Source organism: Osmerus eperlanus, chromosome 17, assembly GCF_963692335.1.
Source record: "Osmerus eperlanus chromosome 17, fOsmEpe2.1, whole genome shotgun sequence".
NCBI classification, from domain to species: Eukaryota; Metazoa; Chordata; class Actinopteri; order Osmeriformes; family Osmeridae; genus Osmerus; species Osmerus eperlanus.
The window spans coordinates 5,077,531-5,148,932 of NC_085034.1; the positions used below are offsets into that span (position 1 = coordinate 5,077,531).

Genomic DNA, 71,402 nt, shown 5'->3' on the forward strand with positions numbered 1-71,402 from the left:
TTAGCAGACGCTCTTATCCAGAGCGACTTACAGTAAGTACAAGGACATTCCCCCCGAGGCAAGTAGGTTGAAGTGCCTTGCACACAACGTCATTTTGCACGGCCGGGCATCGAACCAGCAACCTTCGGATTACTAGCCCAATTCCCTAACCGCTCAGCCACCTGACTCCCTTTATCTGCTAGTCCCAGGGCATTCCCCAAGGATTCACATTTTTGCTTAGTCTGACTCTGAAACTAATCAAGGGGGATGCTTAGCCAAGACGCGAACCAATAGGATAATGAGGATGGTAATAAAGAAGCACTAATAGACCAGGCTTTATATTGTCCCTGTCGGTAGTGGAAAGCGTAAGAGCTGTGCTAAAACCAAGGCCTTTTTCACACTGAGACCCCTATCCCACTGGTTCAGCTCACAGGAATAAGCCTTGTTCTTTTGTCCACTGGCTCAAGACACTTTATCTATGGTGACTCCCACTCCAGAGTGCAAAGGTCACCAGCTCTAATACACTTGGATAGGATTTACATTGTACGGCCCCATGCAGTGGAGTGGCACTAAAACTTAGCAACACAAACTATTACAACATGGCTTGAAAAGCTGCTTAGTTTTCAATTCCACAAAAGAAGGGTCATTGGTGAGGAAACAGCCAAGCAAGGCCTGCAGCTATGGGGCAGCATTACTCACTTCCTGTTTATGTCTCTCAGCGGAAGGTCAGAGCTGATGTGACTCAATGATGATGTCATGCAGAGTACTCACACACACACACACACACACAATGTTGTAATATAACAGCTGGGAAATCACAAAGGGAATTTCTCCAGCTATGGAATGACTCGCATACATTTGGCAAGAAGGTAACCTCAGGTCTTCCAGTTAAGACTGTCAACACTTTGGACATTTTGATCGATTGTGAGGAAGTGGTTCTCACTTGAAGTGCAGGTCCTTGAAGGTGAAGTGTGTTTCCACAATGCCTGTGGTTTTAACCCGGGTCCTCAGGACATCCTGCTGAGTAGGGATATAGGTGGCCTGGGATATCCTGTCCAAATCGTTCAAGTAACTAGGGAGAGAGAGAAACAAAGAGAGAGACAGACACAAAGAGGGAGAGAGAGAGAGACAAAGACAGAAGGAAACAGAGAGACAGACAGATTGAAATGTTTGTTTCACTGACATTTCCATGTACTTTCACAAGGACAATGGAACAATTGTTAATCAAATGCCAGCTTCACCTCTGTGTCTGATTCCATATCTGGAATTGAGGACAAGTCACACTGTGACCCTGACTGTCTCCCTAGACTGTCTGCTGCTACTTCTGAACACCCTGATGGCGCAGCCTACATCAGGCTGTGGTCGGAGATAATGGGATGACAGGCTGTAAACGAGGGTAAATAAGCGCTACATCTGTGCCATGTCCATCACTCGATCCCTATGGATCTGTTAGCTAATAAAGGTCACCAGTAAGTCCAGATGACTCCTGACTGGACACGTGTGAAACCATACCGAGACCCTCCCAGGGGCTATTCAGCGTGGGCATGACGTGGAATTTAGAAGCCTCCTCCCATCACAAACACACACACACACAGTAAATCTACAGTAATCTCCCTCACTTCTCAAATAGCCCCACTGTGCGTTCCTCTTGCGAGAGATTACCACAGAAAGAGAGCAACCATTTCCGCACAAACCAACAGCTCCATGGGCAGCCTTGCAGAACCCCTGTTTGGCAGGACGCCAACAGTGACGCAGGTGGGAGGCACTGTGGCCATCGATTAGGAAAAGGACCCACAGCTGTGGCTCTCAAGCCTGGCCAACAACAACAACAACAACAAAAAATCGGTGACAATCGCTCCGTTCAAAACAAGGCATTGGGGTTTCCCAGAACACCACGCAGGGGCTACCTCGGTGAGACTACTAAATGGAAGAACATGAATAAAACACCTCAGTGAAATCAATGAGCGATTCCACAGAACGGGACTTTGCCATGTTTTCGACGGCTGGTCAGATTTTCCTCTGGTTTGTTTACTGCCTGAGAAAGGTTCAGACAGCGACAGGTCCTACATGAAAAGTCAAGGACTCCACACTGGCTTGCCTGCGTGTTACCGGCCTGATACCACAGTGCAAATATTGACAGTCTCACTCAAGGTTCAAATGGAGGGCGGACGGTTGCGGTGGGGAGTGTTGACATACTTGTCGGCAGACCTAGACAAGCTACCTGTGGGGGAACTTGGTGCGTCTGACAAGGTATTTCGCTGACGGATGCATCTGCAGCAGGTGGGTCCACTTGTTCCATAAATAAGCACTCAAAAAGGAGTGCTGTGCACATCCTCCCATTGGAAATAGGTCTGAATAGAATGCAGGTCTGTGTGTTTGTGTGCAGGCATATTTATACCCTGCATGTATGTACAGTATGTATGTGTGCATGCGAGTGTACGGATGTGTGCTTGTGTGTGTGACCGTGGTGACTCACTATGCTGCAGAGTCGTTGAGCTGGTACTCCCGTGAGCGGCTGAAGCAGGCCTGGACCCCCCCGTCCTTCCAGAGGCGTTTGATGACCCCCGCGAGCTCTGCCGTCATGAAGCCCTCCTCTGCTGAGCCCGCCAGCACAAACAGCTGCCGTGCGTCGTCCTGGCACACACACACACACGTTAGTGTGTCTTCAGTACGTTTTGGAACAGCAGTTCTTATAAACCCTAGATGTTAAAAGAAGCGGATTCGTTCTGAGCAATAACCACCTTTAAAAGCCCCCAAACAAGCCTCCCTTTCTAACAAAGGCCTGATCTCAATACAACCGTGATGGCTTCAGCTGTGTGGACGAGTACATGTTTGCACCCAACCAGTAATTAGAGATCCGAAAGAGAGACGATAAAGAGTTCCAGATGGGGCCCTGGACACGAGCGGTGCACAGATTTATCCAGGAAATGATGCCAGTTTGCTGATGAAGTCCCATTGGCTCAGCTCCCGTGAGCCCCCCCACCCCCATACTCACAGCCCTGGAGGCGTCTCCAAAGTCGATCTTGAGCCGGCCCATGGCTCGGATGATGGCGATGATGGACTGGATGGTGTTGCTGTAGACCACGGCCTTGTACTGCCTGCACTCCTCCTCTGAGTAGCCTGCCTCATGGATGATTCTGCATGACACACGCGTGCGCAAACACACACACACACACACACACACACACACACGCCAAACAAACGCCAGAACATCAGTTTGACTCTCTGTGGAATGGATGGGGTGCTTCTCCAAGTATGATGTCTGTTGACAATAACATTACTCAGAAATGATTGGAACTGCGTGAAACAAATGGGCTACGTGGCGATGAAGATAACTAGTCTAGGACGATGACATTAGTCATATCTGATGAGATTGTCCACGAGGTACACACACAATGGTTTGTTTTGATTGTGAGAAAGATTTGAACGGGCTGAATGGATGGGTATATTAGTGGACAAACAGATACTCACTTCATCTGCTTGACAATGGTACTCTTCCCCGACTCACCAGCACCTGAGACACAGAGAGAGAGAGAGAGAGAGAGAGAGAGAGAGAGAGAGAGAGAGAGAGAGAGAGAGAGAGAGAGAGAGAGAGAGAGAGAGAGAGAGAGAGAGAGAGAGAGAGAGAGAGAGAGAGAGAGAGAGAAAGAGAAAAGAGAGAGAGAGAGAAAGAGAGAAAGAGAGAAAGAGAGAAATAGAGAGAGAGAGAGAGAGAGAGAGAGAGAGAGAGAGAGAGAGAGAGAGAGAGAGAGAGAGAGAGAGAGAGAGAGAGACAGAGAGAGAAGATAGATATTGTGGGAGGGAGAGAAGAAGGGGCAGTAAAAAACAATGTAAAATTGCTCATTTTTCACAACCAAGAGCTGTTTATTTTATTTTCCTTGACATGATTGAAAGCTGCCACAGAATACAATACAGTATATCATGTGTTATACAAGCACTTACCTTTGCTAGACACTTAACAACGCTAAGAAGATGACTATTCCAAGAACTCATCTAGATGGACAAAGTAAATGGTCCCTGATTGTCCTTCCTGAGTTTGATATGGACTTCCCGACCTCCCCCCTCGAGAGATGCTGTGTTGCTGCCTGCTCGATAATGGCCCCTCCCTGCAGCTCTCTTTATTGGTCTGTTCCAATGGCAGCACTTACAGCACATTATCTAGCCATCTAGCCCAGCCAAACTACCCATCCAGGCCATCACAGGACACTGCCTGAGCACCTCGTGCCATAGCAGAGAGAGAGAGAGAGATGAGGGAAGAGAGAGATATGGGAGATGAGAGAGAGAGATGACAGAGAGAGATGAGGATAGAGAGAGAGAAGGAGAGAGAGATGAGGAGAGAGAGAGGATTCATAAACACTCAGGCAATAAGTCACAAGCTGGTATTCTTACAACCTTGATGGAGCAAATGCTCATCTACCATGCTGTTGGTCTGTCCGCCTGCCTGCATACAGCGCTCTGTTCAACAATATAATGGGAAACTTTCCAGACAGCCTTCTCATATTCATTTGTTTTTGTTGTCGGTGCATTCATGCGTTTCTTTATGATAATGTGATGTTTGAAGGAGAGAGATGGTGTACATGAAATGCTTCCCCCCCCCCATTGTCCTGGAGAAACAGCTGAGTGTTCCGGGGCTCAGACAGCCCTGGCCTGGGGGGTGAGAACGCCAGACACAACATCCGACCAGCGGAAACTCTGGGAGGGGAGGAAAACTTCCCGGACAGACAGCCAATGAGAGTGGAGTAGGACATATGTCAGCCAGCCCAACAGCACTAGCAGAGCAGCAAAGAGCTCACGAAGGGTAACAGTCAACTGGCGGACGCAAACGCGCTCTCTCTCACACACGTCACACTGCCATGGCAACGATACCTGGAACCAGACATGCGTATAGCGTGTGTCCTCGGTCACCTGGGCGGAGTGGGGGAGCGTTCAGTGTGATGGTGGATTGTCACTACCGCAAGGAAGACCAATGTATTATTTATCAACTCATTACGGCCTCGGAATCCACGCAGAGAGGCCTCTTCCGATGCCTTTGCTCTCGCTAGCCTCTGCACATAGAAATAACAGCCGTGTGACCAACATCATTATCGGTGCTCAGCCCCCTCCTGGTGTGGTGCATTAGAGACATTGCCACAGAGACGCTCTCAGATCCTCCTCCTTGTAAGAAACGCTCACTCACAGGCCAGCAGGGAGCCCTTATTGCTCTCATCTCTCTTTCTCGGCTTTTCGGATGTTCCACAGTCAGCATGAAGGAAGTAGATCGGACCGTTAAGTCGGATCTGCCCCGTGATCCAGAGATATGAAGGAGCTAAAGGGGGACTAGTTCTTCGGCAACGGCACGTCGCCTGCTTGCAGGTCTGTATTAAGTTACAGCCCCAAACAATGACCACACTCTCGCCTGTTCTTCCAGGACACACACCACCGCCAAGTGAACCTGACGCCCCAGCCTTATGCCCCCTACAGGAAGCAGCAGGGAGTGTATGTGAGAGAGCGAGAGGAACAAGCAGAATTCCTGTGGACAGGGTTTCCTCTGGAGATGGATGAGGCGAGTTGAGACAGGAGAGGTGACGTCTCAGCAGAGAACTGACTGTGTAATTGGATAGCTTTCACCTAAGGCCCTATTGTTTTGATTATGTGTTACCTCTGTGGTGCTGAGCAGCCCTGGAGAAGGTGTCTTTAGTGTGTGTGTGTGTGTGTGACTGGCACTGTAGCAGTGCTCCAGGGCTTCACATGAGCCAGTGAGATTCCCAGTGGGACAGTGAGACAGCAGATACACTGTGCTACAGAGAGAGAGACAAGGCTAGCAGGCGGGTGGATGTGTAGGACCCCCGGGGTCTGGCTAAGGGCCTCTTATCACCGCTAACAACACAACACAGCTTCACTCCATACCCACACTCACTGCCCAACACCCAGATCTCTTGAAGCCTCACCCTCAGACGGCCTGAGAAGACTTCTGTGTAAACGGACCGCTCTCTCAGCGAGATACCTAACAAGATTTTCTTGAAAATCAGTTTGGGACAAAAGTTTGTTTGAAAAACACCACAGAAATATTGCGATATCCAACCTTTATTCAATTCCATTGACTGCTTTGCCGGAAGCTGGAAAAATCACCACAACTTTGCTCTACTCTGATCAATGTGAATGAGATAAAGAGAGCAGCGCTGAGGTCTGGTTACATAACTGATCCAAGTGAGTCCTTGATGCTGGGGATATCTTGACCAGGGGCGTGATCTGCCAAGCTTCAAAGCCTTGCCTCAGAGAGACCAGTGGGCCTGATTTGACATTTGGGCCATTAAGTGAGTAGAACCACAAAGCTGACCTCTGGCAACCTGCATCACAACAGTGAGTCATGTTACACACACACACGCACACACACACAAACAAACACACACTTTGATACACCCACCATCCCAACCTAGGTCTGGTCCAAACCACTAAGCCAGCTGCTTTCTGTTTCGGACGGTTGGAAACTATTTTAAGAAAACCCACCAAGTCCTCCAGACAAAATGGAGGATTGTAGAGATGAGTGACGTGTTTCTAAAGCCCACCAACATATCTCTCCTGGAATCCCCCCTGGGTATAATTCACAGGGTTTCACAGAGGTGGAAGGAGAGGAAAATGTGGTACGGTTCTCGTTGGTGACAACAAGGGATTGCTATGGAGAATGTGATTAAAATGGCTACAGGTCCGCAGTCCAATTATAGCGCCGCGATAGCCTAGTTAAATGCTAATTCACTTGGAGCTTTTATATAATACTGTCTCGCTGACTAGCTAGAGAAAATCTGTTGGGTTTTCTGCCTTCCAGAAACCCATTTGGTCTCCACTGCAGTTCTGGAGAACTGTCAGATCAGATCCAATAGTCCCAGGGTTATCTGTCTGGGTCTGCAGGAGCGTGGCCTGGGGTTGGACCGGCTAGCTGGCTGTCTGGCTGACCAACACATGCCATTGAAAGGGCAGTGCAGGAGAGAAGAAGCAGTGCAGGAGAGAGCGGGGTGGGGGGTGGGTGGGTGGGGGGGCTACTTGGCCTCTGCTGCCCAACAGCTCAGCACCCACATAAGTGGCACCACTTTAGCAGAATGAGCCATCCCCACACCAGCATCACTTCTTCTCCCTCCTCCCCTCCATTCTCTCCAGCTAACCCACAAAGATCCACTCCTGGAATCTGTTCTGCGAACATCGACGTTGGCAGGATAGGTTTTAAGCTGCAGCCAGCATGGAGGGAGAAGAATAGACATTTCTTCGTCTTACAGCAGGACACGCACTCCCTGATCTTACAGCAGGACACACACTGCCTGATCTTACAGCAGGACACACACTGCCTGATCTTACAGCAGGACACACACTGCCTGATCGTAGATCAATGTTTAGGACTTTGGTCGTTTATATTGAGATCTAAATCTCTTTCATTCATATCCCTCCAGGAGTCTTTTGCAAGCATGACTGAACACCCACAAATCCACTAACTCCCCGCTTTACCCATCAACAATCAATGCAGCAAATCATTGGGATGGATCTAAAGACAGGCAGATCAATGGACCGCAGACTGTTTTCCCACACGTACATGCTGGCTAATTTGGTGACAGGGGTGATGACTAACGATTGTGACAGTGAGGAAGCAATGAAGGGTATTCAATTACATTTTCTCTATATTATCATGTCACATCCTCTGGTCTCCGCTGATGGTTAGTTCTGTGTGACAGGTCTGGTCTGTGAATCTCCCAACATCTCAAAGGATTTTTCATCTAAGAGCCTACAGGATACATTGAGGATGCAAGTGAGATGTTCCACAGAAGAACACACCTGGACAACGTTATGGTACTGTATCTCTGCAACTTTACTGCATGAATACAGGAACAAGGCCCATAAACCAAGTTGTGCCTTTTTGCCATTTTTCAAAGCATTTAAAGCAAGATTTCCAGTAAAGATGTCATCTACACAATACAGAATTGACACAAGACAAGCTGACAGACTGTGAAAACTAGAAAGCGCTTTCGAAATTCAAATCAGCCCTCATGCAAATGACACCTGTTTCGACAGGTGCATGGCTACACGCCACTGACGGCTCACACGGAACGACATGCTCCCGCACACTCACATACACACAGGTAAACATGCCTGTACACGCCACACGCACGCACAGTAACACACAAACACGCGTACATACACGAATGCATGCACGCCCGCACAGAGCAACGACAGGTGGTGTCTATTTCACAGGCGTAACAGCAGAACATCTCGACCAGCATCTCAAGCACTGCTAATGTATCACACACACCTTACTGTGAGCTCTGAGCTACAGTGCCTTAGAACTCTCAACGAGGTTAGTCGCTCAGAAAGAGGACATCTCACTCAGACTGGTCGGGCAAACACAAACAAGAGTAGAGGCTCTTCACCTTAACACCTTCTGAGCACATGGTGCTCTCCATTTTTAATGCCCCTGTCACTAGGGTGGGATCTTAGCACACTCTCTCTCTCGCATTTCCTTTCTCCTGGCAAGGCCTGCCTGCCTGTGCTGTCCTGCCAGTAATTTGAAGAGGCCATGTCTGTTACCTGGTTACTGACCTTTATGAAACACAGAACGCATGTTATGGTGCCAACACAAACTTTCAGCCTGCAGTAGTAAATACTCCAGTGGCGCACAAATGCCATCAACATGATCATGTTCTCATGGGAACAAGAACCATTAAGTTAAAAGCAAAATGCATAGAAAAATATATATACCTTGGCATTATTGTAAAGGGAAAAACAGGTGGACTGACATTTTCTGGAGGAAAATGGAGGAAAATGTAACCTCTGTTGCTCCCTGGAGCAAAATAACTCTACTTGACTGTACTTGCTTGCCTCTAATCAAATCTGCTATGTCTGCCTGTACAAGTTACAGTGGAATGTGTCTTACAGTACGTCACTCAGAGAAAACCTGACAACCCAATGACAGACCATTTGTCATTGCCCCAGCAGGTGTGGACAGTCAGATTTCTACTCTTATGATGTATTTGGGGTGGGAAGATCATTGCAAATATAAAGGCTGAGATACCAATTCAAATATTTTACAGGAAAGTTCATTAAGAAAAAATAAATGTATTTGTAAAATGTACGATGTTCAATTAAAGTACAATGCTGCCAATGCCATCAAGTCAAATAGACAAGTTGTTCTTGTTATGCATTTACTCATGGCTGTTCTGGTAACCTATATTGTCTTTTCAATAATACCATGGTGTGTGCATGTAAACATTGACTTGAGCCACATTCTCTTACACAGGGCAAGTGGAAACAAGAAAAGTAGGTATGCGTGCTGATTTGAAAAACGAACTGTGTTGTAATGGGAAAAAAGGCACATTGCTATCAGGATTAAGCGAGTGAATCTGAATGGGCAGAGACGAATGTCTTGCATCAACAGAAGAGGAGACTGTAACTGTTCTCATGGGTAGTTATAGTTGACTCAAGACTATTGCATCATGAAGTACCTTTAGTTTGCATCAAAACATTCTTAAATCAGGCCTACCGTATACTAATTTTGATAAAAAACAGAATGGCTAGAATGGAAATCTAAGACGTTGCAGGTGTTTAAATAAGTAATGCTTTGTGTATTTGGGAACTTCAACGTCATGACGACCATAGAAACAGCTATTGTGAATTGTGTGGGTTATGCGGAAAGCGGACGTAGAGGAAACATTGTTACTGTAATTTTCACTTCGACTACGGTGAAGGGTCTACGTTATTTTACACAACTTAGAGCCCAGTGTCAAGTTATATAAATAATACGAACAATGGAACAAAGTGAAGTTCATCAACACCCGTTCTCTTTTCCTTACCGAGGAGTAGTAGCTTGACCTCTCTTGCGGCTTTCTCCCCGTCGTCCCTCAGATTCCTGTCGATCATTTTACTGCGCTCCACCGCCGCCTTATCCTCGGTACTCAGTGTACACCCCATCGTCAAGCGACTCCTCCGGACAAGGCGATGTAAAAATGCAAAAAGATACACTATACTACCAACATTCAAGGGCTAACCTGTTCCCCTGGACCCGTACACGCCCTGGAACAAAATCTATGTGTCTCGAATGGGACACTTTTCAAAGATAACATGGATTAGTGTGTCTCTTGTGAACACATAAACCCTACGGTTATCAATAAAAGTATCGTCGTCGCATAGATACAATTTTAAAAGGAGAACGATGTATTGGCCGTGTCTCTCCCAGCGCGTGTCTCTATCAGCTGCCACAGTGAGCTATGTTCTGACTAAGGTTTCTCTGACCACATTTACCAAGAGCAGCAACATCCAGACTTCCCGTTTCGGTTTTTGCTGTCATAATAAGAGTCTGTGGCCATGGTTGTCATGGCTTTTAGTTTGACAATAGGGACAACAATTTATCTGGGGAATGGGATTGATTTACTTTATAGGTAGTTGTACTTTACGTGAGAGGGGCTATTTAAGCATCTAATATTTAACTGGCTGACCGTTTCCAGCTTTTTACGTACATCTATAGACACTTCATCATTTCAGAAGATAAAACGTAAAAGTCTCTAGTGGATAGGTTGCGGACAATGCTGTAAGAAAAAGTTACATAACATCATAACGTCAAAAGGGGATGTGTACGAGGCGTACAAATCATTGATGGTGAACCATCAAATTCTATCATCATAACAGCCATTGCTGGGACACGTCAAGAGAACCAATTGTAAAAATGTAAAAGATGATGTTGTGTTATGATCATTATAGAGGATCAGAGGCAGAAACAGGTATCTACAGGTGTGACATATACATTACATATGAATCAACACAACAACACAAACATATGAAGGTTTGGACCAGTCAAGTAGGTGAAATGATAGTGCTGACCCCCAATGGATGAAGTGAGAATAGCAGAATATTTCAGGTTTAGAGGATGGCTATGGAGGCTCTTCACCGCAAGTTTAAGAATGGGGTGAGAATGACTTGGCAGTTCATTGAAGGAAGAGGGACTTTATTTCAAGATACTTAAGCCTTATATACACCTCTGCTCTGTTCTGACCTTATTGATCTGGTCAAGGTTATAAGTTATACTAACCCTAAGTGGTGTGTTACCACTCATGTGGTAATTTGTCTATATTCTAAGATGGATCATGGGCATGTTAGTCTATATAAATCTGCATGTGCGTAAATCTGCATGTGCTCTAAAGCAAAGTGAAGGACGTCCCAGAGGCAGCAGACATCCAATCGTCACTCCCCCCCAAAGTAGATGAAAATGAAACATAGTCAATCATCCAGTATGTTTAAATGCATGACTGAGATCAAATGTCTTGCACTTCTCAGTTGTACTGTAGATATCGTGGTGGTTTGCGGTTTGGCTCTTTAGTCCTCTTCTCTTTCAAACACGCCCCTCCAGACTGCTCTGATGAGCAGAGCATTAAAGAGCTCTGCGATAGTGCACTGATACCCAGGGGCAGGAGTGCACTCCTCCCAACCTTCAACCCTCGGATGTTGCGTAATCCCCACCACGAGCCGTGTCCTGGGCCACTGCCAGGGCAGTCTCCACCTCCACCTGTCCCCCAGTTTCTCTGCTCCTCTGACACCGCTGCTGCCTCGGATACTGCCTCACACACCGCCTGACACAGACAGAGACAGACGGACGGACGGAGGGACACACATACAGTACACACACACACACGGGCGTACACACACACATCCGCCGGCGCCATGGGCTGTTGTGACAGGAGGTGTGGGCTGATCTCTGGAGCTGTGTTTGGGGCGTTGGTGGCTGTGCTCGGAGGCATCCTCATCCCCGTAGGAAACATTGTCATTAAGGACACTGTGGAGAAGGTTGGTACCAGTTTACTATTTTGCAGGGGAGGTATACATATGTGAGGGGTGGTCTGGAGAGAGGAATAGGCAGACAACATACAGTCATGTGTTTGGGATGTGCATGCGATACGACGACTTGTACTCTCAAATCAGAGCGCAGCTTGACTCGGGTCGCAGAGAGATCCTGGATGGCAGACAGATCAAAGGGCCTTTATTAGCAATGCGCCGTTTTCAATACGGCAGCGAAGGAGCAGCTGCTCTGTTGGAAATCTTGAGCATTGTTTAAAAATAGCCATCCTCTGTGTCCGCCTGCTCGCAGGAGGCTGTCATCGAGCCTGGCACGACAGCCTATGACAACTGGGTGTCTGCTGGGGCAGTGGTGTATCGACAGTTCTGGTTGTTTGATGTGAAGAACCCCCTGGAGGTGCTTGAGCATGGAGCCAAGCCTGTGGTCATGGAGAAGGGACCCTATGCGTACAAGTAGGTGTGCCTTACTCTGGAGCCTAAGACAAAATATGTCATTAGATGCATGTGCATGCATCCTTGCATTCTATCACAATGCTATTCCTAAAAAGTATGTTCTTTTTTTATAGCTTTTTTATCATCTATTATTTCAACTGTGTGCCACTGCACGTGTAATGTCACTTAGCAGGAACATGTTGTGCAAAGCGTCATTCATACAGATAACGCTACTCAATCTGATTCTACACATAATAATCAGTTCAAAGGTTTATGCCAGGTGTCTGGAGTTTAAAGTTTTTTTAATTCCCCCCCCCCCCCCCCCCCCCACACCACCCAACCTGTCTCTCCCAGGACCAGGTACTTGGCAAAAGAGAACATAACAGCCTTTCCCAACCACACTGTGTCCTTCTTGCTGCCAGCAGGGGCCATCTTTGATCCCTCAATGTCTGTGGGACCAGAGGAGGACATGGTCACTACCCTCAACTTGGCTGTGGCTGTAAGTGGCTCCACTGTGTTGTCAGGAATGGGGTGGGTTTTTAGCATTGAGTGTCTTTGACTTTAAGATGGAAACCTGGACTCAAAACCCAGGAGGGTTTTATCTTTGGTCGAATGTTTGGGTTCTTGTATGGAATGTTGGAGGTACATCACAGTGGCATTACATGACATAAGTCATCAAAGTAATGAATTTCCTTCAGGATTACCAAAGTGAATTCAAATGAATTGATTTTTCTGTTTAGTTTCTCAGTTTAGTTTAGACTTTGGTATGAATTTAAAACAACGTGACGCTGTTGCTGAGTTAGCTACTAAAGATTGGACTGTGTTGCTGGAGATCACCTGTGGAAGACATCTTAACAGTTGATAAGGCTGATAAGCCAATATGAATGGTCAATTATATCTTGAGTCATAAAAGAAAACTGTTAATAACTCATATTATGCCTTTATCTCAGTGTTAAAGGGAATGATTATCATACCCATGTGTGCTCATGATAGAGTTTACATTTTAAACAAGCCAGCCATGAATGTGCTATGTAATATAGTTGTGTGTTGAATCTCATACCATGAGTGTTCTCTCTCCAGGGTGCGTACACATTGGTTCCTAAGCTGTTTCACCCGGTTTTGGAAATGTATATCAAGAACAACAACGCCTCTCTCTTCCAGCGCCGCACAGTCAAGGACCTTCTCTGGGGTTACACCGACCCCATCCTGAAGGGAACTGTGGGCATTTTTGCCCCTGTAAGTTAGGCTATATTGTGTTATACAGTACCAGTCATGCAATGTAGCCACACAATATCAGTCATTTGTTGGGAAGGGGTGGTTTAAATGATTTGATAACGTATTCTTACTCACACCGTCGTTCTCCAATCTGTTTCCAGTACAACGATACCTATGATGGACCCTACAATATCTTCACAGGGAAGGATGATATCTCCAAAGTCTCTACCATTGACATGTTTCAGGGTAGGAAGTAAGTTTCCCACGGAACCCCCCACTCTAAAGTAGCCAGAAAGTTAAGGTGAGACTGTCAATGCTAAATTGCTTGTCTAATAGTTTACGAATTGAAGTTGATTCTTTGTCGTTTAGGGCCGTGCCTTACTGGAATGACACATACTGCAACATGATCAATGGCACAGGTATGTGGTGAAGTTTATTTTTATTTTTATAGAAACTTATACTGTGGGAATATAATATAGAAGCACATTACCACGTACAAGTACCAGACTTACATACGTATTTCTGTTGTTATTGGTGTCAGAGTATGTTATTTTAGTGGAATTTAAGGAAAAAAGGCTTTTGGTAGAAGAGGTTCATCATTATTCTCACTAATATTAACTTCTATTATCTGATTGCACTATGTTGACCACCCATGCTGCTCATTTATATTTAAATGGTTTTATTCTTAGATTGTTTAGTTCTTAGAAATAGTTACACTTTGGTAGTTTTACTTAATTTAAGATTCGTATATGTTTTGTGTTTTGCACCTCCCTGCCACAGTAAATTCCGTGTTTTTATAACATACATGGCGAATAAACCGAATTCTGATTCTGATTCTTATCATCATTGAACTGTGTGTTCCAGATGCATCCTCGTTTCCTCCTTTCCTGGATAAGAAGAAGCCTTTGTTCTTCTTTGTGTCAGACATCTGCAGGTGAGGGGTTTTAAAGAATATGTTGAATGCTCCAATCACGACAATACCATAGCACCATGCACTGTGGAGTGTCCTGACACTCAATTTGAATCATGTTTGTCAATAGTACAATAATACAGGCTCACCATGATAAGGGAGTTTGGGTTTGTATCTTGCGTTTGTATCCCCCCCACCCCGCAGATTTCATGCACAGTTGTCAGATGATTTGGATACATCTGAATAAATGAATGAATTAGTGTATTTTGTGGATATTACTTTCCCATGTTATTGATGCTTCGGTGGATCGCCACTAGAGGTCAGCCTAGCACTCACCAAGCCCCGTAAAACAAGGTACAACACATGTCTACGGAGAACCCTCACACTTCTGAGCCCTCTTAGGTCTGTGTCTGCCCAGTATGAGTCCAGCCAGGACCTAAAGGGGATCCAGGTGTACCGTTACACTCTGAATGAGAAGACTCTAGCTGCCCCCTCGATCAACCCTGACAACCAGTGTTACTGCAAGGACCTTCTGTCCACGAAGAACTGCACCGTAGGAGGAGTCCTTGGCGTCGGTGAATGCCGTGACGGTGAGAGCCAGCATCAGCTATGAAAGCTAGTGACATCTGGGCCATGGGTTCGAATCCCACCCATACATGCGATCAATGTTCTGTCAAACTTCCAATAGAAAAGCATCAACGTTTAAATGCTTATGATGTTGTTGTTCCTCTCAGGCACCCCGGTCTACATCTCCCTACCCCATTTCCTGTACGGCACTCCTAGCTTGACAGAGGATGTACTGGGCCTGAGTCCTTCCATAGAGCACCACTTCACATACCTGGATGTAGAGCCAGTAAGCCACAAACAAACCTGGTGCACTAGTGCTAGTTTTAATGTCATGTATTCATTTAGCCTACATTTTTATTCAAAGGGATTTGAACCTGCAGAACCATTTTCTAGCACTGAGCTAGTTAACTGTTTAGGCTCTAGTTTACAGGTGATGTACCTGATGGGGATGTTTGCTTCTGTCAGACCACAGGCTTCACTCTGAGGTTTGCCAAGAGGCTTCAGGTCAACATGATGTATGGACCCTCAAAGGTTATCACGTAAGTTCAAGCAATGGAGTCTATACTTAACATTCACATTATTTACATTAAAATTTAGTCGACGCTCTTATCCAGAGCGACTTACAGTAAGTACAGAGACATTCTCCCCGAGGCAAGTAGGGTGAAGTGCCTTGCCCAAGGACACAACATAATTTGGCACGGCCGGGAATCGAACCAACAACCTTCTGATTAATAGCCCGACTCCCTAACCTCTCAGCCATCTGACCCCCTGATTTATGAAGGAACACTAATCACCCCATCTCTTTTTTCTACAGTGTATTGAAAAAAGTGAAGGACTACACCATATTCCCTTTAGTTTGGTTAAATGAGGTAAGTCATTCTGGACCATGCCACACATGGTTGCCTCATCAGAAGGTGTAGTAGCTTTCACTGTAACCCATTGAGTATGTACACCCCAAACAAGCATTCCCAGCAATGTTTCATTATTTTTTCTTTTATTCTGTACTCCTTACAAACATTAAATTATTAATGTAGAACCCAAAGTAAATTATTCTAGGTTCGCTCAACTGACATAGGTAGTGTATCACTATATTCTTGCTGTCATTAATTACGTCTTCATCCCTGTGTGTGTCTGTGTGTGTTTTGGCAGACTGCATCGCTCGATGATGAGACAGCAGACATGTTTAAGAAAGAGCTGCTGTCCCGTGTCCAGCTGCTGGGCATGGTGCAAAAATCTCTGATAGGCCTCGGGACAGCCATATTTGTTCTCTGTATGGTGGGGTACTGTATAATGAGACGAAACAAAAATTCAAAAATTGTGTGAGCTGAAGTTCCACAATCTATGAATGGCATAGAAGTCAACAAGCTGCTATTGTGCCTCTGACCTATTTTGACAAATATGTAGCCATTTTTGTAATTTTAGCATATAATGCTAAACGTTTATAATGTTCGAAAAGCATTGCTTTGATACGCAGAGGAAATACTGTGAGAATTTCAAATGATTTGTTTTAAACATTGTTAATCTGTTTGGTATGTTGGGATTTGTAGATGAGGTTTCCCCTGGACTGTTAATGTAATTCTCTGTGCTGGATTCCCACTGTGAGAGAAAGGTACTCTGATGGGGTATTAACGTTCAGATGAAAATATGTAAATTCATTCAGTTCAATGTTGAACTGTGAGTCATAAGTATTATTAAAAGGAAAATAGTTTCTTTTTTTTCATTTTATGCTGTACTCAAAGGATCTTTTAAAGGTCTTAACACGGCACAGTCTCAATCCAAACCAGACCATTTTGGAACAAAACCCTCCATTGTGCACTTTAAAGCAATATCATTCAGTTCACTTTTCACCCCATGCGGCCTGTAAATCAAAACAGGAATAAAATCAGTCTAGGAGATGATAATTCTGTGGTTCAGCATGTCACCTGGGTTTGTTTGGTTAAAAAGAATTGTGTGTTGCCCGACTGAGGAAACTCTTTAGTTTTATGGGTTTTAAATGGCCCACTGCAGGTTTCCTGTGGTTATGGGTCCTCAGTTAGTCTGAGATAGAGGCTGACATCCACATCCATTTATTCAGATTACCAGGGACATGTCTGGATGTCCTGACCACCTCTCCTCTCTCTGACCACGGCTACCATAACACAGTCACAGGTGCCCATCCTCTCACACAGTGTGTTCAGTGAAATATTTAGTCAAGGGAACTGTACAGTAGTGGCTTGGTTATGAATGACTCCTTTTTGGACAGAACGTGACTAACATATAAAAACTTTATTGTGGTTAAAAAAAAAAAGTATATGTTTCTATATTTTTAAGAACAGAAGTTAAGAACAGCAACAATAAAATTCACATACAGTTTAATGTATTTATTCAGGCTGACATTACATTAATAAATAGTAATACATAAGTTTCATGAGAGCATTGACACAACATTGACACAACATTAACTGTGATGATGACGAACCTATGGGAACAATATGTTAGGTATTAAAAAATAATTTGAAAATATATCTCTGCAATGTGCAGATACAGTCATGGTTACCGAATGAATATGTTGAAATTATATACAGTAGGGTCACACTGATGAACACATATCCACAAAAGTCCAACATTAACATAAGTTACAATGATGAAAATAAGAAATGAACTGTACACAAACCAAAGACATCTATATCTACATTGGCTATACTTGGCGAAACCACAATGAATGAATTATTCACACTATATAAAATGAGGAAGCTAGTTTGACCCTCTCCCAAACTTTGAGTCAAATGAGTAATTCACTATGATAGCTTTGATAATAGTTTCATTATGTCTTTCTTGATTCTGCTGGCTTTCAGGGAAAGGAAAAATATTCCCCTAGTTGAACAAAACACTGAATTATACTGACTACGAAATCCAAGACCATCTAAGACCAGAAACAGCCACAAAGGCACATGCTTCTGTACAGTGACAAAAAAACTAGCCATGCATGAATTGGTTGCTTGATGTGAAACACAGTGTATAAATCAAACAGATTGGCCAGAACGATTTGTCAACAAAGTAGCAATGTTAGCCAAAAGGTTTTGTGTTTTCCTTAAATTAAAGTTGAACTGTATTAAAATGCTTGAGCTAATTAGTGCATGCACAGCCAAGCTGCAATCAATCAGTGTAGCAACACCATGTTGCAATATGTCGGCTATAGTGTATTGATTCAGAAGTGAAGGCTTAGCAACAAGAATTCCTCAGTTTTGGAAACCTATTAGAATATTTAGCATGTATGTGTTTACCAATGTGTTTGTGTGTGGGACAGGGTATGTGCTAGGGTGTATGTATGTGAATGAGGGGAGATTCTGCTTTGGCTATTGTCTTGGGAGGCACATCTGCACTCATGGGATACACAGATTAAATGCAACCTAGCAACCACAATCAGTACATAGAGTACCCAATCAGGACATGGTATGACATTTCGATAAAGCGTGTCCACATTAACATGCCTCTGTGCTTAAACACAAGAACGTATCACCCGTGAGCGTGAGTGTGTGTGTGTGTTCAGGCATGTGTGCATAGCCAAGCTTCCAGGTTCCTGTTCCAGCCAATGTATGAGGTTTTTGCATATGGGTGCCAGCTGAACTGGAGGAGTACTTTGGCCTATCCACTGTGTTTTAATTTCCGACACCACAGTATGTTTTATTAGGACAACTTACACAGTACCACACCATATATCTGTCCTTTGTATAGACCGCCATGGTGGAACATAAGATAAAGAAACAGTTAGGAACCCTGGGAGGAGCAGGACTTTCCATGTCAACAGAACAAAAATTCTGAGCATACCTTTAAGAATACAAGTTAACAAGACAACTTGAACATAACTCTGTAGATTTAGCAAAAAGATTAAGTGAAGTAGATGTAAACAGAAACACAGTTTGACTATAATTGTACATGATCTTTTCAGGGCCGAGCCTTATAGCCAGTGTCCACAGTAAAACATACTCACACACTCCACAATGTGATTGACATTGACCAGCCATGATTACTTGTAGGCTGTGCGTTTGTTTGAAGCCGACCTAAAGCTCTCAAGCTGAAGAAAGAAAGACATTTGTGACGATCGATTGTAACTCATGAATCCACATCATTTGTATTGTGTTTGTGTATACTGCATCCCAGTCCTCAGGTGCGAGCGCCTCATGCATATAGTGTAAGACAAGAGAAAGCCCAGGCCATGCTCACAGTCCCTCACATTCAACTCCACCATACACGACATGGAGCAGGGACCAGAGTAAGCCTTTAGATCCACTGGGTGGAACATCAGTCTATGTTGTAGTGTGTGTGTGTGAGTGTGTGTGTGGGGGAGGGGGGGTAGTATGTGAGTGTGTGCGTCTATCACCGAGTCACCACACTCCTCCTAACCCTTTCGTTCAAACCCCGGGTAGGTGATTCCGGCGGTTCCGGCTCTTCCTGTGGTCCATCATGGGCTTGAGCTTGGCCAGGTCTCCCCGGAGGGATCCCTGGTGCATGCTCTGGAGCTGCTTCCTCTCCTTGCAGTACTGCTGCACGGCCAGGCTCTCTGCAGGGCTGAAGGCAGCCAGGAGGGCCTTGGGGTGGAGGGAGCTGGCCCACGCCCAGGGGGATTGCTGCTTGTCTGTCAGCACGCTCACCATGGCCTCGCTCAGGACCCGCAGACGGATTTTGGCCACGGTGCGTTTGAAGGTGTTCTCGGTAGCCAGGCAGTAGTACAGGCCCTGGTCGGACAGCTGGACAGAGCGTAGGAGCAGGCCGTACTCTGTGGAGAGCACCCTGTCACTCAGCTTTACCTGGAGGGTGGAGAGGAAGAGGGACACAATATATATCAGAGACAGACACATTCAGAGAGAGAGAGAGAGGGGGGTGGTTTCACAATCATACTTACAATAGAATATTGTATAAACTCTCAGTTTAAAGTACTGGCTGATATGCATCACTTGAAATAGCCCTCCCAGGGCATAATAATATTAGCCCCTAGTTCACTAGCTTCAGAGTCAAGCTGGATCTTATAATGGTTGGAAGTTAAAATGCCCAATTTACTGTAAGAATTTAATTAAATAAGGACGGGCTTTTCTACCCTTGAGTGAAACCAATACCAAAGTAATAGAAGAACTTTACGAGCAAGAAATAATTCAAGGCTAAATTTGTTAAAGATGTGAGTCCATCTCATGCGGCTACCCCCTGTGTGTAGTTCCATTTAACCATGGTATAAGGGGGAGTTAGGACAGTTTTAAAAAGTGTCGGTTATTTCTGAAATATTTCCCTGCAGAGAATACCACTCATTAGTTATGGCCCATATCCTGTTTGATCTTGACTGCAGCTGATTATACTGTTCGGTACCACCGCCAGTAAAAAAATTGAAATACCAATTCTGAAGCATCGCAAACTAGGATCAAGCTCAGAGCACATTCGTTTGAATGACTTGTATGACACAATATCAGACAGTAACAGTCTCTGGAATCCCTAATGTATCTCAATATGCTGGGGGAACTGGTCATTGGTCCCATTCATATCAAAGAGATTATATTTTATGGCTCGTCTGTTATTCATTTACAAGGAATTGGGAGTTTACTGCGTTTCGCATCAAGCTATCCACATCTGCGTGAACTCTGACCTCTTTCCGCCTGTCGTTGTCTCTCTGGATGAGCCAGCGGATGGAAGCCTGGGGTGATTTGGGCAGACACTCTAGGAAGGTAGTGTTGTTCTTCACTCCGTACTGCGTCATCTCCACTGCATTTCTGTAAGCTAGCCCCCACACACACACACACACACACACACACACACACAAACGTACACACACACACACGTACACACACACCCACACACACGTACACACGTACACACACCCACATACACACTTCAATATCACTGATCAGCAGATTGCAGAGCTGTATTCATCTCACTCTGTTCTGGGTATTTGTGTGTTAGGGGAGGGTGACCAGACCAAAGATGAGGATGTGACACTCGCATCCCAATCAAACCCCAACCTAATCATCAGGCGCACTGCTTCATTGGAGTTTGCATGCACAATGAAAAGCTTCCCGTTGCTGACAGACAGATCTAGGCTGACCTTGACTTCAGCTGTCAACATTGTCATCTGTTGTTTGTGTTCTGGCAAGTAATCTGTCAGTGTGCTGGATGAATGACAGCGTATAGACTAATTAGTGTCATGGCCATATGGTAAGATCTCATGGGACACATTCATTCACAGAACCCCTCGAGACTGAGGCTCCCTCTCTGCTGGACTGAAGTATGGCAGCTGACGCTCTGACGCATCGCTCTGAACAGGAGATAACCCCACACCCCCAAAACATAACAGTCATACACACACTCACACATACACAGGCACACGCAAACACAGTGTGAGTGCACCCGTTACTGAACCTTCATTCTTGGATATTACCAGAGGGTCTGGAACTAAATGACACCCTTTCCTAAACCAATGATTCAGTGGATGATTCAGTGGACCCCATCAGGTGAGCATGGTAAATATGAAGTTACTTCATTGATGGGATGTACCATACCTTTCAGATTGAATCCCCTGCACTGTGTTAGAGGGTTTCCATGGATAATGTCCTGCCTCCTGCTTCTCCTGGGTAGCAGATGGAACACACACACACACACACAGAGACACATCACACACTTTTTAATATTACTCTGCAAAGCCTGTTATCAAGCTGCAGAACACTGTACATCTGAAAGGATTAGGAGCTTTCCTGGCTGAAACCACGAATGGCAACCATTCTGTCAACCGAGAGTGAAGAAAGAAACATGTTGAGCCAGACTCTGGCATGTTTGAGGAAAATCTGACTGTGTTATTCCACCGTATGGTGCAGTCTCACTTCCAACATTTACAGGATGGCGCAGGATAAACAGCTGACACCTTTCAAGCAGATTGAGGCTAGAGAGAGTGGATAGGGAGGCTCTCTGTTCCAGGACCAAGCTGAACATGACCTGTGGCTGACTGATAGTGGGAGGGGGAGGGGGGAGGAAGTGCATGCTGGGCAGTCCTGACTCATTCCCTGAGCTGTTTACTTTTATCTTGGACAAAAACAACTTTAACCGAGTCAATGACTGTGTAAAAGTTGTCTTTTACTGTCAGTCATTACATGAGGTATGCTGAAGTGAAGGAAGGTGTTAATGTGTAACCTTTAACACGCAGGGCCCATCTGGAGCAGTCTGTGTTGCAACCAGAAGTGTGTGTACCATCGTGTGTTAGAGTCAGGAGGGTGTGTACAAGTGTGTGTTAGAATCAGGAGTGTGTACCTCTTGCCAGAGGGGTAGAAGCGCGAGCAGCTCAGGCCGTCCCAGGCACAGTAGGGGTCTCTGGCCAGACAGCAGTCAGCACATGCCTCCCCGTAGGCATGGCAACGGTGCAGGGACACCTGGGAGACCCCATGCTCGGAGCTGACGTAAAGTTGTTGCTGTAAGCCGACAGTTCAAAGGTCAACCAGACAGATGATAAATGACTTACTGACAGAAGAATGGAGCATAGCAATTATGCTAAAATATTGGGTTATTATACATGTTTTTGCTTTTTACAGTGTCCTTAAGAAGTGATTGTCACCAGTGTATGATACTGCATAGAAAGGTATGTTGAGTAGTGGTTGAGATACCAACATACTTTTTTAGACGATATCCTTAAGTTTGTCACTGGTGCCTGGTTCTGAAATAAAAACAAATAAAAGTCAACATTGGCCAAATACAACATTGTGAAAGTGAAACAATTGAATCCACAATGCAGTCCAGGTGCATTCAGACACTACTGCAGACTTTGCTCTGACAGATCTAGCATCACACAGGGGCTATCTGAGATCAACAGTCGAGGCCAAGAGAGCACGTGTGAAGATTCTGGAGTGGTGATAAAGTATCTGGATCTGGTGTGTATGTTTCTCAGCTGTCTCAATGGTGCCCAGGTCATCTATCTCCTGTCCTGAATGTGGCTCCCTGCATTAGCAGTCCAGCTGCTCCACCCCTCTATGCTGCACCCCTGTCTGCTCCATATCTCTTTGTGTTGTGGCCAAGCTTCCTTTGGTTGCTTCCCTTTGATGTGAAGGAAGAAAAAGGAAAGAGAAATGGAGAGAGAGAAAGAGATAGATAGAGAGTCAGAAAGAGATAGAAAGAAGGGAAGAAATAGCGAGAGACAGAAAAAGAAAGAGAGAGGGAGAGAGAAAGAGGGAGAGAGAGGACCGAACCTTAAACACTTCCAGCTCCTCCAGGATTAGATCCTCGTCCAGGGAACGATTGGTAGGCAAGGCTATCACCTTCTGCACTGTTCCTTTATCTGAAGTAGGACACACACACACACAGACACACACACACACACACACACACACACACACACACACACACACACACACACACACACACAGGAGACAGTCCTTAGACATTAGTCCAGTCCAGACAGTCCAGACAGACACCAACCTCACCACAGGCAAGTGCACCGAAGGGTCATGCGTGCGGTCCATGGGATTAGAATACAAAATGGAAACCACCCTTGAAAAAATAAATAAAACCAGCTCTGTTTCCCCTCTCACATATTTGTCTTTGAATTAAGCGTGATTGCTGTGACCAGTATCAACAGAGCCCAGTAGTGTGTGTGTGGGGGGGGGGAGTTCAGAATTCACAGAGGATCTGAGGACATAGGCCACAGGGAGGACAGAGGCACCACAACCCAGGCTCACGTCTGTTTATCCCCCCACTTCTGAGGGAGGAGAGAGAGCAGGAGTTACAGCCATGAGCTCCTGGAAATCCCTGATAAAATCCCCCCTCATCCCAGACACAAAGCACCCGCTGCTCTGCCAACCCGGCTGCAGGCAGACACTGCTGGCGTCCCTTCAGGAATCTGGAAGGCTGATAAACATAAGCAGCTGTGTGTGTGTGAGAGAGAAAGACTCCCTGGATTGTTAAACTCCATAGCAGAGTTCTGCCCCAGTAAGCATCCCTTTACCTCAAAACTGCTGGCTGCTGGACCAGGCCCCACTTCTAGGTACCTTGCCTATCTGTCACTGACAGTTCTAGCAGTGGGTGTATTCTCTAAAAACTCATAATTCACAGGAAAGGTGTATCGCACAGATCTCAAATCTCATTTCTCCGCATTTTTACGGAGTGTGTCCAAATGTTTGTGCCACATACCGGTGGGCTTAATGTGCAGGAGTGATGAAACAGCTGTGCACTGATTGGCCTTACACATCCGTACTCAAAGTAGAAAATTGCTTCCCTCTACCTTTGAGTCAGCATTATGGATGGAAAAATGCGTCAGCGGCCATTTGGATCAATTGTGTTAAATGCACAGACAGGAATTGCATTGAAACACACTGCACAGTCAGTAAAAATGATGAGGTAGTGAGAACAAAACAAAAGGCACAGATGGTGACACTGGAACTGTTCCAAAGACGGAAATGTTTCACAATATCAGACTGTCATTCTAACGTGACCCATCCTGGACGAACCCTGGTTCACGCCAACATTGAAGGTGCTCCAGAGGGTGCTTGGTGTCACAGTACCTGTTCCCAGAAACAGCACCTGGTAGTGGCCGTCAGCAGCGATGACCTGGTCCACAGCGATGGACGTGTACTTGTAGTCAGCGTTGGTGCGCACCACCAGGGGCCGTCTGCCGATTGGGTAGATGGAATTAAACATGACTGGGTGGTTTCTGACGAACGTCACCACCTCGTCTGGGAACTCCTTGGTTGAGTGGATGTCTGGAGTGAACGCCCCACCAGGGCACTGCACGCAGGGAGGAGAGATAGCAGGAAGAGATTGAAAGGTACGAGATGAAGAAAGAGAGGGGGATTTAGATAAGAGGAGAGAGATTAGCTCTGTGACATAGGTGGATATTTTTACGGTCAGACTTTTTGAGAAGAGCATAATAAACATAAAAAACATACAGTATATTGCTCAATCTCTCTTTATCACTGTTGCTAGATGTTAGGGGTGGAACAATATATTGTGGAACAAAATATCGCAATACAACATTTTTACAATATGTATCGTAGTTATGGCAATATATTTACAATAGGACGTCCGTTTGATACTTTGATACTGATATTGGTTGAGCTACCAGCATGAGATCTACTCTGCACCTGCGTCATGCTTGCATTCATTGCATTCACAGAAATCGCTTGAGTTCCCTAAATTGTATGTACAACAAAGAAAATGAGTGAAAATGTTTAATGTTTTGGAAATAAATCTGTTAATTGAATTTCAGTTCAATTTAAAATGTTGTTCAAAATATTGTGATATTGTACACTCAGTATCGTGATACGTATCGAATTGTGAGCTGAGTGTATCGTTACACCCCTACTAGATACTGAATATTTCTTTCAGTAATTCACGTGTACTGTCATGCAATGAGTGACAGAGGTTTTCTCAGGGCTGCTGAACTCACAGTCCCAGGCCGGGGGTATGGGATGCGGCCCTGGTAGGCCACCCACTGGAAGTTGGGCCCCTCTCTGTGTGCGAACGGCCCGTTGAAAACGGTCAGAATGTCAGCCATGTTGTACACACACACGGCCGAGCCCTTGAACACGGAGCTGGGGAGAGGAGACACACATTCAGGATCTGTGAATCCGCCCAGTTAAAACATCACAGTCCCTCTGAAACCTGCTGTTTTTCAGAGATCTAAGGCATATCATCTGGGTGGAACCACTGCCATCCTCCAGAGGGGACACCGCTCCCTGCTCCACACCCCCCTCCAGAGGGATATGGTGTGGATTGTCCCGGTCACTTCTAACCACACCAGTGTGAAACAGAAAAGCCCTTTTGTTCAAAGAGCAGACCACAGTCGTGTGAAGGAGAGGAAAAGGAAGAAACACGTTGTGGAAATAGAAATAACAAAGTGTACTGAGACCTCAAGGCTCCCTCTGTTTCGATTGGCTAGAGACAGAGAGGCCGGCAACACTACTGTAACCTTGATCTGGTTCTCGGGTTACCGGTGAAACAAGGGCCTTTTGCAAGGTCACAAGAGGTTAACTATGCAGACCAATTAGAAGACAGAATGACCTTGTTGATTAACCAGTACATATTACCACTGGATTGTTACTATGTGCAACATCGCTAAAACATGCAATATTATTGATATAGTCCAGTATAAGTGCACCTTCCTTTCAACAACACTCACTTTTAATGGGAAAGTGTTGCAGAGCAGTTTCTAGAGGTGATAAACAGTCTGCTGCAACCTTAACACTGCACATTAAGGTAGATAATAAATGTGAGAACCATAGAGTCGAAGTCAACAATCTAGCAGAGTATATATGAGTCTCTTGAGTAAGCCGTTACTTTACTGTAACAAGACACTGTCTCCTCTCTGCAGGGAATCCCCCATCACATGACTCCCACTTAGATCTGGCGCTGGCTAGCATAGTTAGCATAGCATCCAAGGCTTGAGAGCAATATTAGCATTGGCCTCACCTTGTTGACGTGAAGACTCCAAACACCAGCAGGCTTTTAGGCTGCTCAGTCTCCAGTAAAAACACACTCTCTGGTACGGACAGAACACATTCATCTTGTAAGTCAGCATTTAGCGGACTCTTCATCAGTCATGGTCATAAAGAGGGCATGAAGGGGAGTGGGGAGGAATGAACTAACATGCTGTGATAGGCCTCGAATCAAACACAAATGCATTGTAAGATAGGACTCTACTGTATTGTCTTTCATTACAAAGTCAGATGTACATATGGATACTGCTCATAAATGACCAAAACCTGTAAATCTGATAATATTGGGATTTGCAGGCCTTGACTGCCTGATAGTTTGCATGCTGTAGGTCTGGGCTGGTGGGATTCATTGATACATTCAGGACTGTGAGTGTTTGTCTCACCAAGCTCATCAAAGTGGGTCTCAGTGCCATCCTCCTCTAGCACTGAACACACCATCCGGGCCTTCAGGAAGGTGGTCCACTTATTCACCAAGCTCCGCTGGCCTCCAATGTCATTCTACAAACACAGACATACTTTATGGTTAATATCTAGAAGAGTACACACACACACACTTAAACAAACACACACATCCACATGCATCATTCTTCCTGAACACACTTACCGGACACACTCTGGCGACCATGGTGTGAATGTTCTTGGTATTTCCGCTGTTGTCTGTCAGTCTTTCCCGGAAGAAGAAATAAAGTTTTGCATCGTTGGGGTCCGATCCATCTGGTATCAACTGGGCATCGATGAAGATGGGTTCTAAGAGAGGCAAAGTAAACCTCTGCTGAGCGTCTTGCCACTCTTAGATGTACAGTACTTGAGAAAAGTAAGTATATCTACAATATTGTCGATAGTAGTTGCATCCATTCTAGTCAGCTTCATTATCATCTTCATCATCATCATTATCATCATCATTATCATCATCATTATGCTCATCAAAATGAGCATATGCTCATCAAAATGAAAATGAAAAATCAAATTATCATTATGTCATTGTTATGTTCATCAGCAGTCAGTGGAAGGATAAGGAGCATGACTATAGCTCACCACTCAGCCACTTGGAGTTGTGCTGGTCTGTCCTCACTGCGTTCCTGGTGGTGAGGCTCCTGAAGATGGCAGCATCTGTCCCCATGAAGTCAATATACATGCCTGAGAACAGCTCCTGGTCTGAGGAGAGCACACAGAGACACACAGTATGGCATCTGGACAGCTTCACACACACACACACACACACACACACACACACACACCTGGCCAAACAAAGCACTACAACTCCCACAATGCTTTTGGCGCTGACCTTTTAACTCCTTTTAACAGATAATAAAAAATATTTTCCCAGTGCAATAACAGTGATGGAAATTCTTCTGTGATTGATTGCTTCGCCTGAAACAGAGAGTCTATCCTGATGACAGTAAATCGCTAATGCAGTTAACCTTGGCCAGATTTACAGGCCTTGTGTTTGAGACTCACTTTACTCCGCTAATAGCCTAGCGCAGAGGGCAATCCTTTGGCAACATGCTTTCTATCATTCCATTACTCTGTCACTTCATCATTCCATCAGCCCCCCCTGGTCCCAACCTCCCCTCACGCCCAGCCTCTAACCCCCAAGCCTGCAGCTTTCTGGGGTTATGGCCCGGGTCCAAGCCTGGCCGTTCTTGGAGGGAAAGTGTTGACAGGCCTCCCGACAGCCCTACAGAGTCCAGTATGAGGGACTTCAGTGTGGAGACAGGGGCAGATACAGATAAGGTCTCTTTTATCTGGTCCAGACACTGGCTCTGATTGTTCTGGTCTGAGTCAGGGACTGCCTCTCCCCAGTGCTGGATCACTGCTCTCACACAGCCAGCCTGCCAGTGGTCTTGGGTGAAGGGGGGTGGCAGAGCAGAGGGGAGTGGGGGAGGAGGTTCAGTGTCCTCCCTGCTTGCTCGCCCCTTGTGACCGGACGTCCTACGCTGACAGGCGAAGCCGCTGACTCGGCGACGCTCGAGTGTCGGAAAGCCGAGCCGTTGCGTGCGACACCTCGGCCCCTCTGCCTCCGCTCTCTGACTGTGTCAACAGCAACCCGACACGCACGGACCAATCAGAGATCAAAGGACAACACGGCGTGACATAGGGGGTGTGCAGCCTGACCTGAGAGGTCGCAGATAAGGAGGGGTGAGGGGGGAATGGAGGGGGCCATGGGGGCATGTGTGGGGTGAAGAGATAAAAATACATCTACGGAGAGAGAGACAGAGACGAGACCAGAGACAGACAGACACCATAGATAGACCGGAGAGAGAGGTAGAAAGACAGAGAGGAAGGAAGAGAGGAAGAGAGACAGACATAGAGAGACCGAAGGATAAGTAGGACTCACTGAGCATGACGGAGACAGTGTTGACCTGGGGATTGAAGGAGCAGCGGCCCTTGCCAGATTCCGCTCGCGAGTCAATGTGGAACACTTGCTCCTGCAGGAGAAGAGAGGGAATTAGGAATAAAGAGATAGGTTTATATCGGAATGCTGGTCTCTGACCTATTTGGCAAAAAAGAAGAGATTAGGTGCATTCCACATCATCCTGTCCTGCGCCAGTGTTTTTTACAAAGACAGTCACTGGTCTGGATGGGACATTAAATTGAACATTCCATGAAGGAGAGGAGGAGGACTTTCTTCCTAATGTGTTAACATTATGTGGTTCACCCCCTCCCCTTGGGCCCCTAACCCCTCAGTCAAGTGGTTCATCCAACTTTAACAGGCACCTTGGTGACTACCCCCCCCCCCCTCCCTCCAAGATGCTTCAGTCACTGCGGGACTAGTGTTTAGGAAACCAGGCTCCTCTCCAAGAGGTGGTGTTGAGATCTGGTCTGTCTCTGGCACTGAACGCCGCCATTCCTCGCCAGTCTGAACACTGGCGTCACTCCTGTGCACCCGGGCACCCCTGTCAGTCTGGGACCATATCCGGGGGTCCTCCGTGCCGGGGAGTGACTCAACCTGGCGGGCCTCAGATACAGGCGGCCAGGCCTACGCATTAACATCCCATAATAGCGTCTTAGCATACTTACCAGAGCCAGACTAAGACTCTGACACGTTCTAGCCAGGAGGGGTAAAACAGAACTGCGGGCCTTTCAAACAAAACCCCACGTGACAAGAGACGAGGCCCAGCCGAGAGAGTCTGGCTCAGAGCTTCATGCTTATTAGCTTTTGGCAGACGCTGCTATGGTTAGACTGCAGGAAACGCACTTCTCTCCTGGAGGGGTTTCCCGCTCCTACTTCCAGGGCTCTTGCGGCCGGACACAAGGGCAGACGTCCCAGAAAGCAGTGCTCCTCCCTCCCTTCCTCCATCCCTCCCTTCTCTGGTCTCAGAGAGGCTGATATTTGAGGCTGTAAACTTGAGGATGTCATGGTGGCTTTTCCTAAGGAAGTCATGGATTTACAATGTGTCTCTTTGATCAGATTTCTGCATCTTTAATCTCACAGCCCCTGAAGGATTCCGGTTGTCCGAAAACAAACCCCCAAAAATCCATAGGATTTGCTGTTGAAAACAAACTCAGTTTAGATGTGACATAGGGTATAGGTGAGTACTGACCTCAGGTCTCCTCCCTCGGTTGATGTAGGCACACACAGGACTGTAGGCTCCACTCCCACAGATGAACAGGTGGGTTCTGTTAATGGGCTGAACCACTCGGATGAAGTTCCCACAACCATGCTAGAGAGAGAGCGAGAGAGACGGAGAGACAGGCAGATAAACAAAGTTGGGATGGAGGGAGAGAGAGAGAGATGAGAGGGATTTATATGGAGAGAAAGAAAGAGAGAAATTAGGGAGAGAGTCAATCATAAAGGATGAATTAGTAGACGCCAGGCAGCAATGCTTGATGATTGATCGAGTGGTGTATCTCTAGGTGGTTATGAGAACTTCAGCTTACAGGTAATTACGTTCCACATGAGCAATGTTATATTAGCCCATCACATTAGTAATAATTGGGATATGGAGTCACGTGCTGCATGATGCTGGTTGTAATATCCAGTTCTCCTTCTGGCAGTGGTGGAGGTGGAAAAACGATGTCAGGAGGGAAGAGGATACCCAGCCTAAGCTGCGGTGTCCATGCCAGATGAGTTCTGAGTTAACACAGGTCTGAGATCTGATTATGGACCTCTCCCCTCCCCTCCCCTCCCCCCCCTCCCCTCCCCCTCCCCCTCCCCCTCCCCTCCCCTCCCCTCCCCTCCCCCCCCTCCCCCTTCCCCCCCCCCCCTCCCCCCCCTCCCCTCCTCAACAGTGGGAGTGCTAGGATGTGTGGGTAATAAAGGCCCAGACTGCGTAGCAGGCCAGGCAGGACAGGAGCGAGCACCTTGGGAGTCATTATAGGAACTTGGCCATCGCCACGGAAACGGCAGCTGCGGCCACTCACACACTCCACACACACAGGGCTCCACACACACACACACGGCTCCACACACACACACACGGCTCCACACACACACAGCTCCGCAGAGAGCACCGGAGAAAAACAACAGATACGTCCCACCTCACACGCCCTATTCACGGTTACCTTCTAGTTCTCCCTCTCTCTCTTTTTTTCTGCTTTCAATCTCTCCCCTCCTCTCTATACCCCCCATCTCTCTCGGTCATTCATTCTAATTCTCCAGCACACTCACCATCAACTCTACACCCTGCAGTCTTCTCATATCCCCAGTCAGATCTACTTGACATTAGCATATATATGAACAAATCATCCTCTTATTGTATTATGTACGCAGCCACACACAGCCATGAGAACTCGGGACTTGCCACAGAAACTTAAAAGGATCCCATAGAAGTCTAATGACACAGTTTGAGTGGAATTCATGCAGAGTTCAAAGCGGTAAGCTATAAAATATGGACTTAATCAATGTCATACTTTTATTCATTAAATAGGTCATATTTCTGCTCCAATACCACCCGATGTAAACGATGTGTGGTTGTTGTCTTGGAGCCCCAGCACCTGCACCCGCTGTTCAACCAGGAATCACATATACACACATCAGGAAAGTAACCATAACAGACTGACAAAGGCACCGATTCAAGAACCACAAGTAAAACCTCTTTTGGACAACTGCATGAAACTGAAATTGAACAGAAAGGAAGGCGGAAAACTAGAGAACACAGGGGTGGAGGGAGACATGGAGGTTGGAGCAGAGAGAGGTAGAGAGAGCGAGAGAGAGAGGGAGATGGAAGAGAGAGACTTAATGAAACAGAGAGACAGAATAAGAGAGAAAGTGGAGGGAGACAGAGCCCTGGCAGGTCTAAAGGAGAAAGTGAAGGAGTAAAAGGGGTGACAGGAGAGGAGGAGTTGGACAGAGAGGAGGAGGAGGAGGAAACATGGAGGAGGCAGGGTGACCACTAGACAGCTCCACACAGACAGACAGCTCATCCAAATATTTGTGGTATCCTGTCCACTCAGAGGCATGACTCAAAGCAATACAAATCACCCAGTGTCAGGATACAGCTTCTTCTTCTACTTCCATGCAGCAGTGGACAGACTCGCTGTGTCTACCATGGCTGCTGTACTTGCCCACAGAGGGCTCTGTGTTGGTGTGCTATCGAGAGAGTTGAAAGAGGCTATCTATTTCCGTCTGTGCTCATTTATATTCAGTTACTGCACACCTACACAATTCTCAATTGTTGCACCCTCTAGTTCTCAGAACAGAACAGCCCAATTAGCTGAAAAACATAAACTAATTTGGAATTCAGTTACGCTATTTTTGTATCTTCATGATACCATTTCAGCCCGTACAGTGTTTCTTTGTAATGGCAAGTGGGTGGGAGCCACTAATCCTGTGGCCAGCCCGTAACAGACGGTGAAGCAGCAACTCATTTGTGCGAGCTTTGATGACTGTTTATTATCTCAGTGGTGGAGGTCTCACTCTCATTCTGTCTAAACAAGAGGCTGCCAAGAGGAACCAATGACCCATCCCAACCAGTCCACATCTGCTGCTACATGTGTATTTGGACCTGGCACCAGCACACTAATTCAGAGAGAGAGAGAGAGAGAGAGAGAGAGAGAGAGAGAGAGAGAGAGAGAGAGGTTGTGATAGAGGGAGTGGACATCACCATGAGAGTTGTCATGATAAGATGTGCTTTTGGATGATTCACTTATGGTTTTGTCCTGTTTAGCAAGTATTGTGGCATTATTAAAGAAAGCCCATGATATACCAAATGATTGCTTCAAATTCTTTGCCCCAGTGCTATGTTACCTCTTGGCATATGTGGTCATATCATGAAACTGTGACCATATAAGGGATAAACACTAAACTGACCCAAAGCCTCTTGGACCTACAGAGTTGTCCTGTGTGTACTTACCGTGGGGTCCTTGCCAGCCATCTGACATTCCTCTATCTTGCTGGTGGAGGCAGGCCAAAACACCTGATGAGAGAAACCACAACATGGCTTAATGAGGATCAGTGGCCACCAAGGCCTTGAAACGATAACTAGAACCAGAGACGAGAGAGAGAGAGAGACGCCTGGAAACTGAGAACAGAGAAGCCGAAAGAGAAAACCATGACAAAGATATGCCAGCTTTCCCAGTCAGTCTTACAGTCTAAGGCAATCATTTCTTTCTACAGATAAATGCTGTTTTCCTGACAGGTTTAACACAGTGAATGTGTGCTTGGGAATTACTTTGCTAATGGATCCGTTCCAGCAGTCTCCAGAGAAAAAGAAATGCATTCCCATCTGTTTCTGCTCTTTACGCTTGTCAATTATGGCAATGATGCATTGCTCACTGCACAAAAAGCTAGTTATCACTGAACTTGTGCCCGTGCCATGTCACCTGACATACATCTCATTCTTGTTCCCTTTAATGACGCTGATCAAAGATAGTGTACTTCAATCGGAATATTACCATTTTACAATTTGCATGATTAGACAAATACATTCTGCCACACCTTGGAAGGTAAGTGCAACAGAACAAGGGGTCATTTTCTCAGTTGAAGTGGAATTTTAACACGTGACGTGCAAATGGGAACCACTCATCCTAACCACCCAAAGCGTAACAGCAGGGGTTTCTTGAGCGGAGCAGCGGGAATGAAGGACTGGCAGCGCAGTGACACGACCCTCACCTTCAGCAGGCCCTGCGTGATGTTGTTGATGTCCATGGAGAGGACGTGGTCCTTACAGCCCACGTACATCCTGTCCTGGTCCTCGTCCACCAGCAGGATCCTGTAGTCCATGGGCTTCTCCGACAGGCTGTGGTGATCGAAGGCCTGAGACGCCCGGAGCTCTGGGAGAAAGGAAAGAGACACGAGGGAACACGATGAGCGGATGTGAAGGACCCGAAGACAGACTGGAACACTCAGGTCCCTTTTGAACACGAGCTGAGAGCAGTGGATCGAACGCAAGCGCATGTGTAATCCTGTTTATATACAAACACAAACGTACCCTTTAGTACTATACGTTCATTTTAGCTTTCAATCACTTAAGTCCAGCCTTTGTTTAAACTCTGTGGGCCGTGAGAAAAATTCCAGCACACTGTAAGAGACTGTCTCTGTGAGCGATTGAAAGCCCTTCATGTTGTGGAGGGATATATCTGAGGTAAACATCCTCTATATGTGCCTCGGACAAAGTTACCCTCAGAGTCCGGCGAGAGAGGGAGTACTTAGCTTTACCATCAAAGCCCCTTCACTTTCAAAGCCAAACTCATGCATATTCATCCCTCTCCATCGCCATTGAGAGGAGAAAGCAGTGAAGTGTGAGCCGATCCCTGCTCTCCATCCCCGCCCCACTCTGACCTTTAGTGGAGCTTTGCTTCTTCCTTTGTGTCCCCCTTGCTAATCAAGAAACAGGCTGGCCCTAGTCCTCTTCATTGCCCCAATGCTGAAGTCACATTTTCCATGATTCAGTTCTGCCTGCCCTCGAGGTGAAAACCTTTTTCCATCAATGAAGTGCCACCCCCTCTGTTTGATCTCAGCCTGATGTTAATTGATGTGGGGAATGGCATGTAAAGCCTCCCAAACAAAATTGAACAAGGCACTCAATTTCCCACAACTATTCGCTCTTTCTCCAACTAGCTTACCTAATGTTGAAATAACACACCTTTCATGGTTTTCTGACTCTTGGTTAGGGTTCTATAAGCCCAGGCAAGAGCATCTTGCAAGGACCCTAATGAAGAACACACACAAAACACACAGACAGAAGATACTTTGTTTCCACCTGAGTCTGCAAAAAAAGTCATTTTAAATGAAAGGCCTTGTCAAAATCCCTGCTGCAAATGTGTGTTTAATAAAGACAAGCCCATGGAGAAAAAGATCTCATCTCGGCCCTGGCCTCAGAGCTGAGGAGATAGCATCACGTTGGGCTCAGGGAGGCACTGTTGGAGCAGGCTGAAGATGTTGCTCCCCTCCCCTGCCAGAGAACTAGGAAGTGAGGCGTGCCACCAAGGGCGAAGGAGTAACTAACAACTAATTAGAAACACGCTGAGCTCCAAAAGCCGCAGCCAAAACCGCATTCTCACATCCTCCCCAAAGTAAGCAGTTGGAGAGATTTAAAGCACCAGTTGAAACTTGGTTTGATTTGATCTGTTTCTCATGCTTGAGGTAGCAGGTCTCCATTGACGTGCCCATGGCTCCAGTCTCAGTTTCCCCTGGAACACAAGGAACTGAATCCACACACAAGAGGATAAGATACCACCTACGGCTGATACACTTGGTACAATCCAACTCAATCCACAATACAATGTCCCTTCGGAACATTCCATTAGGCGAACACTTTGTTCTGAAGGGTTTGAGAAGGGTGCAATTCATTTTTTTATTATTATGAACTCTGTATTGTTTTTTCAGGGGAGGAACTGGAGACTTTCATGTTTCATCCTGAGGCTGGAACCACCTCTAACCCTGGCGTTATGGGGGAGCCAGCAGGGAGTAGGTCACATGACCCCCTAACAACCAGCTGAGCAGTGAAGAGGCTTGTCTACCCTCTAGTGTGTACATACCACGGGATCCAGTGTCTGGCCAGCATGACCTACAGAACCAAGCCCACGAGTTACGCCTGCATACGACTGAATCATAGCCCTGAATCACAAGGGGATGATACTGGATGGTGCACCTGCATTCTCTAAGTACGGAGCTCAGAGTTTCTCTCCTCCTCTTCTGTGCAGAGCCTGCTGAGAGGGACTGACTAGCAAAAGGTCAGCACACGATAGGCTCGTTTATGAGTGAGGCTGAGATATGGTCGCTGTTGGTGTTGATCCTATCATCCACTGGTCCAGGATCAGACGAGGGGTTGTGTGGGAGTCACGAAACCCCCCCCCCCCCAAAACCCTCACCCTCTGCCCCCCCCCAAACCCTCACCCTCTGCCCCCCCCCCCCACCTCCCCACCTCCCCCCTCCGCCACCCCCCACCTCTTGAAGAGAGTCGTTTAGTACGAAATATCTCATTGAAATTTAGCCTCTGCAAACTCGCTGTGTTGGGTGATGAAAGCAAACGTGCAGCTGTGGGAGGGGCTGCGTCCAGAGGAGAGTTCGACACTGTGACACTAAGTGTGAGTGTCATCAAAGCATGTTCCCACAACAACAGCTGTCATTGATAAGTTAAATCTTTCTCTCTCTTTCTCTCCTCTTCTGGTACATTACTGGGAGCGTTTGAGGACAGCTCGGCTGACAAGTGGAATATAGTACAATTATGTAAATCGAAAATTGCGCATAAAACAAAACCACGCTCCGACAACAAGCTAAAGATAATTTTATTTGAAAAACAATGAATTCTGAGCCTTCCCATATTGTTCTACATAATGAACAAAGCCACGAGGTCGTAATATTCCCTGACCACATGTGATTTATTAGTCATGCGCTCTAGAAGCATTCCTCCACACTTACATCACAAACAGAAATCCTGAGGGTTTGTCAGGCATGTTTGTGGACCTAACGCTGCCTGCTGCCTGCCTTTCTGCCTGCTGCCTGCCTTTATGCCTGCTTTAGGGTGTTGTTGTTTGTGAGTTTAATGACATAATGGCTCAGAAGTGGTTTAAACAGACTTAAAGTGAAATACAGTGTGGTCAAAAGTTATTGGCTGCACATGATCTCTCCACTTCCCAGAAATGTGAGCAATATGAGGACCACACCCTTGACAGTCAGCCACTGGGAAGGCTTGACATGCAGGATAAGCTGTAAGTGACGACAGTGGTGAGATCCCGGGTTGTTGTGGCTTCACTAAGAAACTGAAGACATGGCTGCCATTACTGCAGAGTGCAGAGAGATGGAAGGGGCGAGGTCCGTGATGAAGCCTCCAAGTATTGGATTATTTATGTCGGCAGGTGGGCTGTGGGTAACCTGGCAGGACACCGGAGGTCATTTTGACCGCAACCGTTCACCCATAGAGTTCTGCTGTGCACCAGGTTTTTCGACCGTGACCCACCATCCATAGAGCGAACAGGCATTTGGCACGGTAGCCTAAAGCAGGTAGATAGAAAACAGTGCCTTTCTCTTTGTGTCTTTGAAGTGGTTAATTTTTGTGGGCTGGTCCAGCGGAAACAGAACAAATTCATTGTGTGGGACCAGGAGACCACAGGGGTCATTCAATATTAACGAGAGGGAGTGTGTTGCGGCGAAACGGTGTGTGCATGGTCGAAAACACAGCCTCAGAGCACATGTACAGATGTTAGCTGAAGAAACGCAGAGATGACTCCCGTCAGGAACTACAGGGCAGAGATGTGCACCAGAGAAATACTTGTGACAATAAGGTTGAGACCTACAGTAGGTTCATCTTAATGAATGGATCTATAATTTCTGACATTTTTAACACCCTTAAGAATGCCTTAAGAATTTTGGAATCCCTATTCTATTCACATTTAAACGTATTCATGGTCAAACCAACCCTACAAATGAGTTGGAGTAGAAAAGGCATACCTGGCCAAGTTCAGTTGGAAACAGCATTGTTTTGCCACCACCCTAATCCAAGAGCAAGTTGTTGAGCTTTGATCATTCAACCGAACCGGCCAGCCTCCCGGGTGGCATGAGGAATTGATCCTTCAAGGTCTTTGTGTGATAGTGAAAGAAAAAAGACTGCTGTCTTCCCAGTCACACAGTGAGTTCAGAAGGAACAGAATTCTTGTGATGAACATTCATGTGAATACTGAAAGTCGAGGGCCGAGACTTGTCCTGTCATTCCTTCCATGTTGTCTTGGCTAGAATTAAATACAGACACAGTTTGTATTTGTTCTACCATTGTTGAGATGAGGGGGGGGGGAGATCACAGCAAGTGTTTTGATCATGTCACACTGATTACATTCAAGGAGACCACAGCTTCCTTTTGACTTCGATCACGGCATGCTTCTCGGAGCGAGGACTCTTGTTTGTTTGGTGCATCAAAGTAGCGTGGCTTTGCAATGCTGGCTCCTGCCAGTAAACAACACAGCAGTAGTTCGGGCTTGGCTCGCCTTACAAGGAGTGGTTTGTTGCTTCGAAGACAGATTTACTGTTAATAGGAAAGTATGCTGTCCCTGTTAGGGGAGCAGGTTGTGCTGTTAGAGTCACCCTGGATCCGGTGTGGGGACCTGGGGCCAGTGGTCTGGGATGGGTGGGTCTCTCTCTCTATCAACCTGACAGGTTAAGCTGTGATGGACACAGCTATGATTTAGGTGGACATTTCCCTACATTTTAAGTCAGAACATCAGATGGTTGGGTCTCTCATCTTTAAGAATGTAACCCATGGAATGCATTATTTATATCTTCCCACCCATGGTTGATAAACAATAAGCATCAAGGCAATCACTCTAGACAGAAAATTAAATGTGCAGATTCTGGCTTTGACTTGATACCATAACTAGGTGTACAACACAAGAGCAGCCAGTACTGTGAGCGAGGTGAGATCTCCTCATAAGAGCGGTGGAGACCTGCAGGTAGGGGAGCAGCAGCTGAAGTCAGGGCTTCCTGGATGAGCCTCCACGAGCCAAGAGGTCTCCAGACCCCATTAACACCACAGGACTGGGCAGGCGGCCAGTCGAGGAGCGGCCATTGTGGCTCCTCAATTCAAGACCCATCAGAACAGAGCACTTCAACTGGCCTGTGCCCTCAAAGGGCAGCACGAGGAAACGAGTCCCATGCCAACGAGGCCTCTTTTCCATTCACAGGGGGAGGAGCCTGTGCCACTGTTGTCAGGGGCAGCCGGTGGGAAGACCCCAATCAGACGCCTCGATAAATATTGAAGCAGGGGCTTAGCACGCCCCCTCCCATTCACAGACCCTCTGAAGATGGAGTGGCTTTCCTCATAAAGGACCTGACTTCAAACCTCTGCCAAATACCACTAGTCTTTGTCCAGACAATGCCGAGGCTTCTTGGTTGGACTTCTGCATGGCTGCTCTCACCTAATACAGTGTTGGTACACTCACACATGCTGAGAAACTCTCAGCCTTGATCCTGGCAACTCCATCCCCCCCTTCAGCGACCCCCCCCCCCCCCCCAAAACAAAAAGCCACCAGGCCTTAAAGGGATAGGGACTATCTCCTTGGACACATGGCCTGACTGTATACAGTAATGGGCTATGATATATTGCCATGTCGTGCCATAGCATATCACCCTCTCGTGTTCTCCTCCAACAGACCACCCAGGACGTCCGAGGCTGTGCGACAGAGTCGTCCAACTGTCTGTCTTCCTGACATTCTCCACATTCTCCAGCAGGCAGTGGGAAACACACACTCACCGCACAGACAGCAACACACTCTTCCCTGGCTAGAGACTGTGACCGCTTGTTGAGGAGAGGATCCAGCCCTCAACTGACGCATTCAATCTCATCTTCTGTTCTGTGCTCTTGTCCTTCCTCTATGGTCTGGTATTCAGTCGCAAGTAATGGGAATCATATGGGGTCGGATGCCTGTGGCCTGAATGATTGATGTTGAGTTCTGGAGTCAAGGATTTTTGTATTTTGACAAAGCAGGGTGGGAGGGTCTGAGGAAGGGTTTTCTGATCTGCCCACAGAGCGTTAAATTCTCCTTATTCTGGGGTTAGCGCTGATGATATCCAGCACCAGCGTCATCGCGGGCATCATTACACGGTTGACTTGCTGAGGTGCTGGGTAATATTCCCTCCAGAAAGCTGAAACCGGAGATGCTAACAGCTAACCAGTCGTTACGCTAGCAAGTCCAGAGCTCCCGGTGCTCCAATTAGCACCTGGCCTTCTCTTCACCTGTCATAAGCATGCCTCCCCCACCCACCCCCTCCAGGGCCCTTGCATGACCTTTCACCTAACCAGCAGGCCTCTGGTTACCTTTCACCCCCAACGGCTGTTAAATCAATTTATTTTTCACTGTCAGGCAAGCTACAGGCGCAGAGAGACTTTCAGGTCAAGGGAAGGTTATAAAAGGTTGACTCAAAGGATTCTTTGAGCATATGGATTTATTTGAGATGGAGGCGAACCAGAGGAAGGGTAAAGTTTGACCGGATAGGTTGACACTGCCCTTCTCAGATGGTTTTGTCAGATTAAATAGTCTCCTCAGGGACACAAAAGGCCATGTGGTCATCCTTGCTGTAGAAGGATGGCAATGTTTGTACCACACCTGTCGTTCTTATGAATGATTTCCCCACCTCTGAAACCCAAAACAGCATTGTGGTTCTATACAAAAAATGCATACAATGAAAATAATATGTGGTGTTTATCCGATTAATGAAGACAGTTCCAATAGTCTAATGAAACACACATTCCATCTAAGCCTGAGGTAACGACTGTAATCCAGCTCTCAGACGCTGGTGTTGCTTTAACCTTTCCCCTCCATGATGTTGAGCCCTGGCCTTCTCTGTGGAAAACCTTGGCAGTTTATGTGCCAGCGTTAGTCAACGTCCTAAATACATCCAGCCACTCTTCAAATCGGAAAATCCATCAGGTTGCATGCTAGAGCCAGGCTGCATCTTCTAGAGTCAGGCAGCATATTTTAAAGTCAGGCTGCATGTGCTAGAGAGACAGCAGAAGAAAACCTCACAGGTCCGTCTGTGGAAGATGTACAAATATTTTGTCTGGAATGTAATTGGATCAATATTGTTTCGAGGGTCAGCCAAAGGAATTTCCATTTGACCTTGCACATCTGAGAAAAGATCTAAGCATATTCCATATCGATGGGTATTGATTACCTTTCAGCGTGGCACAAAGGAGGGACAATAAAACATTCATCAGGGGCTGCAAGGTCACAGGCAGGACTGTCAAAACACAGACAGCAGAGAAAGTGCCCACAGACAGAGGGTCTGTCAAACATCTCAGACACATCGGCCCGCGGCATCACTGGGTCCACTAACCTTCACTAGAGAATGTCCACAGTCTGACTCCATCTCTGAGCTGTTAGCTAGAGAACACATGAGACTGATCTGAAGGTCTGGGAAACACACACGTGTTCGCACAAACACTTGTGCACACATACACACACACACACACACCACAAGCTGCAGCCTAGCCTGGTGGTTATTTGTATGTCTCAGTCTTCCCCTCTTCCCTTGCTGACAGCTTTGACATGCCTCTGGTTTGTGTTGCCAAGAATTCCCCAATATCACGGAGCATCACTGATTTAAGTTCAAAGCAGCCATATCTTTGCTAATGGCAAGATTAGATGTAAGTATAAAATAAGACTGTATTATTAAAACCAGAGAAGCGATGCTTCTTCCCAAAAGTACTGTTCAGATTGCTGTGCCCCCGAGCACAAACAGACATATTGGTCCACATCTGTCCCAATCAGCACTCCTCAGACCCTGTCATGACCTTTAACCTCAGCTTGACCCCACAGGGCACTGGCCTGCAGGCTGCGGGGTCAGGAATATTAGGTCCAGTCAAAGGTCAAACCCATCGAGAAGACATGACCATGAAATCCTTTAATGTCGAGAAAAGTTGTACAATTATTTAGCCTCTGTTTAGGCTCTACAAACCGAGCTCTGACCTTCCCAAGACGCTCACGTTTGAGAGACATTACCTTTGAGGTGGTGAAGGTAATATTTTCTTATACTAAGGGTTGTACTGTTAATCTATCACCTGATCTTCTTACAAAAGAATTCTGAAAATGCTGCCCTGGATAGGTTTTAGTTTCAGTGGCCACTATTGTTGACTTTCCACAGCAACGCTTCAGATGGTAATTTAGATTAAAATCCTGAATGTGGTCAAATGTTTTCAGGAGAGCTGAAATCCACTCGAATCCGCAACTTTTATAAAAAAAGACGATGGAAAACCATACTCTTTCTTCCAGTGGTGATACAGCGGAAAGTTTTAGGTTTCACCTCCGCAAAGAAATATGATGAACACTCATACGCACACACTAGCTGACACACAGACACAGATACACACACGCACCCCCACACACATGTACCCCCGCATTCTCACCATTAGGCAAACATCCTTCACAGTTGGACTCCCACCTTACGTCTTCCTATATGAAGAATGAGGGGTGAGAGGAGATTGTAATGAGCCATGATAAAAGTGTAGCCTAATCTGTGGAAGCAGACGAACCCAGAGCCTCCGCTCTCTGATAGGAGGCTGGGAGAGGCCCACAACGGCTGGCTCTGTTCAGGGGTTAGCTGGGAGCGCGGGCTGGTGGCTCCTAGCGCGAGGAGGCTCTCATTAGACTGCAGACATGATCTTAATCTTTCTCTGACACATCCCTGCAGCTACATTCAGGCAGCCTCCTGAAAACTACCAAGGGGATTTCAACACTGGGAGTATACACTGCTCTACGAGGCCCCAACACGTGCACGAGCATGCACACACTAGAACCTTCTCCCACTCTCACTCCTTCCGGCAAGCTCCTGCTTTTAAATAAATACACTCAATTGTTACTGTAAGCCGGCCAATTCTGATGAGGCTAAATGGACCTTTTCATAAATATAGGTTTGCACGCATGCACATACACACGCACAGACATACAGCGTACATAGACACGTGCATAAACATTGTCGCACGAGCCCTGTCAACTGTGTGACAATGACCATAAGTTTGAACACCCTGCGTGTCTCTGTGTAATCCTGACCCGTCCTCTCAGAGAGAAACAAGGCACAAACCAGCCAGTACACATCCAGCCTCGACACTTGACAAATACAGTCATCCCTCCTGGGCGGCCAGTCGTTAAAATGAACCTCACAATGACATCAAAGGCATCAACATGGAAAAGCATGTATGAAGTCAGTGACAGGTGCTGTCACTGACTTCGGTCACAGCTAGTCGAAATGACACACCACTGCCATATGAGGAAATCTAAGAGGCTGATTAACAAGAGGCTCACACTGATAGGCATCGGTGAGTCTCCTGATGTTCTTCTATTTGAGACATTAGGGAGGAAGAGAGTCCCAACATCTTTGTGGGGGTGTCAATTCACTGATAGTATACTTATGTGAAGAAATTATTAAAAAAAAAAAGAATATGAAAATCAATGCTAGAATAATCATGTTGAGACATAATCATTATAAAATAATGTATTTCATCACGGTAATTCCCAAACCAATTATGCAGATAGAAAGGAAGCCTGTGGTTATTATCAAGCTTTTCTGAAAAACAACAGAAGTATTTGAATGTTTATTCTTTGCCGGAGCTATGTTTATTATGCTGTTATGGTTGCTGTCCCACTGAGTTTGCCTGTGGAAGACAAGAGTAAGCAGTGTGAAGCGAGAAGAATGTCCGAGACAGCAACTTCTTCCTGAGACGGAACGCAAGCCAACTTACTTATCCCTCTGAACCTGCCTCACCCATGGATCCTGTTTCAGGAGTGAGGCACAGAGAAAGAGAGGGAGAATGGGAGAGGTAGACTTCACAAACTGACCCTAGCCCCGTCCTCTATAGTTTATTTTTCCTCAAAGTCTTGGTTTATATAGTTTCGGGTCGTAATAATAAAGCAGTCGTTCCCTTTGGGGGCTGAGATAAGCGGCCCACCGGGGTTGACCCTTTGACTGGAGAGCAGGTGCTGACCCACCTGTTCCTCCTCTTCCCTACAGGCCATCCTCTTTCTCTCTCCTCTGTCCTGCTCCCACTCCCTGCTTGTAGAGAGCGACCTTGGAGACCTTGGAGAGGGCCCAAACACCATAGGCTTCCTCAGTGAGGACCAGTGAGGACCAGTGTTTATGGGAGAAAAGAGCCATCTCCTTGGGACTAAGGATTCTCCACTGCCTTCTTACATCTGGGAAGTCCATATGAAACCCTGTCCATCTGCTCCAAAACTAATTTCTAACTCATCAACTGAGATCAAGTCTCAGCTCAATTCCCTAGACTTTTCACGTCTGCCTGAATTCTATAATCAGTTAAATAAATATGTGAGGGCTTCTCTGCTTCCATTTTCCTTCTAATTCTCTGTAATGTGTCCCTGGAGACAGAGTCAGCTAAAGTACCCACATGGATCATAGATGACAAACACGTACCTGACTCTCCACACGGCAGCAAACCAGACTCCCTCACAACACAGAAGTGACACAACATAAAACTAATCTTTGCACTTGTTTTATTAATAGTAGCTCGACATTGCGGTCCAGTCTGCTACAATCCACAACTCAGCCAGGACAGGAGAAAAATGTCACATACACACCTGGGAAACAGGTCACGTCATCATCAGGATTGACCCATTTTCAATATGGTGACCTTTGACCTCTGGGATCTGACATTTTAACAAGCCGGTAGGGAATACATGGACTCAGTGTATGACCCTTCTTATCTTGCTGAGTCTGTCTACAGAGACTGCAGACTGCCATTCTCCCACATGCAGTTCAAGCCTCTGCCCAGGGCCTGTCTGTGTCAGTAAACTCTGCTGGGTGGGCAGCTGGACTGCCAGTCTGCCGCAGGGGGAGTGAAGAAGAGAGGAGCAACACAGAGAGAGGGATGCAAAGAGCAGGCCGGGTGAGAAAGACGGAGACTGATTTGAAAGTCAAGGAAATGGCGGATTTTGGACTGTGGAGAACAAGATGGTGAAGAAAAGGAAGGTGAATGAAAGAAACAAGAGAGAGAACTTAATGTAAGGAGTTAGGAATCACAATCGACGGTTGGCAGAAGCCCACTTCTGACTGCCTCCTCCCTCAGACCACAGGCTCAGTACAGCACAGCCACACCGTTCGCTACCTAAGCCCCATGATAAGCCTGAGGTACTGATCAAACATCGCCAGCAGCCCCCTGCACAACATCAACCCAACGCTCACATCTTGCCTCACATCCATCCCTGGCTCTTGACATAGGCTAGAGGACGGGGCGGAAGGCCCCTGAGCTGGAAGAGGAATCGACCGCCTCACCCCATCCATCTACACAAACTCATTCCTAGTTCAGAGAGAGAGAAAGGGCAGGTTAATAATTCATATAATCATCTGTGTCAAGGAAATTAAATAAAACAACCGAATCAAAGGCAGATACAGAAACAAAGCCCAGAGGCCTAAGTACCAAGTCTCCATTAGAGGGTACTGTGATTAAAGTTTAACCAGGACCAGGCCCAGCCTGCCCTGGGCCATCCCTTATGCCATACACTGCAGTACCATCTCTCACAGAAATGCGGGCCGCACCAGTGACACCGAGCAGAACCCAACAATGGAACCCTGGCTCTCAGACACTTGTAAGGCTCCGACCATGAATGTGTCGCATGAGTGTGTCTTTGTGTGTGTGTGTCTGCGTCGTTTTCCATTGTCTGACATACAAAGCTGAATAAATACGTATTGTACGAAGATGAAAGGGCCCTTCAATGATTTACGACCATGAAGATTAGGTCAAACCTGAGCAACTCTTCACAAACTCTGGAATGATAGTATATCCTCTGGCACCATGTCTTATTTACCATTTGTAAGACATTAACACAGAATCAAATAATGGCCTCATCACAGCTGTGTTGAAACACAACAAACCAAGATGAGACCGAGAGCTCACTTAATGCCAAACATGTGTACTGTTGTAAAGGGGTACATAGATTGGGCTAGGTGGAGTGTGTGTTATTTTGCAATTTGTTCTCCGAGACAATAACAGGAAATGAACGTTGTTGTACCTTCAAAGGGCAGGAAGACTCTGGGCAGCGGCTGAGAGAGAGAGGAGACGCAGGTGAGGAGGAGAGAGAGAGTCAGGAGGGACAGCCCCCCAGGTGGACACGCCCTCATCACTGCCATCAGAGCTGGGGTCAGAGCCCCCTCTGGCCAGTCCATTACAGCTGGAACCACGCCCGTCCACACCAGCTGAGGAGAGAGATGGGTACAACAAGTTAGGTTTACAGCTCGGGAAATGGCTTGTTATAGAAAGTATCTTGTATTCTGACTTTTTATATAACCTTTTAAGATGTCAAAAATATACATCACCTCACATTATTACCAACTGAGAGGAAAACTGAAATTTCACTAAAACGATATAATGTGACATAACTACTGCCCCGCATGCATTGTGTAATCATACCTGTCTCCCATTTCACGTCCTCTGCCCAGCAATTCAATGATCGACATTAAACAGCAAGAGAGTGACGTGACAATTGAATCCACCACTTAAAAGATTCTTTTTACAAGCCTCACTCCTACACATGGATGAGGTAAATCTACACAAAAGAGCTCAAGGAGAAAGCCTCTTCTGGCTCCTCGCTCATTCCATTACTGGACAAGGAGAGCTCAATTATTGATAAAGACAGGTACTGTCAAGGGAGTTCACCTCCTGAATTGAGAATCTCACACACTGTCTACTGTACCACACGCAGGGACAGCCTAGACTAACCAATGGCTAAACCTTGCAACGCACTGTATACCACACTGTACTGTTTTACCACGTTTACAAAGAAGGAAGACACCGTTCTGTAGCTATGTACAAAGACAGATGTGTGTTCTCATGGTATATAGATGAGTCATGAAAGATTGATAGGTGTGGAGAGAAGCAAAGGCTGCAGGCTGATTTCGATGAAACTTTCAATTTGGGCAGCAGCTGGCGGGAACGTTGTGTAGAGCGCAGCGTGGACGATGTATCACAGCACTGCAGTGTTACTATGCACGAGAGGGCTAGGGTCTCATGACTGTGTGTGTGTGTGTGTGTGTGTGTGTTGTGTTAAGGAGAGAGATAAACCGAGAGTGAGATAGAGGGAGAAAGAAAGAGAGAGGAAAAAAGAGGGAGAGAGGGCGTAGAGGGAAACCATATGGAAAACTGCATCGAGTTGAGATCTCTTTGGCAGGGTCTGAAAGAGGTGGAACAGCCTTACTTCCTAATCAGGGCTGATACCTCTAGCCTCCATCCATATCCTCAGCCCGGTCCCCACCTCCCGTCCCAGCGCCAAAACAGCCCCGAAACCTGCTCCAGCATCAGCCTCAAGCCCAGTCTGTCTCAGCCCCCAAATCCAGCCTTAAATCCAACCCCTACTCATCCCTGTTCCCAGCCCCAGCCCCAGCCTTGCCCCAGCCATGCCCCAGCCCCAATTCTAACCCTAACCCTAGCCCTCGCCCAGCCTCTTCTCCCCTCATTCACTGCCTGGCCAAGGTAGATGTCTCTGGAAGAGAGCCCTCTCCTTGTCCTGGAGATGTCTGCCTCACAGCTGCTAAAGTCATCTCTGAGAGAGCGGCATGTTGCTCCTCGGAGCCAAGACTCGCTGCCTGAGATAAGACACAGGGCTTCCATGACACCCCAAACACCCAGGATTAGAATCCTTTACCTCACTGCTCGCTCTCCTCCCACCCCAACCCGACGCAGTCATACGACCCACCAGGTAATGCTGTAGCTACCAGAGATATGACTAACCTACAGACTCACTGCCTCCCTTCAGTATCTGAGAGTGGCCTCTGATGTAGATGACACACAGCTCCACACCAGCCCCTTAGTGAGCTGTGCACTGCAGATATGAACAAAGTCCCATAAAGGAATCATACACCTTCATGCTAGCCAGGCGATATACAATCCAGTCCAAAAATACTGACAAAGCCCTGCCAGGAAGCAGGGCAATATCAATTCAATCTGTCTGCACGATGGAGGTCAGTTGACAGTTTGAATGAATAGGGGAAATACTTTACAAGAGTGGTATACTAATAATTGAGTTCATTGTGGGATCCTTGGCCCTCCGCTTAATGAATTAATCATCTGGCTCCAGTCCAGAGGCTCTATTCTAAAACTGATATTGATGAGCAAATTAAATTTATTGGACGCATTTTTAAGTATCTGTGATCATCTGGTTTTGACTCAATGTCTTTATTGACAGGCAATAATTCCTCTTTGTCAACACATGTACACAATTTAACCTGTTTACACTGAAGTAGTTGAGTAGAAAGCTCTCCCATCTGGATTAAGGCTGGATCGCCCATCTTTGCTCTAGCCAAATATGTACAAAGATAATTTTAGCATGAGATAACCACCACATAATTGCATCATTTAAATGACAGCTCAGACACCAGATCTGAGTCATCACAGGAACAGTATTAAAAAAAAGGCGTAAATGAACTTCGATGGTAAACAACAGAGGAGAATTCAGGCTAAAGTAGAAGGGGAAACTGAATAGTTCTCCTAGTGTGTGTGTGTATGTGTGTGTTCTTGAAGGTTTGGGTTTAAACACGGTGACACATAATGTGTTCACAGTTTCCAACTCTCTTTGTCACTCAGTGGTCAACAGCTCGCTTACACCCAACACACTGCCAAGCACACACGTGACCAACAAGCTGAGAAAAACCTGGATGCTTCCATTTCCTAAAGCAAGAAGTAACTCTTGATTGGATACCAGAGAACACTGATTTGCCTGATATTATTTAACCCACCTTCCTCTTTCTGCTCAGGGGTACGAAGGCATGTTTGGCCTTGGAACAATTTTAGAAAATGTTTCTATAAATACATGACTGCGTAATTATTTTTATAAGAATGTTGTCATTGTGATTGGCCCAGTTTGAGGATGAAAGATGAAGTGTAATCATTATAACACGTAGCATATAATAATCATAATAACTGTCCCCACAGATAAAAATTAAATAGCAAAATTCTGAACCAAAACCCCACCGTCCACCTTCAAGCAGTTGACTAATTAACTATTAAACACTGAACAGATGCAGGGTTAAACAAGCACAAGTAGTTAAGTGTGTGTTCTGTCTTTTGGCAGGCCGTGTGCTGTTCTAAATGTGTTCTTATCCAGCCGCTTCGACTTCCTGCAGTCTCACCAGTGGGACTCTGCACCTGTTAGCCCGAGAACAGCACTCGCCCACCACCTCTTCTCTCTGTCTCGCTCTCTATCTACCCTTTCCTGCCCTCGTCCCTCAATCCACTTCTATCACTGAGCAGAGCCAGGTGCTGTGGAAGCCTGGCCCGGGACAGGACTTACCTTAGAAAGGCTCCCCGGTTCTCTGCTGGTCCAGAAGCCCTGGTTCCCCTGTAGTCCCGGTCGCTATCCTCCTGAAGTCTTTAGTCCCACTCTCGGATGGGTCCCCTGTGACACTTCCAGAGCAGAGAAGACAAAAACGCTGCTATTCCATTCAGCTGCCTACAGGACAGAGGGAGGAAGAGAGAGAGAGAGCAAGAGAGAAGGAGAGAGGAGAGAGGGAGGAGGAGAGAGAAAGAGAGGACTGGTTTCCTATTACACACTCTACCGAAAGTCCCCCTCCTCTCTCTCAGCTCCTCTCTACCTCCCCCTCTCTCCCCCTCCCCCTCCTTCTCCGTCCCTGCCTCTACCCCTCCCTCCCTCTCTCTCCCTCCCTCCCTCTCTCTTTTCCTTAGTTAACCAGACAGTGGACTGATCACCCAATTCTGCAAGTATACACAGTGGGAGGGTGGAGGGTTTCTACCTCACACAGGCAGAGACAGACAGGGAGAGGAGCATGAGAATAGAAAAGGAGGCTAAGCCAGTACCATTCTCATACGAGTACATTTTATTTAGCCAGGGACGACATTTACCCATTCCAAACACCTTCATTCATTACCCTTTAGTTATAGGGATTTAAACAAAATCAACATGTGTCCCTCCCCACCACTGCACATTCAATATTATTACTGGTGAATATTCCAAATCATAAATCTACTCACCGGAGACACAGCAAATATTGCATTTGTGGTGTCGTGAAATGTGATGTCTCAGGCATGCAGAGACAGAGGGACCCGTTTGCTCAAAGCTGGCATAACCTGGCTACAATGTGTTTCCCATATTTATAGCTATACCCTTAACCATTCATTTCCTCTATTTCCGTTTAGTTATGATTTTTTTTACTGGTGTTCCATTTTAATATATTGACTTGAAGTTTGGAGGAGACCGTAGCTTATATTGTAATTCACAACATCATCCAGCTGCCTTACAGACGCATAGAACATGTAAGTGACAGGTATATAGAAGGTTCTAGTATGTACTTTCAACCAGAAGCACTCAGCTCACCTACAATGGAGGAATCCTATCATCTTTCCAATCCTTCAGTACCACCTCCCATTGGAAAGGGGGTTGCTGGATTGTGGGCGCTTAGTCCTTAGTCAGCATGGGGGTTGGAGAGGAGTTAGGAACATGAGGTTAGGTTGCTCTCTGCCAAACCAGGGAGATGCTTTCATTTTCCACCACTGATGTGAGCCCTGACCTCAGGATGGGAGGTGAGATGCTGTCACCTCGTTTGTATCTGGTGCCCACAGCCCCGTGCCAAACCTGAGCCACTTGGCTCTGCTCTCTGATACACTGCAGCTTTGGCCCATAAATACATCAATGAGGTATGTGTTACCACATATAGACTAGGGGCCAAATGTCATTGTATATGCTCTATTTCCAGACAAGACTCCACAGCTTCAGAGGTAAACTTTAACCAAGTTTACAATTCCATTAATGGGCACAGTTGTGACAACTCAAAGTTGTCTTAGAGTGACATACTTGAATTGATTTTTTTAAAGGCGAAAGTGAGCATGTTAGATTTACCCTTAAACAGCAGGTTTAAAAGCAGCATGGCTATCATGTCATAAAGACTGTCTGTGTGTGTATGTTTCTGAATTGTGTGTCTGCGTGTGAGTGTGTGTAGTTTGTGTGTGGTGTGTGCGTGTGTTTTGTGGATGTGTGGTGTGTGTGTGTGTGTTAAAAGAGGGGGAGGTGGTAGATATCTGGTAGCTGAAACAGAGGGAAATAATTACCCGTCTTTCTGACAGTCTCTCTGATTTACGCCTCTCCAATTAAACTGTCAGGATCGGCTGGTGGAGTGGGACAGGCTTTTCATAGGCCTGTAAAGCCCTGTGCGCACACACACGCACACACACGCACACACACGCGCACACACACACACACAATTTTGGCAGCCCCACTACATGCAAACTTCAGTAAATCACCCTAATGGCCGGGAAGAGGCTGAGAGCACATCACCGGGAGACAGATGAGATGAGTCTACAAGTGTCTCCATGACAGTACTGAGACGTTACAACAGAAGGCAGGAGAGGGGGAGACCATGAACCTGGGGCGATCAGCCCTGAGATCTGGCCTAGGAAAATGTCAAAAATGCAGTTCAGCTCTCTCCCTGACTGTGAGAAAGGCGGGATGCTTAACATTACCTGTGGAAGCTTTGGCTGTGCCAGTTTACAGCGTGTGTAAATTCTTCAAGTCAGACATGATCAAATATCTGTATGCCTCATTTGACGTTTTCTAAAAACTGGGGTTTGTTCCGTACAGAAATCAATCTTTCTAGTCTATTCCATTTGCGATCTGGGGAAACCTCACCTGAACCATGCCTTGTAGGTCTCTGTGTCAAGCTCATGTGTGTGCATGTGTTGTGTGTGTGGTCAAATACACACTTTGCAGATGTTTTGTGTTTGTCACATTGACTGGATTGAGAGACGGTTGGGGTCAGGGGTGACTCCACTGGCCTCGTCACACACATGTTGTGCATGGGGACCCCATGGGGTAGATTCCCCTCCTGGAAGTCTTAAACTATACCATACCTTTATCTGTCACCACAGTATGCATGGGCCATCTGTAAATCTGTGGTCCATGGAGGTGAAAGCCTCACTCTTCAAATCCAGACATTTCATGGTTGATGCTGTAGGAAAATGTAAATGTTTTTCCCAAACAGAATTGTATGTAGAATTGGAGTCAGGTGGCTGAGCGGTGAGGGAATCGAGCTAATAATCCGAAGGTTGCCAGTTCTATTCCCGGTCATGCCAACTGACGTTGTGTCCTTGGGCAAGACACTTCACCCTTGCCTCGGGGGAATGTCCCTGTACTTACTGTAAGTCGCTCTGGATAAGAGTGTCTGCTAAATGTAAATGTATTCCATTTGCTCAATCCCCTTTTTATATTTGATCAATGTGAGCCTGCTGTTACTGCAGGCCACGACAAATGAGCAAATTAATCTGATTGGATATGATTGGATACATTTAAAATGATAGAGGACAAAGAGAGTCAGTCTCGTTTAACTCCACGTGGTTGGACTGCAGTCGCTTTGACTTGAAAAGCTCAGACAAAACCAGCTCATTGGAGGAAACGTCCCAATCAGCTGACAACCCTAACTAACCCTTCAAACACAAAGGCACCTAAACACAGGGTTTCCTGACGGACGATGTGAGCGTGTGAGGAGAGGACGCATGAACGCAGCGCTGATTGATTGATTTGCATGTTTGCGTTTGTTATTACGAGGAATAAGGCCATATTGTTTTTGAGTCTAGGCAGCTGCTTGGGGTTTTGCATATCTCCCCCCATCTGTGAACACATTTCATACTTGCGGGCGGCGTTGCCACTTAGCCATGAAGGGCTGCAATAACAAAGGGCCCAACGTGAAGAATGAGAATGCTAATAGGCTGCCAGGGAGCAGAGGGGATCAGATAAATGTGAAACGTCTTGTCCGCCTATCACCCTCCACCCCGCTCACTCACTTGGATCAAGAGAGAGTTGTAGCCACATGGATGCAGAGGTGAGGAATTCTCTCTGTCTCACGCTTGGTGCGAAGACCGATTGAGTCAAAGCTCTGAGGATCTTTGAAATGGTCAGCTGGCATGTGTTTGAGGTTTGCATACAGCACAGTTCAGTACCGAGGAGTGCATAGCGTGTTCCTGTGAAGTCAGCATCGCTAAGACCTTCCCCGGGCTCTGAGGTAGGATGACTTGAGGGGGGGATGCAGAGAGAGGGTGTGCGAACGAAAACATTTCCATATCAGAAGGACATCAGCAGCTCGTGGTCTCACGTTGCACGAGAAAATGGAGGCACTGAATGCAGATACTAACCAATGTAACCAAGGGAGGAGAGGGGAGGAGAATGGAAACGAAAGGAAACAGGCAAAGAAAAACAAGATGTTTTCAAATCCCCTGTTTGTTTCTCACCAGAGTTGCATTCCTTTTGTCTAACTCGGTTACTGCAGTGACTCAAGCCCACATTTCCAGAAGTCTCGTCAGAGTGGGGCATTGTTCCAATGCTACCTTGTAAACGACTCCTCTTTGGCCCCTAGACTGTAATCTGGTGAAACTGAAAAATATATTCTAATCTTCTGTCTCACAGTCTAGTTGAGAATGACATGTCTAAAAAACAGTAAAGTCTGCTAGAGAGTGCTGGCCTTGAGGAACAACACACACATCACCAGATGTCTAATAATAGCATTGTTTCTCACTGTTATGCCAACACATGGTCACCAAAGAGAGCCAGGGCATGAAAGGGTCAACCAGAGGTCAGCCCTAATATAATGTCTCCTGCTTCTTCCCCTCCTCCTTCCTCCCCTCCTCCTTCATCTCCTCCTCCTTCCTCCCCTCCTCAGCCCTCCCTCCCTCCCACCCACCCCTCCTCCGTTCCTGTCCTCCCTGAGGTGTATTGTAATGGTAGACTCTCTGAACCTGGATCTGTGTCTCATCCAGTCTGGCTCAGTAAGGGGGCTTCCTGTTTCGTGTTGTTATGGACATGTACAGTATATGGCTTGTCACTCACTCGTCCCTACCATGTCCCTCTCTCTCCCTCTCTCTCTCTCCTACACACACACACACAATCCCTCTGCCAATAAATAATATTATTGTCTGTCACAGACTGTGCTATCCTCAGCAGGAGGGCCTATAATAAATCACATATGCCCACACAGGTAATATCCTCTGAATTGCATCTGTCTTTGCCGGGCATTAACCTCAATAGGAAAAACATATTGGATTTGAGCTATGGTTTATCTTACATCCTGGAGTTTGTCTGGCCTGTGTTTGTATGGTCTGTGAAACAGGGTCCCGTTGCTAACAGAGGTATGGTACATAATGCTATCCTGGGAATAAGGCCACATGCATCTGATTGGTGGGGTTTGGAGGTTCACCGTGGCAATACTGATCCCATCATAGGCCTACACAAAAATTGTTCTGGGACATTATGGAAATCCTGTCGTTAATGGCTCAAAATGGGCCATCTATGTATTTCCTCCCATGCTAGTCAAAGCCCTCCATTCAGTGACCATTCGGCAGACACAGCTGTGTAGCATTACTCAGAGGATGTTACCATGCTTTAAATGAGTTATTCAAATGATGAACATGCCACAGAGAAAGAGACACAGAGAGAGAGAAAGAGACAGAGAAATAGAGAGACAGAGAAAGAGACAGAGAGAGAAAGAGACAAAGAGAGAGAGAGAGAGAGAGAGAGAGAGAGAGAGAGAGAGAGAGAGAGAGAGAGAGCAGGGACAGGCAAGGCTGAAGACTAATTCATTCATCTTCACTCCAGCTATTTTAATTAGGCTTCACAGTCATGGATCCTTCTCAGTGTGACAGGTACATGGTCTCGGGTCATTAACCTCTTACATCAACTCATTTGCAACATCACTTTCATTACAGTGTCTTTGATTGAATTGTCATCCTTCATTTCACAACACCGTTATCGCCTTCATTTATTTCTCCTTATCTCACATGTGCCTGCTCATGCACCGATGCAGGGTTCTGCCTCTCTGACAGAGCGCTGACACGGTCTCAGAGGAAGGAAAACAACAAGCTGATCTCAGAAGAAGAACAGACCCCCACCATCCCTTGTGGCGCCTTCCATGTTCAGCAACACCTGCAAGCAGTTTCTCTGTGTCCCATCTATCTGCTCCCAGGATCTGAGACCGAGCACGAAACAAGAGTCCTTTCTGGAGCGAGGAACTCACGGCCTCAGCTGGGAACAAAAAGAAAGGGCGTGCAAGCGAGTCAAGCTGTGAGAAACACAGGTGGCTGTTTTGAGTTGATTCAACTTGTCCCAGAAGAGAAGCAATTTCTGGACAGGAGTGCTGAATAACACACAACAAGGGCATTGGGAAGAATGTAGCACTCCGTGCAGACTAGCCCAGTGGTTTGCAAAACGAAAATCTGGTATGAAAAGCAGCTTTCCGTCTTGTCAGCAGATTGTTGCTTTAACCTCGCTCTAAACTCCCTTACAGGCAATGTGTTTGTGATTTTACCAATGGGTCAAAGCTTTGATACAATTTACTGTGATTACTCTGACACTGAACACCCTCAAAGATGGATACTGATGAGTTTGACTGGACCATTTAGAGCTTCCCTCCCTGGTTAAGAGAAGGAGTGTAAGGGGAATCGAAAAACCTATACTTACCTATACAACAACATTCCACTCCTACCCATTCATCATAATTGGCGTCTGCAGTTGACAGGTGAACATGGGGGCAGAGAACGGGGCTAAAGCTGGCCTCCAGTCAGGGGCTTTACGCCTGCTCTATCTTCTGCATCTAAACTCCAGTAATTTGGCTGTCATCACGGATCATCATTAGGTCGTTTCAGCTGTTCCAGAGGATTCTCCATTGGAATTTCAATCGGCCAGGGTCAACGAGGAATTCTCAATAGGTATTGCTCCTTATTCAGGTCACGGTAGCCGAGGTCGCTCAATAGCCGTTCTACACGCGGCAGCTGATGCCAATAAAGATTCCACGAGCGCTCGTCTCTAAGCAGATCATGTCAATACCAATCCTGAATGACCATGCTTCTCCGATTGAGCTCCCATAAAGGGTCAGAGGTCATCCTTCTGTCATGATCCTCGTGTCTGTCAGAGGCCTGACCTTGCTGACCAAGCAGGAAGTGGAAAGGGGTTGCCAGATTGGTCGCTACGCCAATTTCTCCTCTTCACCCAGCATTGCAAAATGTCTGTCAATGGTTTGGAAGTCAAAGCACTGTTTGGGTACGGAGACGCAAGCGCCTACAGACGTGCTCTCACAAGGTAGAATATATACAAAGTCTCCAAGCAGAAGAAAGCCAGTGTCATCGCTCTCAGAACACATAAACCCCTGATGTTACCCTGAGACATTCATTCACAAACACTTTCAAAAGCCAGACCGCTAAATGGTCTGTCTATGCATAGTATTATCTTCACTTTGTTTAAAGTATCCATTGATAGACAGAAAACAAAACAAAAAACGTACAAAAGACCAACCTGTTTAGCATGGTCCTGCAAATATTTAACTCTCTTCGGGCAATTCATCAAAGTTGTTTGAGATTTTCTTGAAAGTTCAAAGTTCAACTTCCCCTGACTCATTAGGAAAGCAAAAACCTACTTAGGGGATGGTGGAACTAGGCAGATGAGGGTCAGGGTCTCCCGGGGCTTAAAGCTCAACTGCTGTCCGTTTCCATACATCAGCAGATCTCTCCCGATGAACAGAAGCCTTGGCCCGCACATGCTACCTGCCTGTGAACAGATGTGCCAGGAGCCCAGAACCCTGATCCCACCAAGCATGACGAATGCTTGGATTTCTTTGAAGGGGCGAAGGTCAAGCCGTATCTATGACATGGCCTGGCGTTAAACACAGATGCATGTCAGTTTTCGTGATGGTGGAGTGGCGGACCACAGCGGAGTGTCTGGAGGTGCAGCCAGACATCCCTACAGAGCTGCCATCCCAACAACCATTCACCCTGAACTATGAAACACAACAACCCCCAACACCGCCCCTCCCCTCCACTCTGAGACCCAATCCAGCCCCAATCCAGCCATCCCCAGTTACAAATCACAATTATACATCTCCAAGGCTGCCACAGCCCCAGCCTACATGACTGCCCCCCTGCAACAGTCCCAAGTTATCCATCAAAGACAAAAACCAGTGGTAGTAGAAGCTTAGCTCTCAGGGTAGATACTAGTTGGTGTAGTCAGTCAGGACTTCAGTGTGCCCTGCTCATAGCTTTTCTAAACACAGATGAACTTGTTTTCTTAGCACACACACATATGAGATTCAGGGCTTTATGTTTCCACAGGAAGATCATCTGCAGAATATTATCTCTGATTTGCAAGGCCTGTTATCTGCTTCATCGTTGAATAGTCATTGGGGTTTTTTCGCAGCTGGTTTCACAGTCTGAACCACTGGGTATTGCAACACATGCTCCTTCTCTACAATACTGTTACAGTTCTTACTTTGGCCTTCAGCGTAACATTATGTTTACCAGAAAAATTCCTGCTCTGCCATCCAATGTCTCCATGAAAAAAGGTTTAAGGTTGCAGCATCTCAATGGAGAAAGAACATATACAGTAATGGGAACAAATTGAATTTCAGTGCAGCCTTGTTTCCTAATCCTCCCAGGACAGACTTGCTTAGCTTAGATTGCATGATCAATACTGTCATACATTTTCATTTTACCTTGTGACTTCATTCCCCGTAAGTAACCCTGGGCCACTGAGAGAGGTAACGATCTTCCTCCTCCTCCTCCTCCTCCGCCTCCTCCTCCACATGCTGTATAAATTAGTGTGAAACAAAGCCTCATTTATCTGATTAGAGCGCACTGCCAGGACTTCAGGAACAGGGAGGGATCTCAGCCCCTGCATACCCGTCCACCCTCCAACCCACCCTCCCCGGCACCACTTATAAATTGGCCTTGTGTAAACATCCTGCTGTTTTATATGCTTCCTGGGGTCAGGGGTCAATGGAGGAGCATGACCAATCACAGTATAAATCAGGGAACTGAAAACGTTCTGTCAGCGACACAGTAGAATTCAATTATGTTTAATTCATTTTAAAGACCTGCTATCGGCCTCGTTGTTACTCAAGGTGATGAATGAGGTTTTTAACAGTCAGGGGGCACGCACATAGCCTTCATGTAAACGGAAACTGCAATGACTGCATTAACTGAAAGTTGAGAAATATCTCTTGATTTGCGCTTACAGGGTGCATACCATACTCTCCTTTTGAACTAGCCAAGCAGATAATTGCTTATCTGTATCCACATTTCAGGGGGTCCCTGAAGACCAGACTAATCAAAGGCAGAGTAACACAATGATAGGGGTCCCAGACAGTTGAATCAATAACCACAGAATTGGTTGTGAGCCTGTGTCCTCAGCTTTAAGTGGTTCGTTTCATTAGTGTCAGAATGAAACTGGTGGGCTTCTTGACTTGACACTGCTGTCTTCTCAAGTGAAACAGCATCCTTAAAAACAATTAAAAGTTTACAATAATGTTGTATACAGAAGATTATGTGTCCTGAAAAGGCAATTCAAATTACTGAAGTAAAGAAATAGCCCGAAGCTATAAAATGACAAGAACATTAAGCAATACTTTAAGCATACAAATGAATGTCCTTTTGAATATGCCTATCATTTCCTCTTATAATGTTACGTGATAGGACATTGCTGTTCCATCAACACTGATCATCTAAATTTTTTATGATTGTAAAAAATGATCTTCCTCAGCTCTGGAAACAATTAGGAGACGTAGCAGGATTCTCGTCTCTCCGTGGGTCAGATATGAGCTCACTCTCACCAAGGAGGGTTGGGGGGGGGGGGCGTGCAAGGCCAGCAGCTCTGCGTCATCACAAACAGCAAGGCTCCGTGCACTAAACATTCAGACCAATCAGGAGACAGGATCATAAACACGGGAACAACATGCTGAGACTTGATGAGGAGGGTGAAGTACCAAACAAAGCAAACACACAGGAATATTCACACACACACACACACACACGCACACACACACACACACACACACTCGCACGCACACACACATACACAGACATGGGGCAATATCAATACTATAATGAAAAAATGTACTCTCAGTATTAAATTAGAGAATACCACTCCCTGTACTTGATATTATTTAATTATTCTTCTAGTACCCCATCCAGCGGTTCTTTTACAGCCAGGGCTACGACCCCCACAGTTCCAATCAGAACTACTACTCCAACAGAGTGACCCTCCTATTGAGCACCTACCATGTATAGGGGATGACTTCAAACCCGATCAATAGCCATATCCACAGAGGAGACCCTGTGTGCCTCAGGTCATCATCCCACACAGGGACCCCCCTGAATAAGCAATATTACTGAGTATGGGGAGGAGACTGTCTGTGTGTGTGCCTGTGTGTCGGTGTGAGTGTGCGTGTGTAAATCTGGGGGGGTGGTAACACGTCTGTATAACCATGGGCTTACTGTAATTGGGGGGCCGTTCTGCCAGCACTGAGGGGACCATACCTTCTCTCCTGGGATGAACAGTGCTAATTATGTGAATGGATGACCGGGGTCCAAGCGAGGCTAATTCTATTTAGGTTGATTGATTCTGTCAACGTCAGCCTGTGCTCTTAATTTCTACGGTGCAATCCAACAAGCCATGGAGGTTCATCCACCACATGGGCAGGCGCCCAGCCAACCAGGCAGCTGGGCCTGGCTCACGGGGTCACTGTGCTGCATCTGCAAATGTGAGGCTTCCCTCGGTGTTCAGTCACGCCGGGCTGAACACGGTCACAGCACTAATTAGTCAGCATGTAGCGGGTTCAGTACTGTAACATACTGTATGAGTTTCGCTGGAAGATTAATTTACTGCATGTGTGTGTGGAATGTACTGTATATCGACCAGCTAAATGCACATGCACAATATTCATGGAGCTCTCAGCTGAGCAAAAGCTCAGAGCAGTGAGTTATGTACCATACCAGTACAATGTTCACTGTTCATATAGGCAAAGGGCATAGATGAATTGTATCCAGAATATACATTACCTGGTATATGACTAAATGTGAGCAGATTGCACCAAACGTTTCTTAATGATCTTATGATGAGTTCAGCCTTCTGTGTTTGAACATTGGAAACACAGAGCCGACAGGAGAATCAGGGCTGGTGCTGTGGACAAAGAACAGATGGTAGGAGAGAGGTTGGCTCATTCAGGGCAGTCCTGGCCCTGGTACCAGACAAGGATTTCCTGGGTAAACGAGGAGTCGGCTGAGTTTGGAAAGATCCTGAGGGGGGCAGGAGGAGGGTAAGCTCAGTGCATACAGTCTCCATACAGACATACAGACATGTAGGTATGAGGAGGTTCCTGGGGACGGAAAAAAAGGGTCTGCAGCCTCACATACCTCGATCAGCTAATGAAAAATCCATCAGAGGAAAATTGGGCTGTGACGTGAACACAACTTTGATCACAATGTTGACAGTTTCGAATATTCTACTGGTGAAATGTATCACTTTTGACGACCAAAGGCGGGACCCTATTGTTCAGTTAATTTATTCATATATGCTGAAGGGACATTGATTTTGGAAATTGATGGCCGTGTCATCAATATGTACATGGTCAAGCATTCCCTGGGACACACAAGTGTCTCACTGTGTGGTGAGAGTGCCTTGGGAGACCAAGTTCCAAGTCATCAACCAAGAGCATCTGCAGCTCTGTGTGACTCAGTCAACATCTGTTCCCTGCAAGAGCACTATAAAAAAGGGGTTGAAAGGATGGAGTGAGCCCAAAAAACTTCTCCCCATTGTGGGAGGAATGCGAATATTTGAAATCTGGAAAAAGTCACAGGAACCACTTTCAAACACTGTCCTTTGGACAGATTCTGCTTAAGACCATTTTTTGATAGATGAAGCCTTCAGGATCTTTAGGGGGAGTGGAAGTGATGACATGTGTCTGTTTGTGATGAGGTCATAATGGGTGTGAGGGCTCATGGGTCATGTGGTTTGTTTCACCGCAGGAGGACAGGCACTTGATATACAAGTCAGATGATGTGTTGAAACGGGAGGATGAGGCCAGGTTGACTTGGAGGTATATTGTGGTGGACTAGTCTGGCTCTCAGGAGCCCTGCACACTTCGTCACAGCTAGTTTCACACCAAACACATTCATAATGAGGTTTCCTCAGGGTACTGGCATGTCGGGGTGATGGGGGCGTATCTGAAGCGGTCAAGACACGTGTCACACACACAAGCACACACACATACAAATACACACATTTGACAGATACAAACACTTTATTCACCAATGCGTCACGCCCTAACATTTTGTTTCCTGCCTATGTTTATCTAAGACTGCAACACAAATTCAACCCCAACAAATATGGCTGTAGAGAAGACAAATCTCAACGACCACAGATCCTTGGTCTGTTAATGATTAATTCTTAGATAAACTAAAGTAAAGCTCGGGTGGAAATCTGCCAAGGAGCTAAACAGTGTTGAGCTGAGTCCATTTACAGTCAAGTGTTTGAGGCCAGACTCACATGCTGTGGGATCACTTACCATTGATCACAACCCTCATCGGAGAAGAAGCTGAGCATCAACAAACAATCTAAGACATCAAGGCCTCAGTCTGAAAAGAAACCAGTGTTCAATCCTGCAGATGCTTGTCCTTGTGACAGTAACTGAGCTGGCTGTTTACATATTGAAAACATGTTTCCGTACAATGACTGAAACAAAGTAAATTCTTAGCAATCAATAGATAAATCACAGTGTGTGTGTGTGTGTGTGTGTGTGTACATCCAGAGTGCCTTATGATGTAATGATCAGGTCCCAGTGTTTCCAAGCCCCCCCTCTATTCCTCTCCTCCCCCTCTTGCGTTTAATCAGCGGGCCACAGGTTCATGACAACAGCCATTTGACTGAATCAACAGAAACTCACCAGAGGCCGCAGCTAGAGACCCCCTTCTCCAAAGATAAAAGCGCTGGACCCCCGCCACGAACCCCTCACCTGACCTACACACACACACTCTGACTTGCATTGACTCATACACGCAATGACTGTCTTGATTGAATACACACACAGAGCAGCTATTCACAGTCTATTCACACACACGCGCACATACACACGTGAACATACACACGTGAACATACACACGTGCACATACACACGTGAACATACACACGTGCACATACACACGTGCACGCTCTTAATATGATGGAGAACTCGGACTCATCTGGAACGCATTGCAATTAAAGCCGATACTTTAGATGTTTCTGGGTCTGTTGATATTGCATGCATTAAGCCCATGTGTCTTGAAATAAATGACAACGTGAAACGCCAAGCGGCGAATACGAGATGGAAAATGCCGTTTGTCACGGCCAAACATCTCCAGCGACAGTGACGAGCTCAGATGTGAATTTACTGCAGAGAGCTGCTTTCTGGTTTGGCCCTCTGCCAGTGCTTGTGTGAGTTGACATGTGTCCTGTGGTTTGAATCAAGCTCAGCTCCAGCACATTTAGTGGGCCTGATGGAAGAAATGAATTGACTGGAATACAAACAACCTCACTAAAAGACTTACCACTGTTCTACCCAGTAGTAAGTCTCTGTCCTGACAGAATGGACTGTGTGTACAGTCTGATGTGACCTTTACCGTGGCCCTGCCAAACACCTGGTCATCCCTGGTTTGTTGTCTGAGGTTATGGATGGTCATATAAATGGCCATTTCCCTTTTACAGTATTACAATTGTATCACTGCAATTGACCTTACCTGAAGTTTTTATCTCATTCATCTTATCTGAAGTATTACAATCTATATGTCTTGTGAGAGAGTAAGTTTATTTTGAAGGATGGTTTCAACCCCTCTCCCAAATGAGGTAAAGTTCCTGGAATAAACTCACTGGACAGTATAATAAGAAAATTGCTAATGACATCTCCGGCATGCACAACCCTAACCAATCAAAGAAAGGATGTCATTAACCTTTCTTGTGCTGGACTGGTCTTCCCCAGGGAGGACCCTGGCCCCGGTGGTATGATGTGGCCAAGCCTGAGTGGGTTAAACCCCAGCAGGTTAGTGTTGAAGCTAAGAACACCTGCCCTCTCCTGTGAACCCTGCACTGTTCCATAACAATGGAGGAAGTTTGTTTGCTGATAATACCCAGCAGGATGGAGACACTACCTCTCCAGATATCTCCTTCTACTGATAGTCAAGGTCAGCAGTGTTATGCCAAACAAATTCATTCTTTGGGAATGTGGGATATGTTTGTAGAATTCCAAAAAGGTCTCTGATTGGCCAGCTCGTTGAGGGTTCTGTCTGTTTTGGAATCCCATGGGGTCAGACACAACACATTACAGTAGAAGGAGGAAAAGAGTTGTAAGCTGTTGACAATCTTCCCTTTGAAACACAACACCAAAAACAATGACATCATGGTAAGGCTGAGACTCAAATCCATATAAACACACAGTCATAAAGGGGAACGTTATATGTTTTATAGTTATCCCCCAGGAAATCTCTCCAAGCTACAATGTTCTGTTTATTTAATTTGAGGTTGATATGAAGTCATGCAGGCAGATAGAGCAGTCTGTACACTGCTCTTGCTGTGTAATTGGTGGTGTGACGCGGAGGTATCCAATTGCCTGTCTAACGCATCATCCCCGAGCATACTGCACACACACGTACACACACACACACACAGCCCTCCCGCTGACACCTCGTTGCTCTCTCTGAGCCAGGCTCCGTTAGCATTATATCCACTCCATCAGCCTGTCAGATCTCAGAGGGGGTGACTAAACAGCCCTTCCAGAAAACTCCCTCTTCTGAAAACAAGGGTGGGTACCAGTTCTAGAAGGTGACCTCCGTAGATATAGAGTACAGTACATCTGTGTCTGTGTCAGTATCACAGGGCTACGGTTCGATGGTTTGATTTTATAATCAACATTTTTGGGTGGCCAACGAAGCAAGCTATGCCAACTAAGCTGGCAAAAAGACAAAGAGGTTCTCCATCATGCCACAGCCAGTAGAGGGCTGGTGGTTCATAGCGGCTGACTATCCCTCGCGCCTCAGAGCCAACATGCTGCCTGCTTGTGGAGTCCCTGCGTCACTGCACAGCCTCCCAGTGTGATACTCATTACTAGGCCTGATATTTGTCTTTAATATCACCTTAATCTACCATTCCATTCCCTCCGCCTCACCATGAACATGTTCTTTCAATGGAGTTTCAAAGGGGAGAAATGTGGCCCACATGGAGAAGCTCGAAGTTGCCAGAGGAATGTTTGAAATGGCGTGGGTCTGAGCGTGTGCTTGAAGCATGAGATAAATAACCCTGGTTTACTTCCTCACAATAATGATAGGAGGGGGAAAATACCAAGTCGCAGTGGTTCCTGGTGCTCCAGGAGAGACACCACATGATCTATGAGGGCTTTACAAAGCACGGTGGGTTGCCAGGTTTGTTCGTTTATTTCCTCTTGTTAGTAAGGGATTGGTGGATCATAGTATTGGAGCATTACAGATGACTGTGTGAGTGCCATATGTACGCTTAGGTCATAAGCATACATGTGGCTCCACTTTTATAGACAGAAAGATATTTGGAGTGAGAATTTGGATGTTCACTTCATAAAACATGTGCAGGTGATGTAGAGGGAGATGAAACATCAGGGGTTTCAGCTGAAGCTCACAACACTAATATGCTTCTTAATCACATTAAAGGGCTTGGAATCAAGCGGGTAATACAGTCAATACGTAGTCAGTCACAGGGTGGTGCAATCCTGCCACCTAGTGAGCATAAAAGATGCACATGCTTATGTGTGTGTGTGTGTGTGAGTGTGTGTAGTATGTAGGTGTTTGTTGTTTGAGAACAGTCCAGGCCAAATACAAAGGATTCAAACACTGGAATTTTACAGAGAAAATATCGAATAACCATCACACATGTCACAATATCAAGACATAATATCCATTGTGTCCATTTTTGTACCCATGAAGGTGAACACATTTAGGAATCTGGTAGCCTTTTCCAGTGTAAGATATACTAGCACACATTTCAGACTTGCCTGTGCTAAAAAATGATCTCAAAATCACCATCTTTGGCACGCTAACAGACACACATCATTAGCAGCAGTGTTTGAGGACAGTCAAGGCCGATTACAACGGGTACATTTTTTTATTATTATTATTATTATTTTTTATTATTATACAGAGAAAGACATCAAACACCCATCACACATATCACAATATCAGTTGTTTCTGTTCACATCTATGGTTCTGAATAATTGGATCAGATCAAAGAAGGTCACATGAAGAGGACATGGGCAACTTGGCAAGATGCTATCCCCTGCTATCTCCTAGGTGTAATCTGCTGATATTAATCACAAGCAAATCCAATAAATCCTTTTGTCGATTATGCATGAAATCTGATTGAATCAAAGACTCAAAATCTTCAATCCCTTTTTTATGAGATTATTTTTGGAGTAAAGTTCATTTGCTGAGGTAACACGAGCTACCAAGGTAGAAAGGAACACATCAGCAGCTTGCCTCATGGGGGATCCAGATCACGCTTTATTGCTTTGAACAACAGCAGCAGGGCATCATTCCAGAGCGCCTTCTGGTGGGCTGACACGGCCTTGGCCCGTGTCTGTGCGGTGTACACCATGGTAAGCAACGTTCGCTCAAAATCCTGCCTGCTCAGATGGCCTCTCTGCTGGGAGAGGAGAGAGGTGAGACGCCTGACCTCCGGGAGGCTCTTTGGCAGGATGTCTTCGCAAATCACCTCAAGCTTGTTAACCCTCCTCAGGGAAGCCAGCTCCGCGTCTGGTATCAGCATTCGTCTGTTCTCTCCTTCTACCTGCAGGCCGGCCAGCAGAATCTGAAACACAAGTTGTTGTGAAGGAAGAAGTCGATGTGCCGAATGTGAGAATTGTTTTTTAGAGGGTGGGTCTGGACAAGCTTACTTCAAAGAGTAGTTTGACGTCATCCACTGAGGTGTGGAATGTAGGGTTGACTAATGAATATGTCCCACGCTTCACTCGAGAGGCTGACGGGTAGAGGGCTGCAAGAGAGATGGGATGTATGCAAACGTTTTTTCTACTTCCCTGGAAAACACATGTTTGTTCAGTACTTGTGTGTGTTTGAATGCAGGCGGTTATCAAACCGGTAATGCATAAAACGTACAGAGGCAAAACTGAAGGAGCTTAAGGTGATTTGGCTTTAACCTCAGACGCCCCTATGAAAATCCATAAGCCCCTGACACTGATAACGGCTGTAGCACTCTGGGCTTCGAGTCTCCCACCCAGCGCTAACAGGCACAGGTGCAGCTAGTGGCAGACATCAGAGCGTCAGACCATGTGTGCAACAGGCTTTCATAAATGTATAGTTGTCAGGTCTGCTCCCAGTATGAAATCAGTTCCTCCTTGTTACTGGAAACAAAGGCAGACATATTTTCTTATTGAAAGCTCTAAAAAGCAACAGTTTTCCCCACAAGAGATGAGATGATCAATCAAGCATTTTTGCGAGGTCTCCCATGGTCTGTGTGGTATTTTAGCACAGCAAGGTCAATCCGGTAAATATCTGAAGTGTTTCCCGTTTCCTTATACAGTATGGTCTGGGAGCAATGATTAAATGTTTAATAAAAAAAAATGTTTATATAATGATTCATATTCACTGTATGAACTGATAAAACCTGCCCTGAATGAGTGTAGTCACCCTATCAGCTGCTTTCGTGTTCCATTAGATCCCCAGTAGCTGTCCGACTCCAAATATGTCCTAAATATTTTAAGGAGGTTAGAGAGTCAAGTCTAAACAAGGTTAGTTCAAGTAGCCTCATAATAATTCAGAGCATGAAGTAGACACAAACAAACCATCCATCGTCCGGGTGCAGCACGGATGTTTGTCCGAGGAATGTTTGAATCTCCGCAGAGCATAAAGGTCATGGCAGGATCACAGTGTGACTAAATCAACTTTCCTCACTGATATTTCTCAAAGTTCAACGTGTCTACCTTTAAAATGTGCTCTCTGAAACCACACATAAGAGTCCAAACCAAAAGGTTTGAAAGGTCCATTCCGGGTCCGCAAAGAACCCCAATCTCACAAGGTCTTTCAGCCTTCTTTGGTTAATGCATCATCCATGGCTACTGCAACAAGTTGTGAAAGCATGTCCAAGCAGAATACCACAGTAGTAAAGTTGTTATTGATCTTCTCCATGTCTTGCTGTCCCAGAAGACACAAATTGAATGAATCAATAAATCAGGGACTTCTTAGCACGTCACTGTGCAAAATGTACAACCTTAAGGTCAGTCAAGAACACCTTTGAGCCTTTAGCTTCTCCTTCTGAACTCTGTCGAACTCGCTCAATGTTACAGGGTTGAAGTTTGGCCATGATGGATAGGACTAAACCCTCTTATGGACCATGAAACATGTCAGACTCAGGTTGAATACCTGGTAAGTTAAAGTGTATGTACGTACTACAGCACGGTGAGACCACAGATGCACAGAGTACAGACCACAAAGCCCTGTATTGGCACCAAGTCAGCTTAAGCTCCACTGCAGTGTGTTTCTCTTCTGCATGCTGTAGGAATGTTTAAGTCCCAGATATTTGTGGTAAACAAATTGAAGGTGTCAGCTCTAGAATGACTCCTGATACTCGGTAAAAGGAATCGTCCTTCCACACATTACTGTGGATGGGAGTTACCACCAAACACATATCGGCTCCATTCAGCAAACATGCAGTTTGCAAAGTTCCATTTCCAGACCAACGCTAACAGAATACAGATTGGCAGCAGTGACCAACAATAGGCAGATGTGTTCACACAAGCTCCAAATCACAAGTAACTTAAGTTCCTAAGCACTACAAAACAATCACTGTTTGGTTAGATGTCTTTCCCCAGTGTCAGTACACTCTGGCAGGGAACTTTGTGATCTCTTGCTAAGTACTAACAATGAGCCAAGGGACCACTGAAAGCCGTTAATTACTAACATTGCTGAATGCTTCTCTTGGCAGGAATGATGTCTTGATGAGGGAAAATGTGCCAAAATGGCCACAACAGTCCCACAGGGTTTACTGTAAAGAGGGTCTAGCATTATTCGTATCACTTTTCCAGTTAAATAATTCACCGAACGTCCTACATTTGGACTTCGGACAGTAATGATGGAGTCTTGATTCAGCATTTGGAAAGAATCTGGAAAGAGCAGCATTTTGACTGATCCCTCGTGACAACCAGCGCTTTGTGTTTTGAAAGTTGTTGTTTATGTCATAGAACAATGTAATGAAAGAATTTGGATCCAAGTGTTTTTCCTGGATATTTAGCTGAAAATAAATAGGGGACGGTATTCGTCTGGTATTTTCTATCTGTTAAGATAAACACAGACATATACACACTAAATGGAAAGGTTTTGACTTAAATATCCACAAAAGTAACAACATAGATACATGACAGAACCCCTTGGCAGCGTTAATATCTAATGAGATATACTTTTTTAAGGCAAGCGTCTGAAATTCACCCATTATACACCAGAATGTTTAGTTTCTATCAACATTTGCTCGATTGACTTTCTGAAATCTTACATGAATCCTGTAACAGTTGATACAAATCCAAATAAAGCAGCCAGTGTCCCGGCAGTTCACTCACCTTTCCTTGCATGCTGAGAAGCAGCTACCACCGAAACGCTGTAGAGGAGAGTGAGGACCAGACCCCACCACTGTCCCATGTTGACCCTGGTCCCAACAGATCCACCGACACAACTGTTTACCATCTCTCTTTCTGCCTCTCTCTCTCTCTCTCTCTCTCTCTCTCTCTCTCTCTCTCTCTCTCTCTCTCTCTCTCTCTCTCTCTGCCCTCTTTCTCTCTGTCTCTCTGTATCTCTCTCTCTCCCTCTCTCTCTCTATCTCTCTCTCTCTCTTTCTCTCGGCCCTCTCTGTCCGTCCCTCTCTCTCTCTCTCTCTCTCTCTCTCTCTCTCTCTCTCTCTCTCTCTCTCTCTCTCTCTCTCTCTCTCTCTCTCTCTCTCTCTCTCTCTCACTCTCGGCCCTCTCTCTCGGCCTTCTCTCTCCCAGTCTGTATATCTAAGATAAGAATGGAATCACGTCTCAATCTAAGCCCCACGTTGTATCAGCCAGGCTGAGATGGGTACTGACAACCATGAGGACGATAGCGCACATGCACCATGTGACATTTCTGCTCATCTAGGTTGTCATCTGGAAGCCATCAGGAAGTAGGGAACGGCTGCTCCACGAGCTGGGGCATGTTGGGCTGGGCTTCCCTGCTACTGGCTGTCCTGGCTGAGCTGGGGCATGTTGGGCTGTTCATTTCACTCCAGCTGCATGCACCTGGTCCCATAACTTGGTGTCATCATCATTAACTGGACTAGCGTTGTTGCTGCCATACCCTAATGACAACCTCTTCATAATCACCATTCCCTTCAGAGGTTTGAAGGATTTTTGTCACATCTAAAAGGACAAGGTGTGAAGGAACAATTCTGTCAGATCGAAAAGGATTTGTAACGCATACCAAGCATCTCCTCTCCACAACCAGAAGCCTACTGCTAGCTTTAACTCACCAGCTCCACTCAGGCTATTCTTCAACAGAGCCCTTCAGCTTCTCCATTCTGCTGGCTAACGGCTCCTTCACCATATCCTGTCACATGTTGTCGCTCCAGCACACAGTGCCAAGAGCTACAGTATGGAGATTTGTGTTTCTGCTCAGGAATTCAGGCTTATGTTTTATTTGGACTTCGCAGCTCCAAAATAAATACATAAGAAAATAGTGGACCAAAATCTACTGCATGGTATTCTGAGCATGTGTAAAAAACTATTATTATAGTGTAGTTTGCCAAGAAAAGGTTCAGTTTAGAAAGTCGGACATACTTTCATCTATCTGATTGGAAATGGCAAATGACAGATAAGTCATGTTAAGTCATGAAATTGAGGAGTGGATATTATAATGATGAACAGTTCGATAGATTATTATGTGACTTAAAGTTGAGTAGTATATTTATTAATACACTATAATAACACTACACATTGATTTGGTCACATCATTAATTTACATATACATCTGATTTCTTCCTGGCCTAATTAATTTATGCTGATGCTATATTTATGCTGACTTTCATTGATGCTATTTCCTTTGGACCTAAAATATGTTTGTTTACCATATCCAGATTGGCACTTGGCAACGTGATGTTTCACAGAACACAGAATAAATTCAAATAGATGAAGAAGACTAAGGAGATTCCCCAGGGATGAGTTGCAACACTTATACATAATAATACATTATGGAGCTAAAACATAAGGCCAGAACAGATGGTGTTTGGAGCAGAAAATGCTTGGTCCTACAGGCATTGACAACCTGAGATTCCCCGCTCATATAGCCTGTCCATTTTTCCCCAGCTCTACCAGAGGGGCCAATGGTTGAAAGACATAATTTCTCTCTACCTCCTCTTGACATCGCCAACACCATGGGGAACTGAGAATCAAGACCGCTGTTGACCCTGAAGTATAATGAGTCGATGGAAACATTTTCTTCTGACACCTTTAGGGGGCAGTCTTAATACATCCATTTCCTTGAGGTGTTTAGACTTCCAAGAATCTACAGCACTGCCTTTGACAGACTCCCTCGGTACAGCTGCATGAGTTCTGAAAATGAATTCTGGTTTCATGGATTCATGGAAAATGTATATGCAATATGGGCTTGTCTGACAAGACACAAACAGTCCATGTACCTGCAGCCTGATCCACACTGTATGTGAGTGTTTGAGCTGTGGCTCAGTCAGACTGCAGCTCTTCTTATTACGGCTGCCTAAGAGGCGTAGCATCCAGTCTGTGCTCCAGCCGAACCCAGCCTCACTGCCTAATCACAACAACCCCCCCGTCTCATTTCTCATTACCACAGAAGAATTAGTCTTCAAGAAGAACAAAATAGCTCTGCCATTGCCTTGCAATTAATAGCACGCAGAGTTCTGTTTTTCAGTCATCAGTTCTTTTCATTAGACCTTTTGACCAATGATTTGATAAGAAAGAAAATAAATGTACCGGTATGCTGTTTGGTCTTTGATAATATACGGCTCCTTCACTACAGAGCCAATAGGTCTAATCTTAATTGGTGAGGTATTCCGACATTTAAAAACAACACTCAACAATACAATTATACCATTACTATCCATGTACAAAGAAACTTATCATGACAACGTTTTTTCTTTAAAACATGAACCCCATGTCTGTTGACGTCAGTATGAGACTGAGGTGAGTCACTGTGTGTGTGCTGCTTGATTTGCCCTGCTCTACGAAAGACTCACCTGTGTTGGACTACTCTGGCTGTCTATCTGTGGACTGCGTTTGCTGAGTAGCATGCGTCAGTCAAAGGTGCTGATGTGAGCGTGTGGGAAGAATATTATCATCCCTGACACATAGATCATGACCCACACAATCGAGTCCGGAATAGTCTGCAGCGGTTGTCAATTTTAGCCACGTGTACCTAATGACAATGTGTTGGTCGAGAGAGAGAAAGGGAGACGAAGAGGAAGGGAGGAAGAGAGAGACAATGAGAGGGAGAGGGAAAAAGAGGAGGAAGAAAGAGGGAGGGAGCGAGGGAGGGAGAGAGAGAGAGAGCGATGGATGGAGAGAGAGAGGAATCCTCACCATCCAATATTCTCTGGGCCTTGCTCCTCTCCAGAGAGCTGTCACCTCTGGAGGACACGCTGCGTCTGTCCAGGAGTGGTGGACTGGGGGCCTCAAGGCCAGCGGGGAGCCCCCTGGCTGCTAGCTGCTGGATAGGTGACAGCTGATCAACACTTTTCAATTTATTTTCCGATAGCATAGACGGCTTCCAATTCAAATGACAAGACAAGGAGGACAAAGCCGGACATCGAGGTGAAGATGGAACGTTCACGGGCCTGTCAAGGTCACCTGAAACCTCACACCTGGGATTCTTGTCAAAGTAACTTTAACAAACAATCTGTTGGAGCTTTTTGTTGGTCAGCACATGGGCTGTCTGGTCCCATGTAAGAGCCATTACTTTGAGCCATGGCAGGGAGCACAAACGGACATGGTGAGATCAGAGGGGAGAGAGAAGTGGTTTGAGGCGAGCCCATCTGACCAGACACCATGAGTTCCACTTTGGGGTGCTGGGACAGGTGTCGCATACACACACATACACACAAACACACACATACAACCACTTTCTCTCTTACTCTCACCACACACCATGACAAGTGTTGTTTTCTGGTCCAAACATAAATTGCCTGTACATCAAAGACTGGGGGCTCAGGCCACAGGTGGCTAATGGCAGGATGCACTACAGTCTCCTGCGGTAGATACAACATGGAAATAGGCATGAAAGCATGAACTGTCAGCCATGAGCAATAGAGAAAATACAACCTGCCTCTGAATGTATTTCACGAGACAGAGACAAGGATTGAGGCAGAAAAAAGAGAAAATT

At 46.0% G+C, this 71,402-nt stretch overlaps 4 protein-coding genes across 5 annotated transcripts in view; 1 reads left to right on the forward strand and 3 right to left on the reverse strand.

The window, feature by feature from the left end:
* gnai1 (guanine nucleotide binding protein (G protein), alpha inhibiting activity polypeptide 1) overlaps window positions 1–10,244 on the reverse strand; it is a 13,508-nt gene extending 3,264 nt beyond the window's left edge. Inside the window, exons 1-5 of the mRNA XM_062483706.1 lie at window positions 9,789–10,244; window positions 3,451–3,493; window positions 2,975–3,116; window positions 2,456–2,613; window positions 923–1,051 (exon numbers count right to left, since the gene is read on the reverse strand). Of these exons, the coding sequence (XP_062339690.1) occupies window positions 923–1,051; window positions 2,456–2,613; window positions 2,975–3,116; window positions 3,451–3,493; window positions 9,789–9,906 (590 nt within the window). The 5' untranslated portion in view covers window positions 9,907–10,244. The remainder of the gene's footprint in view (window positions 1–922; window positions 1,052–2,455; window positions 2,614–2,974; window positions 3,117–3,450; window positions 3,494–9,788) is intronic.
* Window positions 10,245–11,601: 1,357 nt separating this feature from the next.
* cd36 (CD36 molecule (thrombospondin receptor)) lies at window positions 11,602–17,186 on the forward strand. The gene is made up of 12 exons (XM_062483705.1): window positions 11,602–11,772; window positions 12,074–12,234; window positions 12,568–12,712; window positions 13,294–13,449; window positions 13,590–13,681; window positions 13,798–13,847; window positions 14,293–14,362; window positions 14,741–14,928; window positions 15,073–15,191; window positions 15,371–15,444; window positions 15,720–15,774; window positions 16,055–17,186. Exons 1-12 carry the CDS (start codon window positions 11,650–11,652, stop codon window positions 16,226–16,228), a joined length of 1,407 nt encoding a protein of 468 aa, XP_062339689.1. The 5' UTR covers window positions 11,602–11,649; the 3' UTR covers window positions 16,229–17,186.
* Window positions 17,187–17,244: 58 nt separating this feature from the next.
* Window positions 17,245–56,854, reverse strand: sema3c (sema domain, immunoglobulin domain (Ig), short basic domain, secreted, (semaphorin) 3C). 2 transcript variants are annotated; one of them, XM_062483703.1, is made up of 19 exons: window positions 56,696–56,854; window positions 48,508–48,666; window positions 45,235–45,418; window positions 33,395–33,555; window positions 32,637–32,699; window positions 29,886–30,005; window positions 28,679–28,769; window positions 27,376–27,495; window positions 26,945–27,087; window positions 26,724–26,838; window positions 26,315–26,384; window positions 25,293–25,437; window positions 24,409–24,631; window positions 23,098–23,186; window positions 22,527–22,568; window positions 22,169–22,326; window positions 21,427–21,494; window positions 20,517–20,647; window positions 17,245–19,692 (listed from the first exon to the last, which is right to left on the reverse strand). In XM_062483703.1, the coding sequence occupies exons 3-19, from the start codon at window positions 45,386–45,388 to the stop codon at window positions 19,297–19,299; spliced, it is 2,289 nt and encodes a 762-aa protein (XP_062339687.1). In that variant the 5' UTR covers window positions 45,389–45,418; window positions 48,508–48,666; window positions 56,696–56,854; the 3' UTR covers window positions 17,245–19,296. The 2 variants fall into 2 exon arrangements, with proteins under 2 accessions (XP_062339687.1, XP_062339688.1); XM_062483704.1 differs by lacking the exon at window positions 48,508–48,666.
* A 7,303-nt stretch (window positions 56,855–64,157) lies between these two features.
* LOC134037735 (protein FAM180A) lies at window positions 64,158–67,728 on the reverse strand. Its single transcript, XM_062483232.1, has 3 exons — window positions 67,598–67,728; window positions 64,925–65,022; window positions 64,158–64,839 (listed from the first exon to the last, which is right to left on the reverse strand). Exons 1-3 carry the CDS (start codon window positions 67,719–67,721, stop codon window positions 64,510–64,512), a joined length of 552 nt encoding a protein of 183 aa, XP_062339216.1. The 5' UTR covers window positions 67,722–67,728; the 3' UTR covers window positions 64,158–64,509.
* Window positions 67,729–71,402: the final 3,674 nt, after the last annotated feature.

Bases quoted from the DNA above. Each gene is read 5' to 3' on its own strand.
- cd36 (XM_062483705.1), top strand. From the start codon at position 11,650: ATGGGCTGTTGTGACAGGAGGTGTGGGCTGATCTCTGGAGCTGTGTTT. The intron at 12,713-13,293 runs GTAAGTGGCTCC...TTCTCTCTCCAG, and splicing joins CCCTCAACTTGGCTGTGGCT to GGTGCGTACACATTGGTTCC. The intron at 15,192-15,370 runs GTAAGCCACAAA...TGCTTCTGTCAG, and splicing joins CATACCTGGATGTAGAGCCA to ACCACAGGCTTCACTCTGAG.
- sema3c (XM_062483704.1), bottom strand. From the start codon at position 45,388: ATGGACTGGCCAGAGGGGGCTCTGACCCCAGCTCTGATGGCAGTGATG. The intron at 33,556-45,234 runs GTACAACAACGT...CCTTTCTCCCAG, and splicing joins AGTCTTCCTGCCCTTTGAAG to AGCTCCGGGCGTCTCAGGCC. The intron at 23,187-24,408 runs GTACTGTGACAC...GTCCTACTTCAG, and splicing joins GGTGCTGTTTCTGGGAACAG to ATAAAGGAACAGTGCAGAAG.
- LOC134037735 (XM_062483232.1), bottom strand. From the start codon at position 67,721: ATGGTAAACAGTTGTGTCGGTGGATCTGTTGGGACCAGGGTCAACATG. The intron at 65,023-67,597 runs GTGAGTGAACTG...TCTCTCTTGCAG, and splicing joins TTCTCAGCATGCAAGGAAAG to CCCTCTACCCGTCAGCCTCT. The intron at 64,840-64,924 runs GTAAGCTTGTCC...CTTGTGTTTCAG, and splicing joins ACGTCAAACTACTCTTTGAA to ATTCTGCTGGCCGGCCTGCA.